Below are 53,435 nucleotides of genomic sequence, written 5' to 3' on the forward strand. Positions count from 1 at the left end.
TATTTTGCAACATACAGCAAGGTTTCTGTCTTTTTTCCTTTTCATAATAGTGCAGCAAATTCCATGGTAAGAAAGTAATGTAATATGGTTTGTGACTCCATTGTGAACAGAGCCTTAGGCCACATTCACACCGTTCTTTCAGTTTAGTGGAAATTAAGGATTTATCATATGACAGATACCAATAGTGCAGGGTTCTCATCATGATGTCATTTTATTGATTAACCAGATCAGCACTATAATGTCCTGAATTTTTATACAGTCTGTGATGTAACAGCTTTTTTTTTATAGCACTGCTTTGCCCTATGGCCATAAGTTCTTTAGGGGTTATCACATAGCTATCTTCTCGTATGCCAAAACTAACTAAATATATGTTTATATACGGTAATAGAGAAAGGCTGAATTACTGCTTAAATTCCACTGTCCATTTTCATAGAGGTCATGCTGAAATACAATATTTAAATCAAGAATTGTAGAAGTTACCCTGCATAGCACACCCTAAAATGAATAGTTACCACAAATGCCGACCCATAAATAAATATAATGTACATTATCCCCTTAGAGACACTTGGAGAGACCAGGTTCCCTAAAAAAGCACTCTAGATAAATACAGACCTGACACTAGTAGCCATTTTACTGACTTCAGACTAAAACTATTGAAAATATAGGCATCAGACCAACCACTTTGCTATGGACCCCATGCTGTTATGCTAATACAGAGAAATCAAAGTATCCCTTTATTATCCTCATGGCATTACATGTGGTAACAGCTGGGCAATGATAAAATGCAGGAACAGGAAAGATTTGATAGCAATTCTGGGAGTCTCTGGGATGATGTAGTTTGGCTGCAAGATTTTTCAACCCTATGGCTGCAAGATTTTTAAACCCTATAGTGATTTAAGAGGGGATTTAAGAACTTATGCATCGACTAGACTCCAGACTACCCAATTTAGAATAAAAATGTGGGTGTCGTGGCACACTTCTACTGGGTGCTGTAAATATTTCCATCAGTCCCATAGAGTTCACAGCCCCACATTGAGTAGATGGGAATAAGTTGCTTTTAGGAGAATATTTCTTTACTTTCCAGGCTCGATATATTGATGCCCTCTCCATAGGGATCCCAATATGATGGACCTGGAGGCTTCATTCTCTGTGCAGTGGCTGGACCCAGAACTGTGGCTAAGCCCTGCTCAGGAGAACATAGATGTTCTCTGCTGTTATTCCAGCACCGGAATCACTGATTTCTGGTGGTCCCCAATATGCCCTTTGACAGGACATTTAATATCACAAACATGTAAAGTCCAATTCAAGAGAAAAGCAGGGTTTCTGGTCCACAGCTCATATTATCCCCTTTTTGTCCATCCTGACATCCCAATGCATAACTATGACCTGTTACAGTCATGGATTGGCCACAGTGCAGGTAAGTTCTCGTGTCATGCAAACACCTTTAGATTTATGGCTTTTAGACCAATGAGCGGTAAATCTTCCCCTACTGTCCCTGGAATGTATCTCTACAGATCACAGCCATTCACTATGATGACACCTCGCGTCTGCTGGGCTAATCTCCTGCCAGTGGTGACCGTATACAAAGAGCGGCGCTGCGGAGTGTGACATATGCACGGGTCTGGGCTTGTGACAACACCATACAGGACTATGTGACAAGTGACAGCCCGAGTGACTATGTCACACCTCCTCCCACACAGGTCTCTGCTGCGTACCCTCCCTGCCCGGCACTGCGCATGCGCCACACTCTGAGATTTAAAACTGCGGCAGAGTTGGGCAGAGAAGGTGCAGAGCTGTGGACGAGGACCCGTCCGGGAAGGTGATAGAGGGGGCGCAGGTACATCCGAGGTGAGAGCCTCCCCATACACTACAGCTGCCAGCCCCAGTGGCAGGTTGTATAGTGTTCACTGTCACTTGTCCTGGGATCAGGTACTTGTGCCCCTGCCATAGATCACACAATGTGACATTACAAGCTGTATTGTATCTGCGCTTTCCTTCCTCTGTTCTCTAGTCCGCACTATTCCTATGTGGCTGGAGAGGTTCCCCTTTTCCCTGTGATCTTCCGGAGTCAGGATTGTGACTCACATCAAATGAATACTTAGGATGCTATTTTATCCTTTTTTTCCACCTCCTGACTACTTCACTTCCCTGTCCTCAAATTAACCCTTCCCTGCTGGTGAGGTATAGCGCTGTATACACTTTGCATACAGAAGTGTTGTAAGTGACATGTGACTCTATTCTTTCTATAGGTTTTAAGGTTGTGTTCACATTTGGGTTCAGGCTCTTTGACACAGGGGTATAGATTCTAGTTTTCATTCTGTGTTGTATTGTATCCTTTTACATTCTTTCATGTCTGTACGGCGGTGCGTTTTTTCGAAGACAATTCTGTGGAACCAGTTTTTTTGCCATGTTATCATCTGTTTTCTTCTTTTTTTTGCTGACTTGGAAAAATAATCTTTGTGACGTCTGTTTTTTGTGAACCCATTAACTGCTATGGACATCAGGAAAAGTAGTGATGCAATTTTTTCTCACCTGCATATGCCTAAACAATTCCATTGAAAATAGTGGGTCAGCCGTGATATTGGCCATGAAACATGTATGTATTCTTCTGCTTTTCAAGTCCAACAATCTGGCAGCGTTTTTTTCGTAATTTTTCATAATATATAGACTAGAACTGATCTATGAGAAAAAGGTTGTAACTTCCATACTCTACTTCTTAATGGCTCATTTAGCCACTGTTTAGTGCATTGGATTATCACTGTCATGTGCATCTGCCCTTAGTTCTTTTACCTCAGGCAGTAGGGCATAGCATCCATTGCATAGAAAGGATGTCCATGCACTTCCAGTAAACGGATCCATAGACTGAGTTTGTGGAAAAGAGACCATTTTACTTATGTTTGCAGCGTACAGTAAGGTTTCTGTCTTTTTGCCTTTTCAGAACAGTGTAGGAAGTTGCGTGGTGTGATAGTAATGTAAAATAGTTCATGATTACTATGTAAACAAAGCCTTAGGCCATGTTAACATTCACAATGTTCTTTCAGTTAAGTGTAAATGAAGGATTCATCACATGACATATGCCAATAGTTCCGATTTCCCATCAAGATGTAATTTTATTGCTTAATTAGATCAGCACTATTTGTCCTTTAAAGCTGCTAGCCCCCAGTGCCAAATCTGTACCAGGCCCTGAATTATAATGTATAATTTATAGTACTGCAAAAACAAACGGTGTGGCCAGCTCACCTTTGCGGTAAATATGCAATCCTCCCAATGCACGGATGTGTTCAGTGTGCGGACCCTCCACGCAATGAAACGGCAAACATCCAAAGGAAATCCAGCACAGTCACGGAGAATGCATTAAAATCCAGTAGCTTTTATTTCTTCATATTAAAAACGCTTGACAACACATAGAGCAACGTACGGATAAGTCAGACGTACGTGTTTCGTCTAAATCGACTTAATCGACTTAATCATACTATAATTTATAGTACTGAGCTATAGAAAAAACACTTTATTGACCACCCAAGACTCTTGTACCCAGTTCACACCTCCTGAAGTTATGGCCTGTAATGAGTTATCCGCTTGGGATTTCAAACTACAAATTCAAGGACAGCAACACAAGTTGACACCATTGGCAGATCTATGGAGTTCTGACCTGAATATCTAAAATGAAGAGGTCATACCATAACTAACTTGGCAGTGTGCAGAAATGGCAACTGTATCCCGTTTGTTCTTTGGATCATCTCAACAGCTAAACAAAAGTATTTTGCTGTATGCTTGTTACTGATAAGATACATTATTGGAAAAATGGGTTATCTGGGAATATAATTTTTTTTTTTTTATAACTAAGGGTCGGTTGCAAAAGAATTTCCATTTGTATCCCTCCTCCTCTCTAGTCCAGCATGGTGCCCATTACTGCCATTCTGTGCACCAGCGCTGCAGTGGGGACATTAAGTTCATAGTATATCCATGCTACAGCCTATCACTGGCTTCTGGTGTTTATTTGGCTGAGGCCTGTAACAGGGTGCAGCATGATGTGATGTCTATGATGTCTAGGACGAAGGACTGTAAACCAAGCACACTTTCATACTGGTGTTTGCCGCCTCTGGCAGGATCCACTTTTATTTTAGCTTTTTATGTCCTTGTTTTTAAGGGAAAAAAAAAAAGAATTTAAATATTATGCCAATGAGCCTGAGGTGCTCTGGGCTCCATCGCTGTCAATTGAGTCTGAAGCCCCTCAGGCTCATTTGCATTTGTAAAGCCTTTTTTTTGTAAAAACAAGAGCATAAGTAGCTCAAAGAAGGGTGGATCCTGCGAAAGGTGGCTAACACCAGCATGTAAGTGTGATTGGTTTACAGTGGTTCATCCTGGTGGTAGATTTACTTTAAAGAGGACCTGTCACCCTAAAAAAACGCATTAGTGCTACCCCATTTTTAGCAATGTTAATCCGCTATCTTTATCAGAACACACCGATATAGCTAGCAGACACTGCAGTGCTAGAGCCTCGGAACGCTGGACCGAGTGTATACATGAGGGGGCGATCTGGGGCGATCTGGGGCTTCTTCCCAGGGGTCCGGTGTTCTGAGGGTATGCAGTGTCTGCTAACTTTATCGGAGGGTTATGATAAAGCTAGCAGCTTAACACTGCTAATAGTGGGGTAGGGCTAGAGCTGCTTATTTTAGTAAGTAGTGCATTTTTTTTAGGGTGACAGGTTCTCTTTAAGTCTCATCTCTACAATTTATATGGCTGTCCTTATGGAAGCTATGATATGGTAGTCATCCAGAATAAGCAATAACTGTAAAACAAAAGAAATTCATGTAAAGTGAATTTATAGTTATTTTAAGTGCAGAATTATTATTGAATATTATTGATTTTACACATTTTTGATTTACTGCTATTGCATTTTATTGCACTGTACTACATGACAGTGCTCAGTGCATATATCCAAATGCTTGGCATCTTAGCTCCTAGATCACATTACTTGTAATTCTAACTATATACCTAATGAATACTTCACAAGTTGTCCTTTCACTTCTTATCTCAAAGGAAATCACAATTCCTGTAATGCATGAATCCAGTTGTAAACAGCACATTCTTTATATGTATATACTGTATGTAGCTAGAGGTTCTTTACCTACTTGAAATATGGAAACAAAAGATATCTAAGTGCATGGAATCGCTGCCCAGTTAGTTTAAGCAAGTTAACATAATAGTAGTACATACCTCCCAACATTTGTGGAAAGGAAAGAAGGACAAAATGGCGGCATGTGTAGCTTGCACACCCCAATCACGCCCTGGCCATGTCCAAATTTTAACCATAATATAATAATAATCATTGTCTCAATAATAATTTTAAATAAATTTATGCTTGAGCTTGGATTTGAACCGTGAATCCTGCTCAGTCCATATGCCATGGAAACACAAGAGCCTCTATCCACTAGACTACAGGCTCAGTGGTTATCAATTTGAGGACTAAGAAGTGTTACTGTGACACAGACTAAATGCACTGATATATAGAGAAGGATCTTCTCAGACAATTATTATTATTTTTATTATTATTAATAATCGTCTCCATAATAATAATAAAAATAATAATGATAAAAATAATAATAAATGGATCAATAATTACAATAATAATCTCTGAGAATATCCCTCTCTGTATACCAGTGCATTAAGTCTGTGTCACAGTGTAACAGTAACAGTTACTAGCTCTTAGTTACAGAAAATCTTCTCAAAGACAACCAATGAGCTCATGTGGATAGAGGCTTTAAGTCTCTAGTTAGACTGTGGAGGTTCTGGGTTTGAATCCTGGGCTGGGCAAAAATTTATTTAATCGAATAAAAAGGAAGCCCTGGGAGGTGTAGACACCATAAATGGACAGATGGTGATATCTCCCTGATCATGTGGTCCCAGCTCTGCGCTAACCCCACACATCTCTCAAATGGGTTCCCTGCCCAATGTGTGTAAAAGTAATTCACTACTGCAAGTTCTGGCTTTGAAAGTATATACTAGCTGGGACAACCCCAGCCAGTGCAGGACCTCGAGGGAATATCCGGGACAATCTCCCAGCTGCCCGTGACAGCCAAATCCGGGACGGTTGGGAGCCGCAAGTTAACATAATAGTAGTAGCACACTTATGTGTACACCGAATTCTGACGTAGACTGCACATAAATACATGTGCAAACTGATGCCAATCAAAAATTAAAGCAGTAATTTATTGATCCCTGTTCTTCAACAACGTTCAATCATACTGGCCTTGTGAGGACACTGACACAGTAGAAAGAAGGAGGGAAAATTTGCATAATTGTAGCTTCTTTCCAGTGTCCCTGTGTACACAGAGAATCCTGTCTACAAATTCTCCCTCTTCCTACAGTTCCAAGTTGCCAAGTAACTATCACTGAAAGCAGCATCTTTTAAGTTGCTAGGAACTAGGAAAATTCTTTGAGACCTGTCTGGTGTGCCGGGGAGATGGCCCGGGTGCCCACAGAAAGAGCTTGGAGTGCCGCCTCTGGCACCCGTGCCATAGGTTCGCCACCACTGCCCTATGGTGTTAACCCTCCAGCATTTATAACAAAACCCATCGCTTTATACAGTTTGTTGCTCTTGCAGCGAAAATTCATACAGGAGCAAGATAAACCGTAAACCCCACCCTCTCTCACCGAAATATGATTATGATTGAGACCAAAATGGCAGATAGAATGGAACACTTTAACAATATATGGCAACCGTGGATTATGTTTTTGGCCTCCCCCACACTGAACGGAGCTTTACATCTGTCTCCGTAACTTCACTTATTGCTATCCCTGTAGGGAATAAGATAACTTGGATGGATGTGAAAACACAACCTCCATCATCCCCTTCCGTACCCCCCCCCCTCCCCTTTCCCTGTGTCTGTGTGGTAATGTTCATTAAGTGTATTCTGTGTATTAGTTTTATGTTACGAGGTTAAGGGCTGTCTAATTAAGGCATAGTAATGAATACCTTACATACTATGTTACATCCTATGTACCTCCTTCACATCTGACCCCCTGCGCATATTGTAGCCGTGAGGATTGTACAGCTCACTATTTGCGTGCTTTAATAAAATTATTTGGAAGCTAAATATTTTCAGTAATATATAAAATTTCTTTCACGTTACCTTGCGTCCTGCCAGCAGCGTACCGAGGGAAGGAAGGGGGGCAGCTGCAGCACCCTATGTGCTTGTGTCAGTTTCCTCTCCTCCTCACTTATTCAGCTTCCTTTCCCACTTCCTTTTATGTGCATTGAGCAGGCAGGAGAGGAAGGGGATGCTGTAGATGGTATTAAGGAAGAATGCATCAAGGAGACTGAGACAAAAGTACGCAGGCCGCTGCAGGCGTATACCCCTTCCCTCCTGGACTCACCACACACTGCTGGCAGCGAGCTACGTAATGTGAAATAAACTTTTTTTAAAGTACTGAAATGATTTAGAATTTTTTAAATCAGCATAGCAAAGGCCACTGGAACCTTTCACCAGCTAAAAACTAAATACAGGTACGCTTTAAGATGCTTCCAGAAGTTCCCTTAACCTGGTGGTCGGGGCTAGATCCACATGTAAAATTCATTTTGAATGGATCTTTTGTAGTTAAAAAAATTGATTTACTAGGAAGTGGTAGAATAGGGCTGAGTAAGGTGAGTACAAAATTGTACTCACCAAGGGATACCCACCGTCTCAGCAAAAATTGAGTAGGTATCTATGGGCGCTTCCTTAGTGTGAAGAGCAGCAGGGAAGTAGGCAGCTTTTAAACCAGGGAGTAGAGGAGAAGATCGATAAGAAGTGGAAAGGCACATCTTTCATTATCAAGCATTTGGGTTCTGTGGCTCCAATTTTGGGGAGGGCTTCTTATAGCCTTTAAACTCATGCTGACTAGAGATGAGCGAACATGCTCGTCCGAGCTTGATGCTCGGTCGAGCATTAGGGTACTCGAGACGGCTCGTTGCTCGGACGAGTATTTCCCCTGCTCGAGATCGAGCATTTAATTAAAAAAACACAGTGAAGAACAATGAAGAATAGAATAAAAACAGTGAACACAGGATCATTTAAGATAAAAACACAGTGCAGAACACAGTGCAGAATAGATTACAGATGTTCGGCACATCTGCTTACTTGTCGGGAGATACGCGCGGAACGGCGCGAACAAAATAGCATGTGAAGAACAATATATATGTGTGTAAAGAACACATTGCAGATGTTTCCATACATCTGCAATGTCTTCTTCACACATATATATTGTTCTTCACATGCTATTTTGTACGCGCCGTTCCGGCGTATCTCCCGACAAGTAAGCAGATGTGCCGAACATCTGTAATCTATTCTGCACTGTGTTCTGCACTGTGTTTTTATCTTAAATGATCCTGTGTTCACTGTGTTCACTGTGTTCACTGTTTTTATTCTATTCTTCACTGTTCTTTACATCTGCTAACTTGTCGGGAGATAATATACGCGCGGAACAGTGAAGAATAGATCGCAGATGTTTGCAAATTATCAGAAGACATTCTTTTTCAATTAAATAACACATTTTATTCCCGAACCATGGTCCCTTTGAAAAATGCTCGGGTCTCCCATTGACTTCAATGGGGCTCGTTACTCGAAACGAGCACTCGAGCATCTGGAAATGTTCGGCTCGAGTAACGAGCACCCGAGCATTTTAGTGCTCGCTCATCTCTAATGCTGACATGTTATCTGCAGAAAAGGTAGTATGGTCTTGTGCCATTGCTATTTTATCAATACACATTTCTCAGTTCAGTGCCAACTCATTTTTTTACGAGTTCAAAGGTAAGCGATGTTTCTGCTTCGTCTGATCGGCAGTGTTTGTCAGACTGTATGGGGACACCCGTTTGGCAGTTTACTTGACTATACATTTATAGAAAAAATATCAGGGAACTTTCAGAAGATCCGGATTTGTTGATTCCTATTTTTACTAAAAAAATCATGTCAGGGAAGGTGACAGCCCCAGTATTTTTGTCTCTTTAGTTGTCTAGTTCAGAATGCCATAGGAGATAACAGAAGCACCAATGTTTTTAGATAAAGAATATGTTTAATCCTGCTTTAGAAGGAAAAATAAGATATTGGAAAAGTAAGGCCTACAAAAGCAATAAAGTGTAGCATGCATGTGAAATTCTGTCAATTTGAGCCTCTTATCTTTATCATGTATGACGTATTTCAATAGGGGAAAGGTAATGATAATGCTGTGCAACTGCACCTTCTGTGCTTGATAATTATACCTGTCACAGGACAAGGGGTGTTTTATAGGCAACTACATTACTGCTTTAAAGAGAACATGTCATGTAAATTAACCCACTCAAAATAAAGGCTTCATTAAAAACTATGATTAAAATGCATTGCAATATTACAAAAATCAGTTTGTAATCACATCACACTAAGTGAGTCCTGCATATTAAAATTTCCTTTCATTGCTCCTTGTTCCCAATTCACTGGCTATGATATTCTGCTGTATGGAGCTCTGTTACATCATTGGGCACTTAGAGTCATGTGGCCGGCGTAGGGCGTTGCTGTCCCCATGCTGGCGCGCTCGCTGCTGCCGCTGACTTTTCATTAAAAGAAGCCTCTTGATATATGCAGCAGCAACTATGCAGCATCAGGGTTATCCGCCAGCATATATGATTAATATGCCCCAAAGTGTCTACACATCCTTGATGTAAGTGCAAGTGGTAATGAAGTCAAGCATAAATTAGTCTTGTTAGCCATTTTGGTATTTTCTGTGATCTGGGAAAGGGAATCTTCTAGGGAACAAAAAGAGATTTTTAGTATTTGTGTGTAACGCTTTTGTCTCATAGTCTGTTTTTTTTGCAAACTGTATGCAGGCTTTCATTTGTCTTATACTCAGGAAGGGCTCCCGTCAGCACACTCTTTCCTAAAGCCCTGACAGGTGAAGCTTTGCAGTTGACTTTGTGGAACTTTCTTGGGGTTCTTGGGGTACATCTCTCACCAAGGCTCTTCTCCCACAACTGCTTAGTTTGGCAGGACAGCCAGGTTGAGGAAAAGTTGTGGTCAATCCAAACTTCTTCCATTTAAGGATTCTGGAGGCCACTGTACACTTGCCCAGATCTATGCCACAATTCTGAGCTCTGAGCTCCTTGGGCAGTTCCTTAGACCTCATAATTCTCATGTGCTCTGACTTGCACTGTGAGGTCTTATATAGACAGGTGTGTGCCTTTCCTAATCATTTCCAATCAGTTTAATTGAACAGAGCTGGAGGAGTAGGACCATCTCAGGGAGGAACAGAAGGAAATGGACAGAATGTTAGTTAAATATGAGTGTCACAACAAAGGGTTTGAATTCTTATGACCATTTCAGTTTTTTGTTTAATAAATTAGCAAAAATATTCACATTTCTGCTGTGTTGATGGGGTGCAGAGTGTACATTAATGAGCAAAAGAACATTTTTGATCTTATCAATAGGCAGTAGTTAATCAAAATCCAAATCTAGCATGATAACCCAGGGTAATCTTCCTATATTTGACACCTACCTTCCTTCTAAAATTAACATTAAAATGTATGCTATTGAGCCAAAAGGGCTTGGGGGGCTTCACCAGAGTGCTGCAGCTTTATAAGCTCACAAGATAGAGAAAAATATTTTCACTATGACCGGAGCTCCAAGATTTCTAAAACTTCGATGAACAGCACCAATCTTCAATTTCTCCTGCTGAAAGTATGTCACCATTCAGACTAGCACCATCGCACTCTCATTCTCCTCCTTTATTATATTATAACTGGAAGACAATATGCAGGCAGATGGTGTGGTACGTTCCAACAAGGTTAAAATTTATTCCAGTTCATTATACTCACAAAAATCCAATAAAAATGCGCATATCACAAATTCACATAACGGGACGCTAGCTTTCTCTCCGCCCGACCCAGGGTTTCGCCGGCAAGGCTTCTTCCGGGGCGTTGCTCTTTATAAGCTGTTACAGTATGAAAGGAGCATTTTCCCACCCGCTGTGTGTTATAACGTCCTCTGCTCAGACAGAGGGACAAGGGGGGGATGTGCTGAGAGAGCAGAAGGGGACAGTGAAACAGTGAAGCAGCCTGTGAAGCTACAACACAGAGGAGCTGTGGTAATACCTTCAGAACCCTTCCAGCTCATTACCATAATTTTAGAAGGAAGGAGGCCATGTATAACAAATATGAAATTACCACAATCACAGTGCCTGGATCTATAAGTAAGTGTCCCTGTTATACATTCTTGATTCTAATGGTAGATTTCCTTTAACAAATTTAGAATGATCAAGAGTTGGAACTTTATCATACACAGGTAAGGATTCTTTTTATTTGAATACAAGAGGTTTCTTTGAATACCAAGAAAATGCTTCCTTAAGAACAATGGAGCCTTTTACCACACCTTCACATGACTATAAGACAGATCAGGTGTTACATGAAGAATGGCATTCTTGCTAACCCCATCTCTACTTCTAGGATAAGCTCTCCAGACACCTTCAACACACCCCTTTAATGCATAAAGTTTTTGTGCCGGTGTTTACCTATATTTTTGGTCTGATTTGTATTTGGGGTAAGGGCATATCAATTAAGAGTTGTTGTCTCCTCTCATGACATGTCTTACTTTTGCAGCCCAGGAAATGTCAATTTAGCTAAATCTTTTCTTCTAGATCTGTGTTATGCTGTTCCTCATCTATTCCTTATAGAAACAAATAAACAAATTTAAAGATATTATCAATCGGGAGGAGGGGCATCCCTGCACGCGTTCTAGGTGATTCTGCCTGTGACAGACGCTTATCATGCAGAGTGCTAATTCCAAATCATTCACGAGTTCTCGGAATATGTTGTAAGCAAATATTCTTATTTTTCTATATACACAAAACATAACCATGTTAATATTGTTCATTATTTTTTGTTATATTTTGTGCTTGACTTTTTTTTGTCTATTTTATATAGATTTTATTCTTTGGGTAATTTTGAGCGAAGAGATACAAAATTTATGTAGATTTTATTTGTCTTAAAAGAAAATTACCACTACGGATAACAAACTACAGTTACTTACCTGCGCTCCTCTTCATCCTGATCCTGAGGACGAGATATCCGGTGCTCCAGGCTGCCAATAATTCACGCATCCTACCTGATGTCGCCTCCCTCTCCATCATGGGAGAGGGAGGTATCTATCATGCAGTAAGAGTGAATTCATCGTCCTCACACTAATTATAAGTCTTTTCTATCTGTAGTTTGTTTTTTGTTATTCTAGTGGTAGTTTTCCTTTAATACTTAACTTGGAAAAAAAAGTTTTTGTATCACCATATTCTGTATCACCATATTGCTTTTGAGTGCTACAGTGGAAGGAGTCTCCTGTTTTCAATTGCTTCCCCTGTATATGTTAGGCAACTGAAACAGTTGATGAGTTTGGACCTCCATCAGAGAGATACTAGTGAAATCTACTGCAGATAGTTCATCAGTTTTAAAGATCGATTTGATCCATAAAAACCCTTGAATGTTTTAAATGTAAAGATAGTTATTATATACCCGTATATACTCGAGTATAAGCCGACCCAAGTATAATCTTTTCTCATCAACCTTGAGATACAGACCTGCGTTATGTTATGCAGTAGTATCTTCTTCATAGCTAATTTATGTTGAGAGAATGAAGACTTTTTACAGATCAATGGTGACTTCAACAACAGCAGGTTGTCTTTGGGCCTGCAATATTCTTTATATTTGGGGGGAGGGGGGTTATGATTTGCTAAGTTCCTTTTACTCTTATTCACTCACCATTGTAAGTCCCGTTCTACAATGGCTTTTTAATGTTTTTTTTGGCCATACATAAAGTTTTCTATTCTTCTATGTCTATTAATAAACTATTGCACTGCAATATAAAAAGACTAGCATATATAAGGCCCGTTTTGATGAATTACCTTCAGATTTTAAACATTCTATGTTTTTTTGTAAAAAAAAAATCCTATAGTTATAAAAAAAAGTTATATAAAAGTTATAGCAAAACATATAACCATGCAACCGTTTTGTGACTTTATATATGGTCAAACAGGTTATACAGACATGTGCAGTACACCATACCACTATATGATGTGCATAGTAGGCAAAGAGAAGCAAACATTATCACAAATCTATGAAAACTTGCAGTTAAAGTGCAAATATATTTTGTATAATTATAGGTTGGACTTGACAGACCTGTTGTTTTTCTACAACCTTTTTAAATATGTAATTTTAAAATGCGGACCCTGGAATGTTCTCATATGAACCCGAATAAAGCAGGCAATGGATAGATTATAAAAATCTTAATGATTAAGTGGTTGCATGAAGGAAATTAGAGTCTATTCTTTGCGACATGAGTGTGCTAAATAGCCAGGCACCTTATAGTCTGATCAATCACCTTATACATTAAATTAAAATAATTTCCCTGCACTTTCTACCCTTCACCTTTCACTCAGAGTTCAGGAAGGAGCTGGGCTTCAGGGCATATTGCATAAAAGGGAGAGACATGGAAAGGCTCAGAAACCTGCTAGACTAATCTTTATTTATTTTTGCTATTCAGAATGCCTTTGTATTTATTCATAGTTTTCATAGAATTGTATTGTAGTCATATAAAGGGTATTTCTAAGTGCTGTGAATGAAAAACATCTAATTCACATTAAACGCCTTATACAATATTGTGGCTTTGATGTAGTACCGTAGTTTAATTTTGAGGTTGATTCCTTTTTTTATACTTTATATCACTCTTTACGTTATCTGACATCTCGACCATGTGGTCACTATATTCCAAGCACAAATAAAAAGTAATGTGGAGACATAACAATCTGACATGGACAACATTTACTCCAGGTTTCTACACCGATACAGGATTACTATACAAATAATATTAATAAGTAACTTATTTTCTTCTTATAGACCAGTGGTGGCGAACCTATGGCATGGGTGCCAGAGGTGGCACTCAGAGCCCTCTCAGTGGGCACTCAGGCTATTGCACCATGGCAGAGTTCGCCAGACAGGGATCCTCCTGCAGTCTCAGGACTTGCCATGTTTAGCATTATTTTAATGGTATAATCCTGGTATAACTGAGGCTGCAGGAAGAGAGAGGAGTTGTGGACAGGGTCAGGTTATCATTGGAGCACTTCTGTGCAACCCTTGAATCTTCCTGTTTAGGGGGCTGTCAAGGGAAGCTCCAGTGACAACCCAAATTTCCTCTCCTTCTGACAAAGATATTGGTGCCCTCGGGCCCATTGAAAGCTGATGGTACAGCACAGAGCAAGAAAATTGCAATAAGTTACTGCTTGAATTGCTGTTTTGGCACTTTGTAAAAAAATATGCAGGTTTTGGGCTGCAGTTTGGGCACTCGACCTCTAAAAGGTTCGCCATCACTGTTATAGACTATTTTCTTTAATAAAAAAAAAAAATTTTTTCATTTTCTTAGCTTTTGTCCCCTGGCAGTTATTGACAAGATGTTGAGCAATATGAGGAAAAGCCAAAAGAGGGATCTGAAAGCTGAGTCTTTCATATGTAACACACCCTCTCTTTGTCAACACATAAACCTTCCAGGATGTAGTTTCCTTTTTGTTTCTGTGGACACAGATTTCTTTTCTGACTATACACATTGATTTAAAGTACGGTTTTTGTATTCTTTTTAGTATTTTATTTTGTGGTTAGCTTGTGCTTTACTTTGGTGTAAGATCTAAGGCTCAGTTTTTGGTTCATGGCTGCATTTGAACAAAAATGTTGACGTTCTTATGTTATGCTGTGTCTATCTCTTTCCAAATCCAAAACATTATTTGCACCAGAAACCTGGTGTAACCTGGAATGTGTAACTAATAGAACATAGCTTTTATTAAATAATGTTAAAGGTAATGTTTGATAATTATGTTACCCCACTGGCCATTGTAGTATCTCCCTCAGGTAGAGAATGGATAACGGGTAGCCCCGATGCAGTTGTTATATATGATTGTTCTGACAATTGTTGCTCGTTGGGTACTCTCCGGCTGAATATTCCTAACTAGAGGGGCCAGTACGGTAAAAACTTCTTAGGGATCCTGTTGTTTACTAGTAGAGGAGCTGTGACCTCTTTGATCTAATAACAACTCCAGGTCCCATCTTACTTACTTTAGGAGGCTGTGGACTAGGGGCCGCTGTATCGATAGGCTTAGCCCCGCCACGCCTCCAACCTACCCTTACGTCTCCTTGACGACTGCATAATTTGACACATTCCGGACAACCGGAAGTGACGTATCGCGACACCGGAAGTGACGTGTCGGAATGACGGCCGGACCGGAAGTGCGGTGCTCGCGCCTACCAACACGAGGAGACGCTGGAGGGGGGTGGTGGCAGTACACGTGGGTAAGTAAACAAGTGCTCCATGACAGCTACGCCCTGCCTAGCCTTACCATCATAGTAACCTGATCACACCCAATAGGGTGTGACCTCCTATATCCCTGACAGGTCACTATTGGTTCACACAGTATAGGGCTACTTGGACCAATCAGAGTGAGACTTATGGAATGAGTGGGTGTTTACCTAACCACTAGAAACCATAAATACTCTGACCTCGGACTAATGGTTGCTACAGGATTGGATTAGACCACTGCTAATCCATTTTTGCTGACCACTGTCGGTTTCCTTGCAGCAGGACTCAAACTAACACTTTTTCCCCTGAGGAAAGTTCCACTTTTTGGGGCACTGGAAACGCGTCGGGAACGCTGTTGGATTTTAGCACCCATAGGGCTTACTAGGGTAACTCCACGATCAGGGAGAACCTGGGACTGTCCTTGTCAGGACAGGAGCAACATTTGGGTGATTAGGGCGAGTGAAGTAGAGGGCCATCTAGGGACAGTACATCCATCCTTTCCTGACCTGATGTATCTGAGACCCATCATCTACTACCCTCGTCTTGTCCTACCTCAGGATGGGTGAGATCTGAACATTTTTTACTTTTATCTATAACTATAGTTCCCCATCTTGAGTCTATAGTTTTGATGCTGTATGTGTTTGCATTTTTCCTCTACAGGTTGGTTACATTTTCCTTTTGGAAATCTGAGTACATATACTTAATGCTGTTTGTGTTTGCATCATACTGGATGGTTACTGTATCCCTTGGATTAACCAATGATTTGACTTTGGTCAGCTTGCTTTTTCTATGTTATATGTGATGGATTACGTTGGTACCTTTTAACCGTTATATTAAAAGTTATATTTTATATTTCCCTCACCTATTTATACATTTTTGTTTATTGGGATGGTGTATTCTTTGGCCTTGTCTATGGTACTTCATGATATAGGTTATTAGGCCTGTACTTAGATAATGTTTGCTAATTAGAATAAAATTATGTTCCTGTGTGACACTATTAGAATTTATTATGTGCCACACAAAAGTTCACCATCACAGAGGCTGAAAATAATAGCCTGGGAAAAAACAAAGAGAGGTCCCGTGTTTCAATTAAATACAGGCAGTCCCCGGGTTACATACAAGATAGGGTCTGTAGTTTTGTTCTTAAGTTGAGTTTGTATGTAAGTCGGAACTGTATATTTTATCATTGTAGTCCCAGACAGAACTTTTTTGGTCTCAGTGACAATTGGATTTTAAAAATGTTGGGTTGTCATAAGAATCAGGATTAACACTAAAGCTTCATTACAGACACCTGTGATAACTGTTACAGCTGATCATTGTAGCCTAGGACTAAAGTACAATAAATTACCAATATCTGGAGGTCCGTTTGTAACTAGGGATCGTATGTAAGTCAAGTGTTCTTAAGTAGGGGACCGCCTGTAATGATCTGCGTGATCTCCGTGTTATCACCTCACACAGTAGTGATAGTATGCGTCCACTCTGTCACTCACAGCTTCGACTGCCAAAAGGCAGTGAATGGTTGATGAGCTTGTATTAACAGGTATATAGATACACTCTCTCTCATGTAACCTATCCCTTTTCTGTGTTGGTGGACAGTGAGTGTCCCGTGTTTTGCTGGGTCTTCCCGGCTTCTTCTATCTCTAGTTTCTACATATTCCAATTTCTGGTGCAGAGATGCACTCTCAAAGAGACTCTGCCAGCAACCAAATCTCTACACTAATGTCTATGGCACTCAAGAAGCTTTTCAGACATAACATTTTCTGTTTACCAATGATTTTTTTTCCATCTTTTTCCATGTGCAAATGAGTTCCAGGGGTGTTGGCAAAATTTTTTCTACCTTAAACATCTAAGTCTAAATCAACATTATTGACAGTGTCTATAAAACATGGCACAGAGCAAAAAACATTTGCGCCATTCATCTCTGCCACATTTGTCATCTTCTGCATCTCAGGGGGCCAGTCCTAGGTTAAAGCTCGGATCCTCCTCTCACTCTGGTGTGTCAATGAGACAAAACATGCAACATACAAAAAAGACAATTATGACATGTGATGTGGAATCTTCGTATAATCGTAACTGGCCAATGTCACATGCTTTATGTAACATCAAAGCAGATTTTCTGTAAACTTGTACTATATGAAAGTGAGGAGAGACTTCTAAATGGATCACATTACATTTCTAGCAAGTGCACCAATTTCTTTTCTATTACATGTCAGTGCACATGTTGGCCTTTGGCAGCTACGTGTGGTCTTTCTATTAGGTACATCATACAAGTATATCTCTTTCAAATTCCCACCGCTGTCACCTGGGAATCTTTTGGATCTAGCAGCTATGAACTTTGCTTTAGCAAACAAAGCAGCGATAAGATGAGGAAAATAGCTCCGGGAGGCGAAAGTGCTAATCCTATTTCTAATTCAAGTGCAGTAAGGTTCAACGGGTTGACTACTTTAGCTCATGATTTTTGTAATGTGTGTAGGCGTGGGAAGGCACGATATTAGCTAATTTACCAATATACATCTATTGAAAGTTCTCCACCGCTTAATTTATATGTAAAGTGAAGTCTCCAGTCTATTGCCTCCTCAGCCAGACTTTCCTGTCCATAAAATGGCTGCAGATGTAGGGCCATGTGATCTCTGTCTGTCCAATAACAATCACCCTGCCAGGACCTTTATGTGATATTCATGAATACTTTCACAAGGTCCTGGCAGAGTGATTGTTCATCGATAGATAAGATTACTGGACCCTCCACCTGCAGCAATATTATGGTCCAGGATTTAAAAGAAAGTAGTACAGAACTATTAATAGATATTGGTAAATTACCTAATATCCTGCCTCCCACGCTAACACACACATTACAAAAAACATGAGCTAAAGAGGCCAGCCTCTTTAAGGCTCATTCAGAAGACAAGATGTTTATAACTGGTTTTCTAAGGCTACTTTCACACTGCTGGAGAGGTGGTGTGATGAGAACTGCTCTCCCCTCCCTTTTCTATAGCAAGGCAAGGTACCCGAGCGTAAACACGGGAAAAGATAGCGCACCTTACCTCGCCGTAGTCGTCTATGGGAACGTATATACATCCCCACAATGGCAGTGTGAAAGGGGCCAAAGATCCAGATATAGTTTTTTTTCCCAGGATTTGCCTTCCAATAGTTTTTGGCAGGTCCATACTTTTTGTGGTCAATACCATGGGGCTTCTTAGACCCAATGACCCCATAGCACTAAACTGGCCTGCCTCTATAAGTAAGGCAACACTGCCTGCACTGTTTCTTAGTAGTCTGTCATTTAAAAAAAATGAAAATATCTTCTCTGCATCAGCGGTATGGCGACATCTGCTCCTACACCCTATTTATTCTTCCTATGCTGCTCTCCACCAGCCCAACAAACAAGGCAAAGAAAATTAATTGCAAGGCTTTTCTCTAAAATGCAAGAATTTGGCTAGCCTATGATTCATTAAGGCGCTCTTCCGCCCCCCTCCATTTTTGCAGAGTGTTGCACAGCATGTACCCCTTCTGCAGCCATGTCCTGAGCTACAAGCACTTCTTGCCACACTTTGTTACCCTAACCCATTAAATATAACACGGCTTTTAGAGATGAAAACTGGACTGTAATTGGTTGCTATTTAGGCAGTTTCACAAATCTTCCCAATGTATATGTTTCATAGATGAACTGCATAATGAAGACATTCACTTCCTACTTGTTTGTCGGCAGCGTTCACACATTTAATATAGTGCAGGCTTTGTGTTGTAGTGACATCCAGTCATTTCCTGATACGTCCTCTTGTACTTGTGACATACTGTGGGTGTAACTAGACAATACTTTTATGTCAGGCATGGGGTTAAGCAAATTCAACATATATGGCTTTAAGGTCGGCCGCTAAGATAGTAATATGAATTGTACTCCAGATTGTGTACGTATTGGTTATATAGGTGTCTGTGAGAAGTGTGTAAGGCAGAGGAATGTAGAAATACCTGCTGCGCTCACAAAGAGTAGGGAAGTGCTCCCTCCCTTTACAGCGTCAGGTGCTTTGTCATCTACTCCCAGTGGAACCGGCATCTGACATGCCCTGAGCTTCTATTCTCCAGAAGTCAGGGTGAGTTACAACACATTTGTTCAAAGTGTGATAAGCTACTCAGTGTGAACAGAGACAAACAGACATTTATTTCACAGTTATCAAAGAAACAAGTGGATATTTGTAATCAAAGCCCCATGGTGTTTGGCAGGCTTTACTACAAATCTGATATGTGTAAGAACAAATGTCTACTACCCTTGTGTCTCTTGTGTCTTTTTGGTGAGAGGGGATTTGACACTAACCCCTTAATGACTAGGCTTTAAAGGGATTGTCCACTTTAAGCAAATTTCTGCCAAAATAAAAAAGATATTTGCAACATCCCCCACCGGGGCCTAGCCCTTGAGGTGAGGCCTGGAGTCAGTCGGGGCCCGCGGTACCGGAGTGGCTGGCGGTTGCGGCCTAAGCACACTATGGTCACGGTGCTTGGTACGGGGGAACCGGAGGGCTGTCCTACAGCCTGGCAGGTCTCCAGCAGGGTGGTGTTGGCAAGAAAAGATGAGGGAGCGGCTGCTATAGCGGATCTCCCTGGGGCAACCCCTTAATGTCCCGAGTGTGAGTCTCTGGGTGATGGACAGGGTGCCAGTGATGAAGGCAGGGGTAGTAGCAGGGACCAGACGGAGGCAGAGGTTGAACAGAAACACTTACAGTTCTTTATTGGAACCGACAGGAACATCAGCAACGTGCCTTTAACAAGATGGTGGAGTACTGGAGAGGTATTTGGAGGGAGCCACAGGATGTAGTTCACCAGCCTGGATGTCTAGGGCAGGCTGGGAGGCAGCTGGGTCCTTAGAGGAGGCTTCAGCTCGGTCCTGGATCTCTTCAGGTATCACCCTTGAAGGTAGGATGATACCCCTTTCCTCACTACACTAACTCTAGTCTTATTCTCCACTTCAGGCAGGGGCTAGGCTCTTCCTGCACTGGTCTGGTGTGCTAGAGACTCTGAGCTGCTGCTCAGCTAACTACTCTCTGCTTGCGTCCTGCAGACCCAGAGGGCCTGACTAGGACCGGTCTCTTCTCCCTTCTGGGAGAGACTCCTCTCTCTCCTGAGAGGGACTCCTCTCGGAGTGTTCTCTAGAACATTCCTGACCAGGGGGTTTTATTACCTCCCTTTGGTCAGGTGGTGGCTGCTCCTCCAATTACCTCTCAGTTCACAGAGCACAGGATGTAACACAGATCATTGGATACTGGACTTTTACATCATATACAGCTTTAACTTCTGCCTTGCCAGGCAGGATTAACCACTGCAATTTCCCCTTTGTGATGTGGTGACATGTTATGGGGCTTATTCGCAAGCACTACCTCGCCATTGCATCGGCGAGGGTGTTGCATACCCCGGGGGCAATTGAAAGAGCCGCCCTCGGCTCGACTACCGATGGTTTGGGCACAGAGGGGGCTAAGGGCACTTCTAGGAAGTGCAGGCTATGTGAGGTGTAGGGACAAACCGCCCATGGTCCTGGAGACAGGCACCTGGGTTGGTGTCGGACTAAGACAAAAATATGTAGCTGTATGACAGTTGGTCGCTGACGCCATTAAACCGAACTGTACAGTAGGAAAGGTGTGGTGTCATGTCCTGTAATCCACTCCTTGCACCAAGGCCTGTATATTTGTTTTATCAACGCTTCTTCCCTGGCGGCAATTATATGGTGTCTATCTGCATTGCGTTAGCATATGCGACACGAGTACCTCCTGACTGACAACCTTACCCATGTATGAGTGGCATCCAGGTGCTAACTCTGTAACACCCCCGGTCCCCTTAGGACCCGCAGTTTACGGACTACCCCCACGTGCAAACCTCAGTTTGAGGGATCAGGTAGCGGTCAGTGTTTTACATAGAAAGACGGTCCGACACAGCCACACTACAACCTGAAAAGCCTATGAAAGGGTTAATGCAGACTACTGGCAGATATGACAGTGTGCAACAGGTTAATTCACATTGGCTTAGGAGCCCAATGGGTACACGTCTTGAAACGTTACAAACGTTACAGAGGTAGATAGGCTACTCAGAGTAGCACGGTAGCAAATGTCTCTTGTCACGGTGCAAAATAATAGTCAATAGCAACTTTTCCTTGGTAGTATCTGGCGAAAGTCTCTCAGAAGGTCTCTAGTGACAAAGTCCATCTTCTGGGTACAGCCCTTGATGTGGGGAAAAGTGCACTGAAAAGCAAAGGGTCTCCTCTAGTGTGGAGGGACAGAGTCCTTTGAAGAAACTCTCTGCTGTGGCAGAGGAAGGGGTGCTATCATAGCACATGACAGTGTATAATCTCTTGACTGAGATAAATAAGGGTAAGAGTCTCAGGAAGGTCTCTGGCTCTTTGGGGCAAATGGAGATAAATATACACAATATGTACAAAGTACCTGGAGAGGGCTACAGCCCTTCAGGGGTTAGTCTGATGCACCTTCGCTGGGTTCAGCAGGGACAGGATCCAAAGTCAGCAGGGAATCCTGTGCATCCTCAGCGGGAGTAGGTGCCGGCTGGGGACACCCGGTGGCAGTAACGGGTACTGCAGGTGCAGCAACATCCTCCGGACCTTCAGGGGGAGGAGCGCTGTCGCCCGGGGTGTCGGCTGTTCCAGCCGGGGGCTCAACTGAGCCAGGGACCACGGAGGGGTCCAAGAAGAAATAAACAGAGCCGCGGCTCCTTCCAGCTCCGGTTCTTCCGGGGCCGGGTCATCACCCCATTGGTAACCAGCCAGGGGAGATGTGGGCCTAGATGGAACCTCCGGACAAGGTTCGCTAGCCGGGATGTCTTCTCCCACAGAAGAGCCGCGGGACCTGGCAATGCTCCCAGCAGGGGAGACGGTGGGGGTGGCGCCCTGGATCATGCCCGGCCCATGGATGGCAATGGGACCCGTACTCACGATTACCGTGGATGGGGCATTCACGTGGGTCACCGCCCGGGGACTCGCAGCCGAGGAAGAAGAAGTGTTCGGAGACTCCGGCCACTCGTCGTCCTCATACCAGTCATCGTGCGGGAAGTAGCGGTCCTCATCGGAGTCGGGGATCCGGATCACACCAGCCGCCCAAGGTCCTCGGGGCCCCTCTTGCAGGGAGAACTCAATACACTCGCCTGGCTTCAGGTTGTGCTGGCTCTCCGGCAGATCAGGCCTCTTGACTGACCGGCGGGGTATAAATACTTCCCGTCCGGTGTAGTCCTGGGTGGCGAAGCCATAGCCCTTCCGCTTGTCGAAGAACCGGACCATGCCGGTGGTGCGGTTCTTCTCGACCCAAGCTCCCGCTGTGGATCTGCCGGCCATATACCGCTGGGCCTCCTTCTCTCGGCGTCGCTGGTCTGAGACAGCGTCTCGGAGTCGCCGGCGGGCGGCCTCACCTCGGCCTTGAGGCTGCGGAGGTTTCGGTGCTGGGGCTCGTGGCTCCGGTTCAGGCTCGGATCTCCTTGGGCGACAGGTAGGTGCCGGAACAGGAGCAGGAACCACCGGAGGATCAGGAACCACCACAGCGGGGCTAGCAGGCCGCGCAGCAGGAGTAGTAGGCCTCGGAGCAGGTGGAGCGGCAACACTAGGCCCAGGCGTTGGCTCGACAGGAGTCGGGGCCTCCCCACGTGGCGCCTCCACGTGGGCCCGCGGTACCGGGATGGTAGCCGGGATAGGGACGCGGAACCACCCGGGTGGGATTTGGTACTGCGTCACCGTTTGGTAACATGTCCTGGTGACGAAGGCCCGAGTCAATCTTCGGTGCAGCCGATGTCCAGCGGAGGGTCTTCGGACGGGCTGCGCAGAGACCACCACCATAGTCTCTAGGACCTCGTAAAATTCCGGACGCTCCACAGGAGGGAAGGGCGGAGGACCCCACATGGTGTTGTCCTCACTGTCCAAAGTCCACTCAAGTTCTGGCGCTTCTCTGAGGCAGGGCAGGAAGTCCGCCTCGAGCCAGTGGGAGGAGTCCAAGTCCTTCCCGCCAAGAGCTGTGGCGGGCTCTAATTTTTCCTGCGCCACAGGAGGCGGGGTTCGCGCCCTTCGCGCGTGGGTGGAGCTTGATGCGTCATCTGGGTTTCCCGCCAGTGAAGGCTTTGGCGGGCTTGAATTATTTGCTGCGCCACAGTTTCTGAGGTAAAAATCTTCAGGCGCGGCAGCGCCGGATGTAGCAGAGCTGGTACAGTTCTTGCCAGGATTAACCTCTGGAGTGCGGGAGCGGCGCTCGACAGCACGTGGCAGCAGTATAACACAGTTCATTCCAGAAGCACACAAGTACTTGGGCCTAAACCCGAATGGCAGCAGGGTTAGGCAGCACAGTCTTTTCAATAAAAGAAAGTCTTTAATGCCGTAATAAGGCACAGAAGTAAAATCCTGTTCGTGACGCCACTTGCAACATCCCCCACCGGGGCCTAGCCCTTGAGGTGAGGCCTGGAGTCAGTCGGGGCCCGCGGTACCGGAGTGGCTGGCGGTTGCGGCCTAAGCACGCTATGGTCACGGTGCTTGGTACGGGGGAACCGGAGGGCTGTCCTACAGCCTGGCAGGTCTCCAGCAGGGTGGTGTTGGCAAGAAAAGATGAGGGAGCGGCTGCTATAGCGGATCTCCCTGGGGCAACCCCTTAATGTCCCGAGTGTGAGTCTCTGGGTGATGGACAGGGTGCCAGTGATGAAGGCAGGGGTAGTAGCAGGGACCAGACGGAGGCAGAGGTTGAACAGAAACACTTACAGTTCTTTATTGGAACCGACAGGAACATCAGCAACGTGCCTTTAACAAGATGGTGGAGTACTGGAGAGGTATTTGGAGGGAGCCACAGGATGTAGTTCACCAGCCTGGATGTCTAGGGCAGGCTGGGAGGCAGCTGGGTCCTTAGAGGAGGCTTCAGCTCGGTCCTGGATCTCTTCAGGTATCACCCTTGAAGGTAGGATGATACCCCTTTCCTCACTACACTAACTCTAGTCTTATTCTCCACTTCAGGCAGGGGCTAGGCTCTTCCTGCACTGGTCTGGTGTGCTAGAGACTCTGAGCTGCTGCTCAGCTAACTACTCTCTGCTTGCGTCCTGCAGACCCAGAGGGCCTGACTAGGACCGGTCTCTTCTCCCTTCTGGGAGAGACTCCTCTCTCTCCTGAGAGGGACTCCTCTCGGAGTGTTCTCTAGAACATTCCTGACCAGGGGGTTTTATTACCTCCCTTTGGTCAGGTGGTGGCTGCTCCTCCAATTACCTCTCAGTTCACAGAGCACAGGATGTAACACAGATCATTGGATACTGGACTTTTACATCATATACAGCTTTAACTTCTGCCTTGCCAGGCAGGATTAACCACTGCAATTTCCCCTTTGTGATGTGGTGACATGTTATGGGGCTTATTCGCAAGCACTACCTCGCCATTGCATCGGCGAGGGTGTTGCATATTGTTTGTGTAATATAAAGTTATATGATTTTCCAATATAATTTCTGTATCAGTTCTTCATGGTTTTCTAGATCTCTGTTTCCTGTCATTCAACAGTAAGCTTCATTGTTTACTTCCTGGGGATAAACCCTGGTCCTTGATCATGTGATGTCACACAGGTGCATTGCTTGTTATAATACACAGCTCTGATTTCTCTATGTGATAACAAGCCGTGCACCTGTGTGATATCACACGACCATGGACATGTGTTTATCCACAAGAAGTAAACAATAAAGTTTTCTGCTGAATGACAGCAAGCAGAGATCTATAAAACAGTCAGGAATTGATAAAGAAAGTGTATTGGATATACATCATATAGTCTTGGGCCAACTATGGCAATGATTTTTTAGGGTATTTTTTAAATTTAATTGGTAATACTCATGTATATTTATATATATTTATCAATATTTTTGTGTGTTTTTTTTACTTTATATGTCTCCCATGAGTTCTTAAAAGACTGATGTGGGGCTTTTTTACAGCCTTTTTTAAAAAAAAAGTTTTCTACTGTAATTTGGGCCTCTAAGAGCCCCAGCTACAGGGCAAAAAGACCCCCTGTGGGTTCAAATGTCAGGGGCAGAGCTGAGGAGTGACCAGTACAGACAAGTCAAGTGTTGTTTTTTGAAATGCATCCAAACCAAAGTTAACCCCTGGGACTAAACAGCGGATTCTGTCAGGGTGCAAGGTAAGTTAAAACACATACCGTATATGCCGGCGTATAAGACGACCTGGTGTATAAGACGACCACCCTACTTTCCTGTTTAAAATATAGAGTTTAAGATATATTCGCCGTATAAGACTACCCCTTTTCCAACGCATACAGTAGTATACAGCACAGCCCCCAGTAGTATACAGCACTGTCCCCAGTAGTATACAGCACTGCCCCCAGTAGTATACAGCACTGCCCCCAGTAGTATACAGCACTGCCCCCAGTAGTATACAGCACTGCCCCCAGTAGTATACAGCACAGCCCCCAGTAGTATACAGCACAGCCCCCAGTAGTATACAGCACAGCCCCCAGTAGTATACAGCACAGCCCCCAGTAGTATACAGCACTGCCCCCAGTAGTATACAGCACTGCCCCCAGTAGTATACAGCACTGCCCCCAGTAGTATACAGCACTGCCCCCAGTAGTACACAGCACAGCCCCCAGTAGTATACAGCACAGCCCCCAGTAGTATACAGCCCAGCATTAAAAAAAAAAATAAACATATACTCACCCCGATGCTCCCTCGATGTCCGCGCCGTCTTCTTTCTTCTGCCGGGCGCCGCCATTGATCTTCCCCGGCAGGCGCCTAGTATGACGCGCCGCTGCTGACGTCATACTAGGCGCCGACCCGGGGAAAGACATGGCGGCGCCCAGCAGAAGAAAGAAGACGGCGCGGAAGACTGAAGACAGCACAGCGCGGACATCGGGGCCAACGGAGGGTGAGTATTTTCCCCCCGATGTCATTTTGAGGCTGCCGGCAGCTTTTTGAGGCTGCCGGCAGCCATCGCTGTGCAAACACCCGCGATCGGTGCTAGCACCGATCGCGGGTGTTACCGGTAAGCCTTTGCTGCAATATGCAGCAAAGACTTACCGGCTATGGAGAGACCTCAGCCCGTAAGCCCTCTCCATGCAGCGCGATCCGACCGCGATCGTCTTATACGCCTTCATTACCGGCGTATAAGACGATTACCGGCGTATAAGACGACCCCAGAGAAGACAGAAGATTTTTCTGTCTTCAAAAGTCGTCTTATACGCCGGTATATACGGTAATTATATTGTAATGCAAATGCTTCGAGAAAGCATAAAGACTTCTCTTCTTACAATCAAGCAATCAGCTGCAATACCAAGCACTACCACACTATTTGGTGCAGAGTTACAAAGCTGCACAATAACTTTAAATCTCATATCTTTAAATGCATTAAATATACTATGTTTTCTTTCTTTAATTTGTAAGTGTAAGACTTTTATCAGCCTATGATATGTGTGGCTTTAATATTATTCATTTAATTAACATAATGAACATTATAAAAGATTTTTATCAAAGTAACAATAAAAATATATAAAATAAAATACAACTGAGCACTGGTTTTACTGAGTTGGGAAGTAAAAATGCATTGTGGTTCCATATTATGAAAGCATCAAAAACTTGTTCCAATTAAGTAAAGTTTTACTGTGAATAGTCCCATCCCTAAAGATCAAGAGGAAGCTCTTTTTTGTATCCACAATGAAGCAGCTGTTCAAACGTGCATGGCTGCTTCATTCCCTTCTGCTGGACTTTTGGAGATAAATACAGAAATTGGCTTTCTCTGGCAGTTCCATGGAAAAGAAAGTGCAGTGAATGAACCATCTGGATGTTTAGTATTTGCCTGTATTGCAGTATTCATTGTACCGCAATCTACCTGTGTACAGCAATCTACCTATGAAGAGCTGCTGCTTTGTACACTAGATAAGGTCAGCCCTTCATTAGTTTTCCTTTGAGTACAGTATATGACACAGGACCCCAGATTAGCTCATGTGCAGGTAAATACATTTTACAATTTGCAGTAGCTTTTTCTCAAATGCATTAGTCAGGACTTGTTCTATCTGCATAGCTGGTTATTTTTCCTGACTACTATAGTGTTAAATTACAATATAGTCAAGTTGCAAATTTCTTCTTGTATTTATGTGTGAATCCAATCCAACCACTTCCTTGAAGGCTTCTTTAGAAAGTGATAAAATCATGGGAAGCAGCAGTGGCAATAAAAAGTCCCTGTAGTGAAACTGTGAGCCATCTATGTTGTAATGTACACGGAAATGTTCCTTGTACCTCTGTAAATAGTGGATTACAGGTTTGTTTGTTCACAGAGATCAACTGTATACTCCAGAACAAGCCATAGAGGAGGTTCTTGGGAGGTTGAATCTGTCGATTAAATACTCAAATCAAAATCTGATATTAAATGCATCATTCACTGAATATGAGAGACTATAAAATCTTTGAAGATAAATAAAGCCCCCAGCCTGACAGGCTTATAAATGAGTATTATAAATCATTCTCTGAAATGTTGTGCCCGTATTTAACATCTCTCCTAAATGATTTTAGTTTACATCAAGAGGACAAATATCCCAGAATCCAAAATAATTATTGCCCAATATTTTTGCTACAGTATTAGCTAAAAGAATGAGTAGGGTGATAAAGTATTTGGTTTCCCGAGATCAAATGGGGTTTATGACAGGATTCCAGATTTGAGATGCTGCCAGACAAGCAATAAATTTGATTCAGGTTGCAAACAACATGCAGACTCCCAGTGAATTTTTGTTTGTAGATGCTGAAAAGGCTTTTGACAGGGTGCACTGGAGATTCTTAGAGAAATCCATTGGTCTCCATAGCTAATTTAATGAGCATTATAAATTCTTACTCACATGTCTCCTATTATAAGTTAAATGTTAATAAATACAAATTAATGATGATCAATAAAAACAAGAAATGGGTAAAGCATTTAATGGGTAAAGCATGGCTTTATCTACTTAGGAGTATCTAAATCAAATACTATAGATAAAATAATAGAAAATAATTCTAAATTAGTAACACAAAATGTTAAGAGAGCTATTGTGAAAATGGAAAACATTGTGAATTTACATTCAATGACCTTAAATTTTATCTGGAAGAAAGGTCGTCCGAGAATCGCTAAAAAGCTTTACAGTTAGGTGGAATGGGAGTACCATCTTTTGAACACTATTGGCAGGCTTCATTATTAGAGGCAATTAGACAATAGTGGAGGATTGAAAAAATGGAAAATTGGGATTATCTAGAAAGAATAATTGATCAAGGGAAAACTACTAAGGCTCTCGTTATAAATGAAATATTCAAATTGGAAAAATAAAGATAAATTCTGAAATAACAAAAACTATAATCACAGCCTGGAATAAGTATATAAAAAGTAATAAGGGCATTACAATAAAGTGGGAGGACTTTTTATTGAAGAATATAAATGTGGCTATCCCCTATTGTAATACTGATGTATTACACCGTGATATTTAAAATGATGAGCATGCTGCACACAGAGAGCATTGCACATCGGAGCCATGGATCCCCCCCCCCCCGGTAAGTGCGAGGGGGGGGATCTGATCTAGTGTAAAGTCCCCTTACATGCTGCGGTCATGTATGACCACAGTGTGGAAGGGGTTAACACCCGTGATCAAATGTAATGTACAGCTAACACCCGCAGCTTCTGGCACCAGCTCCGTTTGCCAGCTAGTGCTAAAAGCAGGATGTAGTAGTAGGTCACGATGCGGCCGCCCTGACGTACTACTATGTCGGGAAGGGGTTAAGTAATCAAACTTTTTTGGGGTGCACCTTTAACATGGGGCATGCAACACAATTATGTCGGATTTGCATGATAAACCTAATTTGTGTCGCATAATGCCTAGTGCAGCTGTGCTACAAAATGGTTGCGTGTGACACAAAAGTGTCTCAGAGACTTCTTAAATACCTGTGCAAGCCGTTTCCACTAGAAAGAAGGTGCAAAGTCCGACAGAAAACTGGTGCAAGGCCTGTAGTAAATGTGCCGCCATGTTATTAGTATTATGGATGTAATAATTGTGGATGTAATTTTATGTTATGTATATAATTTTGTATCAGAAATAAAAGAAAACTTGAAGAAAAAAAATAAAAGAGATCAAGTGTACATTTGCATGTGTAACATTTGGACCATTGCAACATGCAAAAAATTTCTGAGAATCCAGCATGCTAGGGCATTCACCCTGATTCCAGTCCTCACCTCGGCCCCGCTCCATCGAGAAACATGGGGCACAGCACCGTATCCCAGGGAAAGTTACAACATCTCCATTGCCGTCTATGGGGGACGTATATCGGACGTATATATGTCCCCCATGTGGTGTGAATGCAGCCTTAGTTATATGCGCTTGATGGATAGGCTTTACTTGATGGATCTGGCCAACATAACTTCTTGAAATACATATCAGTACAGATTATATCAAGGATTCACCATCAAAACTAGAAGCCATCAAACTACAACTGGCTTTTAGTAAATGAAAACAAATGGCAGCATGTTCCAATGTACTATATGAACTGGTCTAGTTTTTGCATGTTAATGTATGTTGCGAGTCTACTTATATCTGCCACATACTTAAGAACTGCCTGTATTATAAGATTCCATTCTCTGTGCAGACATTTCTGGTTGATCTGGTTTTCTAGACTTTATTCCTTTGATGACAATGTTTCTCCCATGCTTCAAAGGAAAGTAAATGTATCTTTATACTATAGGAAATAATAGAACTTGCTCAGTTAAGGGCGATGAACAACAGCTATGTCAAAGTGAGCCATCAAGGGGACAACCATTCAGTAAATTTGACCAACAACCCAATATACCCTACCATAGTAATAAGCAATATATATTTAGTATATTGAGGAGCATCTTCACAGAACAGTCCTCTGGGAATCTTATGACACATGATGGGGCAGATTTACTTATCCGGTCCATTCGCGATCCAGCGGCGCCTTCTCTGCGGTGGATTTTGGTCCGGTCGGAATTCACTAAGGTACTTCCTCCGCCGTCCACCAGATGTCGCTGCAGCACTGAATTATCCCGAGGCCCGCTGGAATGCCCTGAAATTCACCGGCCTATACCTGGTGAAGGTAAGTGCAAGTTTCGTGCAACTTTTTTTTTTTTAAATGCGGCGGTTTTTCCGAATCCGTCGGGTTTTCGTTTGGCCACGCCCCCCCTCCCCCTGATTTCCGTCGCGTGCATGCCATGCACCACAATCCGATCGCGTGTGCCAAAAACCCAGGGCAATTCAGGGGAAATCGGCGCAAATCTGAAATATTCGGGTAACACGTCGGGAAAACGCGAATCGGGCCCTTAGTAAATGACCCCCGATGTGTGCAAAGCTTTACATTCCAGTACACATATGGAACATATGACTGAGATTTGTCATTTTTTCTAAAGTAAATATACAAATAAAGTGTTACATAGGTATTTGATAACATCTTATACATCAGTAGCATTATCTACACCTACCCTGTTTCCCTGAAAATAAGACAGTGGTTATTTTTTTCTCCTGAATAAGCACTAGGTCTTATTTTTAGGATGTGTTTACAAGAATTCACAATTATTCTTGAACAAAAAAATCTGCATATAATTCTGAATTTCATGTACAGAAATCTCTTGGACCATCAAAAATTTCTCTGACATCCTTATAACTCTCCTAACTCACCGAATTTTATGTTGAATTTCTTTGACTCCATTTTCATTTGAACCATTGGCCCCAATCTCTCATGTTTAGCACTTTCCTTCAATTACCCCTTCTTGTTCGGGAAGCTGCTCATAGCATTTGCAATGGAACAGTTAGTGATTTTACTCCATGAATTCTACACCCATGGCATGGGGGGAGCTGTAGCAATGAGGTCTCATTTTTTCTAAGTTTGAAAAAAATTGCACTAGGCCTTATTTTCAGGGGTTTCTTATTTTCAGGGAAACAGGTTATCTGTTTCCTGGAAAGTGGTACTTGCATAACAAATGAACTATGGAGCCTTGAATCAGACACAGTTCCTAGTGCACGGTGGCTGATTTCATCCGGTTATGCCACCTCCATGCCATTGGGCTTGGAGGTACATGAGGGAGGTGTGGCGGGCACCGATGTGGGCCGGCATCGGGAGTTCCTACGCTTGTGCCCAAGCTATAGCCTGCGTCTGTTCAGGCGCAGGCTATGGAGCAATTTTATGCCAGGTCGGTTTTGCTGCCACCTACCAAGATTTATCAGGAGGCCAGAACCTCCTGATAAATCTGGTGCGGGCAGAATTTAATCATACACTGGCAAATACGCTGTGCCTGTGAAAAAGATGCATTTCAATGTGCCACAGCCAAGAGTTGAGACTTTTTCCTTCCTAATGCAACCCTCTTGCCAAGTGGGCATGATGGGGTGGGCAGGGGTGTATTAACTATAGTAGGCTATGGCGGAATTCTATGCCAGACAGGACCCGGCATAGAATTCATCCAGACACATGAATACCAAATATGGAGCACGATGTGCCAGCTCTTGACTATACCTGACTTTACACTAAACATATATAACAGATTTTAGGACCTGAGTTACTTTTCTTGTATAACTGAGTAAAATATGAAGAGTGAAACCCGGGTGGCACTACTCGGTGTACACCAAGTTATGGAATATGGATCTGTATGTCTTGAATAAATCTCTATCAGAGGCTTGATATAGGATGACAATGTTCATGGCAAACGAAACTTGAATAGGAGCGCTGTGGTGCTCTGAATTCCTAGCGTAAGAATATGATGCGGTAAAAAATAAGAAATGGAATGGCACTCACCGCATAAACTCCTTCCAGAGAAATTTTATTTGTGAATACTCACATGAAGACAAAGGCGTGGTTACATGTAAAGGAATAGGGAGGACGCAGGGACTCAAAACATGGCAGGAAGGACAGCTGTTTCGCGCTCTAGGCGCTTCATCTGGCTTGTCTGCTCACACACATACAAACATAACAGGCCTTTTAAACCCATAACCCCGCCCCCTGGATCGGAAGTGAATTTCATTGGTTGCAAACCAGGCTGGCGTATGCCAGCGTATGCCAGCCTGGTTTGCAACCAATGAAATTCACTTCCGATCCAGGGGGCGGGGTTATGGGTTTAAAAGGCCTGTTATGTTTGTATGTGTGTGAGCAGACAAGCCAGATGAAGCGCCTAGAGCGCGAAACAGCTGTCCTTCCTGCCATGTTTTGAGTCCCTGCGTCCTCCCTATTCCTTTACATGTAACCACGCCTTTGTCTTCATGTGAGTATTCACAAATAAAATTTCTCTGGAAGGAGTTTATGCGGTGAGTGCCATTCCATTTCTTATTTTTTACCGCATCATTTTCTTGTATAACTATTATCAATAAAACATACAGATTGAAAATGAGGACTCATCAATATGTCAGAGTTGGGAATACTGTATTTCGCACCTGAAACAAGTGAAAAGACAAAATCTTTGGTTCATAATTTCTGTGCTTTGGCAATCCTTTACTCAAAATGTAATTAATTTGTGTTTTTTACCAATTTAGCTTTTTATCATTTCTCAGTTAAACCTTAGGAATGCTTTTTAGACTTGACTAGAAATGGTCGGCACTACTGATCTAGATTTTCATTGGAAACGATATGATGGGAGGGTGGGAGGGCGGTATTGTTCTTACATATGGATTGTGTTTGTGATTTTGTAGCATATGTATACATTTGAATAATATTTAAATAAAGAATTTGAAAAAAAAAAAAACCTTAGAAATGCTAATAAAGTACATTAGAAAATAAAGTAAAGTTAACTGATGGAATGATCGGTTGCTAATATTGGGCCTGTCAAAAATTCTAAATTAGCTAAAAGTCACAGAATATTTTGTAGTCATGAACACCGAACATGTATAGGTAAGGAATGGAAGAGAGTGTTTTTTTTGTCCATTCTGGACCAACCCTTTAATTGTCAGTAACTATGAAATATACAGTGAATATAACTTTTCACACGTGAAAAATATTTCCACTGTTATTTTTGTGTATTTTTTTTTCTTGAGTTTTCATAGTTAGGTGAACTTTATAAGTATAACCTTACTCAAAATCTTTGGATACTCTTTCGGAGTGGCTTAAAGGGGGAAATTGTTGCAACCTCTGATAAATTTTCCCCTCTATGTCTATTAACATCTGCTTTCTTTCCTTTGCAGGGAATGACACTGACATGCTTGATTTAACCTCTCTGGAAAAGTAATGTGCAATCACAACACCATCGCCTCAGCTCATCACTGGCATTTATTCAGAAGAAATGGCCTTTTGTCAGGCGAAACAGAGTGGCTGTCCTATATTGCACCCAATCTTTATCAGTGGATCATAAAAAGATAAAAAGATTCAGTTTTCATGATGCAGAAATCAAGGATCCATGAGTACCTTTATAGTCCTCAGGGACAGCTGCTACTGGTTAATTCTCTCACATGTGGCCTTGAAGTTTGTCTAGCTGCAGGAATCACCTTTGTTCCACCTTTGCTACTTGAAGCTGGAGTAGAGGAAAAATTTATGACCATGGTGTTAGGTAAGTAAATGTACAAATAAAATCAGACAATGCTAAACTTTCCATTTTAAAGTGTACAATACGTTGATAGAGTTAGATGATTGCACCTCTTTATTTGGAAATTTAGAGAAAAATATGGTCAATGCATTTCCCCCTAAGAATGTCACTTCAACTTAAAAAAGCCTCTTTGCAAAGCTGGTAGAATTTTGTTTTAGTAATTTCTTAATTTGTATGCTAGATAGAACCAATACAGTGTCATTGCAGATCTCTCACTTATTGCCAACCAGTGTTGCTAGATGACTTTAGGTGGTTACTGCTCCAGCTCCCTTTTCCAGACGGTCTTCAATTCCCCAGAACTGTTGGTAGGACCAGATATGTCAGAAGATCACAGGACTCACTTCAGTCATTCAGTGGAGATTATGTTTAATGCTAGTGATGTAATATATTAAATCTTGTTGATTATTGAGATTTTACTCTTCTTCTAGGAATTGGTCCCATTCTTGGTCTACTAGTTGTCCACCTTATAGGCTCTGCAAGTGACCGTTGGAGCAGCAGATTTGGACGTCGACGGCCCTTTATCTGGCTTTTATGTTTTGGAGTAATGTTAAGCCTCATTATCATTCCATATGCGAAACCTTTTGCCAGTTTAGCAGGTCACCACAGTGCTGGCTTGGAGGTGTTCTTCCTTATTTTGGGTATCGGACTGCTTGACTCATGTGGACAAGTTTGTTTCACTCCTTTGGAAGCATTGCTGTCGGATCTGTTCCCTGAAGGAGAAGCCTGCAGGAAAGCGTTTTCAGTATACGCCTTAACTGTTGGATTAGGAGCATGCATTGGATACTTACTGCCTTCTGTGGACTGGAGTTCCAGCTGGCTGGCACATCAATTAGGTGGCCAAGAACAGTGCCTTTTCATGTTACTACTAATTATTTTTTCCGGTTGTATCTTTGCCACATTTTTTGTCTCAGAAGAGGTCAGGATTAATGCTGGACAGTCGGATATATGCTTGGAACCAGCTGGCAAGGGATGGACTTGTGTAAGGACATGTCAACTTTGGTCTTTGCCACACAGGGTTTGGCGAATGGCCTTAGCCCTGCGAAGTATTTGTGCTTTAATATCTCGACTCAGGACGTTTTGTTGCAGAGTTCCTGTCCCATTGTGGCGTTTGTTTGTGGCCCAGTTGTGTTCATGGATGAGCCTAATGACCTTTACTCTATTTTTCACTGACTTTGTGGGGGAAGGACTTTATCATGGTGTGCCAGTAGCAGAGCCAGGGACTGTGGATAGACTTCGATATGATGAAGGTCAGTCACTGTCTGTATGTGTGATTACATCCTATGAGCTAGTTTTCCATTCTTACTTTTTTTTTTACTAGGGGTCAGGATGGGAAGTTTGGGCCTCTTCCTTCAGTCTGTGACATCAATTGTGCTCTCCTTTTCCATGGATTACCTCGTAAAGACATTTGGAACACGAATCGTTTACCTAGTTGCAGTTTCCTGCCTCCCTATTGCTGGCGCGATCACCTGCTTCACCCATAATATAACAATGGTCACAGCATCAGCTGCTTTGACTGGCATCCCATTTTCTGTATTGCAGATTTTGCCCTATACTCTTACCTCACTATATCATTATAACAGACAGGTAAGTTATCACATTGATAAATTCACTTAAGTATTTTTTACTAACAATTTTTACTAACCAGTGTTGCCTGGGATAGTACATAACTGCTTTTAGCAAGAACAAAATAGAATGGGTTAACAAAAATATTTTATATCTATCTATATTTATTTCTCTGTCTGTCTCACTGTCTGTCTGTCTCTCGATCTATATTCATATTACCTCACACATAAGCTTTCTTATACTCATTGCTTATAGTAACCAATCAAAGCTCAGAGCTCATATTAATAACCTGTGGCAAAATAGAAGCTGTGCTGAGCTTGTCATATATTGAGTTCTTTCTTTATATCCTCTACTCCTTATCTTGTGACATACTACCACCGCCACCCATAACTTCTACAACAATTTGCAAGTAATATGTAAAACAAGCACACTTTTCTACATAAAGTTTTTTATTCGCATCTTTCCTCCATTATTTATACATACATAATGTATCCGTGTAAATTAACATTCCCTTTGCTGTATTTTCTGGTGAATATGCATACGTGGCATACACACCCCTTCCCAACTTAGGCTACATTCGCACTGCTGTATGGGTGACGTATATACGTAGTATATACACTCACCGGACACTTTATTAGGTACACCTGTCCAACTGCTCGTTAACACTTAATTTTTAATCAGCCAATCACATGGCGGCAACTCAGTGCATTTAGGCATGTAGACATGGTCAAGACAATCTCCTGCAGTTCAAACCGAGCATCAGTATGGGGAAGAAAGGTGATTTGTGTGCCTTTGAACGTGGCATGGTTGTTGGTGCCAGATGGGCTGGTCTGAGTATTTCAGAAACTACTGATCTACTGGGATTTTCATGCAGAACCATCTCTAGGGTTTACAGAGAATGGTCCGAAAAAGAAAAAACATCCAGTGAGCGGCAATTCTGTGGGCGGAAATGCCTTGTTGATGCCAGAGGTCAGAGAAGAATGGGCAGACTGGTTCGAGCTAATAGAAAGGCAACAGTGACTCAAATCGCCACCCGTTGCAACCAAGCTAGGCAGAAGAGCATCTCTGAACGCACAGTACGTCGAACTTTGAGGCAGATGGGCTACAGCAGCAGAAGACCACACCGGGTGCCTCTCCTTTCAGCTAAGAACAGGAAACTGAGGCTACAATTTGCACAAGCTCATCGAAATTGGGCAGTAGAAGATTGGAAAAACGTTGCCTGGTCTGATGAGTCACGATTTCTGCTGCGACATTCGGATGGTAGGGTCAGAATTTGGCGTCAACAACATGAAAGCATGGATCCATCCTGCCTTGTATCAACGGTTCAGGCTGGTGTTGGTGGTGTCATGGTGTGGGGAATATTTTCTTGGCACTCTTTGGGCCCCTTGGTACCAATCGAGCATCGTTGCAATGCCACTGCCTACCTGAGTATTGTTGCTGACCATGTCCATCCCTTTATGACCACAATGTACCCAACATCTGATGGCTACTTTCAGCAGGATAATGCGCCATGTCATAAAGCTGGAATCATCTCAGACTGGTTTCTTGAACATGACAATGAGTTCACTGTACTTAAATGGCCTTTACAGTCACCAGATCTCAATCCAATAGAGCATCTTTGGGATGTGTTGGAACGGGAGATTCACATCATGGATCTGCGGCAACTGTGTGATGCCATCATGTCAATATGGACCAAAATCTCTGAGGAATGCTTCCAGCAAAAGGGGGTCCAACCGGTTACTAGCATGGTGTACCTAATAAAGTGGCCGGTGAGTGTATGTCCCCCATAGACGGCAATGGGCACACAGCGCCGTACGGAAGCAGTACGGTGGTGCACAAGTGCGGCACCATACTGTTCCGTAGCCGGGGAAAAGAAAGGACATGTCCGATCTTTCCCTGGAATACGGCGCTGTGCGCTATACATTGCTGTGGAGAGGGGCAGGGGTGAGCAGCAGGCACATCGTTGTGTGAATGCAGCTTTATACATATAACAATAACTATCCTGGTAGAGTGGTGTCAGGCGAGCAATGCAGTTAATGCAAAAGTAGCAACTAGGGTTAGGCAACATGGTACTAAGCTGTCTTTCCCCTGTAAATTGAGAAATCCCTCCTGTCAGCAATGTGCAGAGGGGTACAGGAAGGTTGTCTGTTACTCAGTTACCATTATATTGAAAAGGGACAAGAGACTCTCTGAGACTAGGGTCATAAAAAAGGGTATCTGGGAAAGAGCACCAGGAGCCTCACAATCTCTGGAACTTATTTGAGTAGCTGCAGTGTTTATAAACTATATTCTCGTAAGGTAGAGTCATATTAACCAATTTCTTCCACTGAGAGACAGTAGGAGAGCGGTCAGCCATCCAGCGTATAGCAATGGCCTTACTGGCCAAAAACAGTGCTTCCTTCAAAAAATAGGCACAGGGCCGGCGAGGTAGGAACCAGTTTATTCAGGATATCAGACAGCAGAGAAAATACTTCTCTCCAGAATCCGGCAATGTAATCACAAGCCTGGAGGATAAACTACTGAAACAACTTATTATAGGCTGTCGGTAATACCAAGGTGTGACACAGGAATATTATTTTTAGCTGGTGACAGGTTCCAATAGCTTATGCATGTCTTCATACAGACATGGGGTTTGTTGCATATTGCAGCTAACAGCCACAGTCGGTGCCTGCACCGATTGTGGGTGTTAACCCCTTGATTGCGGTGGATAGGCGCCGCCATTTTTGTTGAGATTGCAGATCCCCCTAATGTCATTGGGGGGCGGCTATTGGTTGCCATAACAGATTTGTGTCTTTGTCAGATCTGAGGCTGCATGATTTCTGAAGAGCCAATGGCTCATTGTAATGAATCCTATGTGTACAGGGAAGGTCATAATAACTGAGCCCACAAGAATGTGATGCATATGCAATTTTTCACCACATGTGGAATATTTTTTCCAGCTTCCCAGTACGCGGCATGGAATAATAAATAACGTCACTGAGAAGTAAAAATTGTAAAGCTGAAAATTAGCCTGTACACGAAAAAACTAAAAAGTTATAGATTTTTGAAGGCGTGGAGCAAAAAAAGCCAGTGTCCTTAAGAGATTTCTGCAGTTTTTGCAAATAGGGTTTAGAATAACTCTTTACTGCTCTAATAACTGTTTTATTTGTGCATGTCAAAATTCGAAAAATTGCTCTAGCCAATAATGCAAAAAAATTTCCAGGAATGACTGGCAGGGAAAAGTTTAATGGGGTAAAATCTCATGACAGGTTCCTATGATTACCTTTTGAGACCCAAATCCCACTGGAGGGCATGGACACAGCTATGATTAAGTGTTTCAGTCTCTGTACAGTGTTTCAGAATTCAATGTCATCTAAAACTAGCCAAATATTGGTAAAAATAAAACTACTATGTAGTACCTGCAAATTACATACCGTATATACGGTATAAGCTGAATTTTTCCGCACAATTTTTGGGCTGAAAGAGCCCCACTTAGCTTATACTCAGGTATATATATAAAAAAAATTAGTACTCACCTTCAGCGCTCCCCCCCCCCCCACGTCCTCTTCTCTCCGTGTCTCATCTTCTTCCTGCATCTTCCGGCTTTTCGTTAGTGCGGGCAGTGGCACGTCTATGCTCTCTGCCTGCATGCGCACAGACATGGTGTGATGTCATCAGGCCGCAACATGGAGCTGAGTGGAGAACACGTGCTAGGAGTGAGCGCCAGAGGTGAGTACTAAATTTATTATGTTTAAAGGGGGCACATGTGGACATCTCTGTATCGCTGGTACTGTTGGACGTCTCTGTATCGTGGGGTACTGCTGGACATTTCTCTAAAGTGGGACACTGCTGGTAATTTTTTATTAGGGGGTCTCTGCTTAACATTTCCTTAAGTGTGGATCTGCTTGAAATTTCCTTAAAGGGGGTCTCTGCTGGACATTTCTTCTTAAAGGGAAAGCTGCTACTGGAAATTTTACTAAAGAGTAGTTGCTGAATTTTTCACCCTAGGCTTATATTTTTGTAAATAAAAATAAATAAGTGCCTCGGCTTATACTTGGGTCGGCTTATACTCGAGTATATACGGTATTAGTAAAACTATTGTAGAAATGGTTTACTTTTGACATTTACCTCTGTTAATGCTTTTGTTATATGTATTTCCATATCTTCTCTCTACCACTATTTCTCTCCTCTGAATGGTTATTCATTTCTTCTATCCTGCTTACCCTGGATGGCCATCTGCTCATGGACTACAGAAAAGGTCTCTTCTGTTCTGTAAGTTTCTCACCTCTCACATTGGAAGCTTTTCTTCTTCTTTTGCTTACAGTATTTCTTTTTTTGACATATAGAGTTTGTATCTATCCCTATTGTTGTTGTTTTTTTTATTAGTATTTGCTTTTTTGCAATGTCTTGCCACAAAAATTTCCAAAATCAGAATTTTATTTTACCTTTTAAACAGGTTTTCCTCCCAAAGTATAAGGATGTGGCTGAGCATGAGATAAAGGAGAAGGAGCGAAAGCCAGGATTTGTCAAAGAGACACCAAATAATAACAGTGTTCCGTTGTTTTCTTCGCACCCCCCATCTTTGTGCATTGGCCCTTCATGTGACAACTCTATCATGGTTGCAGAACCCACTCCCTCAAGCCATGGGATATGCTTGGATATGGCTATACTAGACAGTGCCTGTCTGTTGTCTCAGGTTGTCCCTTCCCTTATCATGGGCTTCATTGTACAGATGACACAGTCAGTCACAGCCTACGTTGCATCAGCAGCAGCTTTTGGTTTGATAGCGATATATTTCTCTAACAAAGTTATCTTTGATAAAAATGATATGGTAAAAGTTACCCCCTCGATAGCAATATAAACATTTAAATTGAACAAGTGAATTATTTATTTAATAAATAAAACCACTTTTTTTTTCTCCATTTACATTCCAAAATACTATCATCAGCCAGAAGGGTTAACCTGTTGATTTGCTTAGTCGGTGGTATTGTAAATGTGCAGTCATGTGATTCCTTCTCTCTATTCACTTCTGATATTCATTTGTTACACTAATATACTTCAAGAAATAGTATGTGTCCCGGTCTGTCACATTGCCACTGGGAAAGTGTCTTATCAGTGGACTTGGAAACTAAGATCAGCAAAGGACCAATGAACCATTCAAGTGCGATGTTGAAAAACCTCTTTAGGCTGTTTTTACATGCTGCACTTTTTTGTGTTATTATGTAGATTTACAGTAATTTTCCACGTATTTGTTTGAGCCAAAACAAAAATCTTATTCTAACGGAAGGAGCGCTATTACGGAAAGACTATTTCTGTTTCCTTGTTATACCTCTATGTTTTACAACAGGGGTATATGAAGTATTTTATGTAGGAAACTGATAAATTTTTAAAATATTTTAATTATATAGTATTTATTTGGTTATGTTTACTCATGTTTAAGACTAGTGATTTATTAGGCCTATAGTGATATACCGTATTTTCCGGACTATAAGGCGCACTTAAAAGCCTTGTATTTCCTTGGAAATCCAAAGTGCGCCTTATAGTCCGGTGCGCCCTATGTATGGCGCTGGGCAGCGGACCATACTTACATAGGTCCCCGCTATCGGAGACCGGAGACAGCAGATCTCCAGCGGGAACTGCAGACCACGCGGCACGAACAACTTCTGCCGCGTGGTCTGCAGTCCCCGCTGGAGATATGCTGTCTCCGGTAGCGGGGACCTATGTAAGTATGGTCAGCTGCCCTCCTCCACCTCCCCCTCACCTTCCCCACTCACCTTCCCCACGTCGCCGCGTCTCGTCTTCGGGTCACGTCGCGTCTCTTCTCCGCGTCGCGTCCCGTCGTGTCCCGTCGGGTCTCCGCTCCGCCCCCGGACCTCCGCCACGTCCCCAGACCCCGCGCCTTATATATGGAATTATTACATATATAAGGCGCATCGGACTAATGCGCCTTATATTCCGGTGCGCCTAATGGCCCGGAAAATACGGTAATAAACATTATATAGTGTGCCTTAAAGGGAACCAAAAAGATGCAACAGATTTATAAGAAAAGATCTTCCTGAATTCTTGTTTTATGAGGAATTTTTCATTCAAAGACTTAAATATTTAAAAATAGACTTATCGACTTTGCTGGCAAATCCTCCTAAAAGCCAGATTCCAACTGGCAGGTTTGTTGTGAATTATGCAATGAAACGGTACAAAAATCTACAGTACGGTATATGTAAATGGGGTTTTCGTTAAGTGTGAGAATAAACCAGATTAGCTTTGAAGGCATGCTGCTGGTATTCATATTCCTGCCTATAGAGATTTACAGCAAATCATACCCATTGCATCAAAATTGGAGGTAATTTATTCTTAAAATGCAGATTAATCACTTGTAAATTTACTTAATTGGGGCATGTATTGTAAAAGGACCCAGCTCGTAGCGGATAGCATTTACAGCAATGGTACTTGGAGAATTATTTTAGTACAGTATAGACTTTTCCTAGCTTAAAGGGGTGTATTTCAGCAAATTATTTATAAATAAATAATACATTTTCCAAAATAAACAAAAATTATGCCATTTTTCCAATATACTTTCTGTATCAATTCCTCAGAGTTCTCTAGATTCTGTAGTTCTGGTTGCTGTCATTCTATAGAAAGCTTCTATGTTTACTTCCAGTGGATAGAAATTTTTTTATAGTATAAAACTGCGAGGAATAGATACAGAAAGTAGATTGGAAACTTACATAACTTTTATTATACAAACAATAACATTTATTTGATAAAATGGGAATACCCCTTTAACAATTGCCTCAAAGGAGTATTGCTGAAAATGCAGTTTATTTTTTATTATGACATTTAAATTGACACAGGCAAACATCTATCGTTTATTGTAAAAGTATTAATAATATATTAACATTTTACAATATATCTAAAATGAAGGAGGCAGAGAGGAAAAAAAATAATATATATGTATGTGTAAACTTTTATGGACTACTGTGTCACCTGATATTTATAGCTCTGGAAGTTATTTATTGAGCTTTCAATTTTTTCTGAAAACAAGATTACCTCAAAGACAACTGGAAGATTGTATCTACAGAAAATGTACCTAATACCAGTAAATTATTTAACTGTTTACAATCTTGTTTAAATGTTTTACTATTTTCTATGGATATTTTACTTGTATGGATAGGAAATTTGAAGATTGAAGTACAAGAGTTTTAAAAACTGTATTTTTTTATATGCGTTTTGTAGAATCTGTCTATGCCAGTAAACCTGAAAAAAATATTGTTTCTGATGTATCTAGGAAAAATGTATTCAATTTCAAATTCATAACTTCTGAGTTCGGGTCAGATGGCCTCCATCTTGGATTTCTATGTGACAGCTGTGGGGCTGAGACTTCTGCTGATTTCTGCAGTGCCTGTAGCCACATCCACCTGCAGTGCCTGCACGGAGCTCACAGACACTCATCACTTCCTGCCAGCACATTGTGAGTAGAGAGAAGCTGCAAACTAAAAGCAGATAAGTGGCAGGCACATATCTGTGAGAACAGAGATGTAGCAGTGCTGACAGTGTAAAATTCTGTCAGGCTCCGTCTGTCATGCCTCTGTTTAATAGGCATCTCTTGCATCTCATCTCTCATCTGTCAATGTGTTATTACAATGTCAGAAGGCAGATGAAGGTGTATATACACCTGTACCTTGATAATGTAACCACACTATCACCCCACAGAACTAGATGGATCATAATGAGGCTCATTTACTTACCCAGTCCAGTTGCGATCCCGCTGTGCGTTGTCCGACGAGGATTCCAGTTCTGCCGGGATTCACTAAGGTTGTGCGCCCAATATCCAGTAGGTGTCGCTGCTGCGCCGAGTTCACCTGCTTCTTCCCGGTGCATGTAAGTGCTTGATCTTGTGACACATTGTGACACATTTCGTTTTTTAAATTTCACGGTTTTTCCGAATCCAACGGGAATTTTCCCCAAAATGGAAAAATTTGGGAAACCCCATGGAAATGCGGCCGCAGAGCCCTTAGTAAATGGGCCCCAATGTGTCTGCTTAGATAGTCCCCGCCCACCCCCTGGAATTTTGCACTGAGCAGCCTAGGGAGTGATAGGAGCTAAAATAGCAATAAAACTAAGTAAAATTGTAAGGGGTTAAAATGATCTTTATTGTGTAAACATCACTAGGGGATCCAGATTTGAGAATTTTATTTTGTGGGAAAACCCCTTTAATTAGATGCAATAACAAAAAAGATAATGCTCTGTACATAGCTTTTAAAGATTACATTTCTTATAAAGCTAAATCTCAAAACACAGTACAGAAGCTAAGCAAGGAATGAATGATGGGTGTTTTGTGCTTTTGTGCTTGCTGAAGAGTCTAGTATTGAATGAGGTTGGTTGTAATACATTATATAATTTAGAAGCAATACAAAAAGTTTCATGTAGATCAGCTCCATAATTAAGATGAACATCATTCAGAGAATTGTATTAAATGACTCTTCTGTCATTCTTGTAAATGACCACACAGGATGCCGATTCTGATGATCAGAATCTTTATGGACTAAAAAACTCAATTCTTATCAATTGAATATAGAATGAAAATAAATTGATGCTGGTTGTAGAAGACTGGAAGTATAATCCATTATCATAAAGCATCACGTCAGTAGTGTACATTTTGAATAAATTATGTTACTAGTAGTGACACTCCACTTTTATAAATAAAATATATTGTGTGAACTTTTGCTCCCATCTTCTAACTGGTTTATAGGAATTCCTTGACAAAAAACATCAAAAATTTCCTTGTTTAAATAAAAATGTCCATATCGTTTTATTGTCTTAAGGGAAATAATCTGCCTCATTGTACAACTGTGTTAAGCTGTATTTTCTTTCTTACATAACATTTTGGTTAATGTTATTTTGTAAGTATTTATTTTCCAGAAGAAATAATATATTCGGAATATATTAGGAAATAAAAGTTTGAATATTTTACATTGCATAATGTGTCTTGTTTTGCATGACTGATTCTCTATCAGAATTCATTTTTAGACTTTAGTCATTTTGAAAAGTATTCTATTACTATTGACTAAAGCTGGTTATACGAGTGTATGAGATGACAGACATTAAACCCATTCTATAATGAACCCCCATGTTTTGCGCAGGTAAGAGAGGTTTTTTATTTCAGTGAGGAAGGTAAGCTGCTTGGAAGTGTCTTTCTCTCAAAGAAACAATTGTTGTTTATTTTTAATTTTTCCTAGAATTTTAACCTATTTTTCGCTTTCTGTCCTACTAGGTGACTTAAAGCATATTTAGTGCAGATAATAGTAAAATAATGTATAGGTAATAAAGAAATATGTCCATGTGCCCCTCCCTTTTCCCCTGCCTCTCTTCCTATTAATGGTTAACTGAATCACATCTTTCTGAACAACCTACTCCATTGTCAGCTGGGAACTTGGGGAACATGATAATGTTCCTTATGACTTAACTCTTTACAGAAAACCCTGGATAGTTTAATGTCATTAGACAGCTGAATGATCAAGGGAAATATGCCCGGTATATGGAGGGAGTTCTTTTTCTTATATTAAAAGGTATAGATCTGCTGTAAGCCTTGGATAACATGTCCAAATACTTGAATGTAGCATATTAGGATAGAAAATGGTATGTGGCTACTGTAATATTTCTTGGCTCCCCTCGCCAGTATTTTCCTTTTGTCACATGCTGCACTGCTGGTGGGTCCATGCTCTAACTCAGAGGTCCAGAAGAAGACAACCCAACTTGGAGACTACTATGGTATATTTCCTGTTTGAGGATGGGCCCAAGGAATCTCACCCTGACACTGTGTATGATTTTCATCTTAGATCTGTGTTTTCTGCTACAATGTGGGATCTTCAGGAATGTGTAAATATGTTCCAGCTTCTTTATCATTTCTGCTGTTATGTAATAGGACATGTGAAAAAGTGTAGACCCTCTGTCTCATTACTTTGCTTGCCTTCTGTTGATGATTTTACACTGACAAGCAAAATGGGAAACAATGTTTTGAACTTTTGATTTCGGGCTCCATATTTCAGCATCCACTACAGCTGTGAGCGTAAGACTATTATTTTATAGATAAAAATCTAAACTATCTTGTACATAAGATCCAAGTAGAGAAGCAGTACTCCATAAGTTTCAATTTTTTATTCACATGTGGACAAAAGGCAACGTTTCAGCTAACTTGAAAATGGCTACATGGAGTTAGCTGAAATGTTGCCTTTTGTCCACATGTGAATAAAAAATGTAAACTTATGGAGTGCTGCTTCTCTACTTGGATCTTCTGATATCTGTAGAGGCCTTGAGTCGGACCTGGTGAGCCTGCACCCACAAAGGATTGTAATACCATTTAAATGCACTGTGCCAGCCTTCTTCTCTTGAATTCTACTATCTTGTACATAAAGTTAACAATTTAGCTTATGCATGTTAAACAGAATATTGACATTGACCTGCTTTGTTACCGTTTATTTGTTTTGTATTTCATATTGTTTAAGTATTTTGGTAAATACACCTTTGGCTTTCAACAGTACCTCAATTCTTTTGATCGGGTTTATAGCTTGTCTCAAACTAAATCCGATCCCAGGTCTCTTCTACAAGTTCCTAGTGTTAGTACATACTGATTGACTCATATGAGTATTAATTCAGTTTTTCCTCCACTCTAGATTTGGGGACTGTGGGGGCCAATTTAGCAATTGTACTTTATTCTCATTTGACCATTTCTTTCCCAATCTCTACATATTCTTCACGTAGTTGTTGCGCTGTGGCAAAATATCATACTTTTCATATGTATAGCATTCCAGTATATGAAGAAACTTCTCTTGTAGAATACTCGCATACAGCTGAACATTGAGACCACCATCAATCCTGATCAAGTAACTAATACCATTGGTTGTGAAACAACCGGATATCCTTAGGCTTCCCGCAGTTCATTAAATTTTGATCGTTTAGCCCTCTTTTTCCTTGAATCTTACAGACCCATTTGCATCCATCAGAGCCCAGTCTATTAACTTTCATGAAATCACTGGAATCTCCTATTTCCAATCTTCTACTGTCTACTTTTCATATTTTTGTTTTCAAACTGAAGCTGATGATTCTTTTGACAATATTCAAGTCAAGGCTTTTGGGTCCACCATTCCAACATTGCATGCTGCTTGGTATTGCATTCACATTTTAAAGCTTATATGCAACCTCCACTGTATTTGTAGCACCAGAATTAAATTATATACAGTTCGCCCAAATTTTAACATAAACAGCCCCTACCAAATTAGAAATATTAGAGACATGCATTTATGTGTGGATTATACCGTGTGCAGCAATATACCACTAAGTTAGAATTAATTCTGGAGGAACAAAAGTAACATATACAGTTTCCAGCCATTAAAATGCACAGTGTCTTTTTAAATGATAACATTGTGTCTGTCATGAACGGGGGTAAATCGGGCCTCTTTGCTGCCTGAAGCGAATTACAGAAAGACACCAGAAACGGATCACAAAATTGATAGAGAAGCAAGTCACACATACTTTCTGCCATATAACGCTATTTGCATCAGCCCCACCCTCCACCCGTGTTCCCTTTTCGGTTTTCTGTCTTTATGAGAAGGGAGCTACAGAAAAGGGGGTATTACCCCTTTTTTTTTCTAAAGATCCACAAACATCTACAATGTCCTCTTATATTTGGCCTATTCACTATGAGGAAAAAAGATATATACATACCGTGTATACCTGAGTAATAGCAAAGGCACCTCATTTTACCTAAAAAAAGGAAACCGTATCCCCCCCTTTTAATGAAATATCCACAGCAGAGCTCCCTTTAATGGAATGGCCACTGCAGAATCCCTCTTTAATGGAATGGCCACTGCAGAGCCCCTTGTTGATGGAATGGCCACTGCAGAGCCCCTCTTTAATTAAATATCCATAGCAGAGCCCCCTTCAATGAAATATCCACAGCAGAGTCCCGTTTAATGACGTTAGTCTACAATGGACCAATTGGTCCCTAAGGGTAGTACTCCTCCTGAAAGTGATAAGGGGTCTTTCTGATAAGTCAGTCATCAGATCAGGATCTTGATCTAAAATGTGCCAGTGTTTAAGAATTGCAGAACCAAATGCTCTCTCTCATGGACTATAATCAAAGGAAAATACAAAACAGGAAATAACGTCTTTCTTTTGGCTTCTGTCCCTCTTTTTTTCCCCTAGAGTATAACAAGTCCTCCCTTGGCACTTCCCTTGCCTTCTTTAATCTGCCTCCATTAATCTGGACTTTAGTTCTTCAGTTCTTCAGTGCAGGGAAAACTGTGAATCATCACAATTTATTCTTCTTAGGGGCAAATATTGTCCAAAGCGGAGGCTCTCTTTTGTATGTCTCGGGTGGAAGCTGTCAAAATGTAGAAGGGAGTTTGTTGCAGTCGGCTTTTTGAACGCTATGGTGCACAAGTTACCACCTGTCTCGCTCACCACGACGTACAGAAACTCCAACCTTTTACCACCAAATACAGCTATAAACCACATATTCATTTTGTTTACATTATTGAGGTATTCTGTGAAGGCTGAGAATTCCAATTGGAAGCCCTCCCATACCAGGAAAACATCATTGACATATCGATAATATGCTGTCACCTCAGAGCTTTCAAAACAAGACAGAAAGATGTTGGCAAAAGTACAGGCTACAGGAGTCAAACGTGAAGGCATTATAAGACAAAAAGAGAAGTAGACCATCACATACAAAGTCTATGCATTTGTCACTACGTTGAGCATTTACTAACACACCCCCTTATGCTGTGGGGTACGAGTGTAGAGGCTTTCCACATCTATGGAGGCTAGCTGAAAAGTTTCTTGCCATAGTAAGAAACTTGGCAAGAAATAGTAAGAGTAAGAAACATATTTTGTATTTTGTATGAGAGAGCGATTCGTTCTACCATTCATAAACATTGGCACATTTTAGTACAACTGATGACTGACTTATCAGAAAGACCCCTTATCACTTGCAGGAAAAGTACTACCCTTAGGGACAAATTGGTCCATGGTAGATTCTCGTCTTTACACGCTACATGGCTAAACAAATCATTGCGGACATTCCAACCACTGCCGGTCCAACTGCCACCTTAAGATGGTTGCCTTTGGAGGCGTTAGTCAGGTTGCACAGTCATTTATTACGTGCCGATTCGATTATGTGGTGTATATTGTATACTGTCCGTGTCGTAGATTTTATATTGGCAGAAAACTTTTTACCCGTTTAGGGAACACATAAAATCTATGACAACGGGTGACAGTAGCCCTTGACTTATTGAACACATACATACTTACCACAAAGGGGATGCAGGGATCCTAAAATTTTCAGGGATAGAAAGAGTTCACCCCATCCCGACAGGAGGGGATCGTTCAAGTTGCCTCCTACAATGGGAGAGCAATTGGATTATAAAATTTAATGGGACCCTTAGGTCTAAATGACCGTAATGAGCTTAATGCCTTTCTTTGATAGTTCTACAATAATATTTGCATAGTACTTATTAGGTTTGGGGACAGTATATGATCTAATATAATGCTTGTGTTTGTCCATGAGCTTGGTACGTTAAGAAAAAACTTCTAATAGCTCTACAATACTATCTGTATTCTTCCGTATCTCTGCTAATAGTGTTGTTTTTAAATCTAGACACGTATGTCTTATGCAACAATATGTTATATGACTTTTTGGTCTTATTGCTGCTTCTTTTTTAAATCACCTATATATCGCCTGTCTTTTGGAGCGGCCTTCATTGAGTTTCTTGGAGGGGCGTGTCTATCGCCGCTTTCCACTCCCTATTTTGAGTGAGTTAAGCATCGCTCATATGATACGTATATTGGATCCTTTGTCGAGCACCGCAGGCTGTGTGGATTGTGGTTTTGTGCCTGCTAATCATGCCTCCACTTGTAGCTGCCCTGAAAGACATTACCCGTTATGGACTGTGCTGACTTTATACATTCATCCTTGGATCTCATGAGAGTGTAACAGTAAAACTATAAAAAAAAAGTAAATGTTTTATAGTATTAAAAACATAAAAAGTGAAACATGAACATTACCAAAATGTAAAAGGTGCAATTATTTTTACATTTGCTCCACAAAAAAAATGTGTATAAATACATTGTATCCACAACAGTGATAAATGCACTGGTTAATGGTTTAATGCATTGATACATATGTCATTGGTCAGCAGTCAATAGGATCACTGGATGTGAATTTGAAAAAATAAAAGCAGTCAGTTACTGTCAGTGTATTACTGGACAATGCATAGTGAAGATGGATGTTAGTGAGCTCTAGCATCCATCTTAACTGCGACTGATTTATTGATTTCTTATGATTTGGACACATAATTTGAGTCCTGCTGAAGAATTTATCTCTTTGATGTGTGGCAGTGGGGTACACTCCTAAGTTTCTGTTTTGAGTTAGAGCTTATGCTATGGATTCTGCAGTTCTGGACAACTACAGGTAGGTGGCTTTACTGTAAACTGAGCCATTGCCCTAACGTAATTTGGTCTAGTGAGTGATAAGTGGACACTGACAGTTGTTAAGAATGAAACTCTGCACCCTTCTCAATTGAGTTTTCTTTGATGTCCTGTGCCAATTTACTAGCTATAGCTTGGTAAGAGTGAAATTCTACGCCTGCCAGGGCCTAGTATGGAATTGTTCATGGACCTGGTGGGGAGACAGATATACTAAGAGTCTGGAACCTCTTGACATATACAGCTGGACGATAGGGGCAGGGGGAACATCCCTCAAGATGTCTACGAAATTGGAGTCCAATCAGGGCTGGTTCCAGGTTTCAGTGGGCCTTTGGGCGACAGAGCATCATTGGGCCCTTTTGCGTAGCGGCAACCCCTATAAATTCATTATATGCACCCCTACATGCATTAATAATATGCAGCCATGGATTAATTATATTTAGACCATGCCCATTTCACTGCCCATAGTTTAATAATATGCAGCCCCCCTCCCCCACATGAATTATATGCATCCCCCTCACTGCCCATTATATGCAGCCTCCCTCCTCACCCCACATGCATTATATGCAGCCCCCTCCCCCACATGGATTATATGCATCCCCCTCACAGCCCATTATATGCAGCCCCCCTCCCCCACGTGGATATTATGCATCCCCTCACTGCCCATAATATGCAGCCTCCCTCCTCTCCCCCATACATTATATGCAGCCCCCTCCTCATCCCCCATTCAATATATGTAGCCCCCTCCTCACCCCCATTCATTAAATACAGCCCATCCTCATTCCCCAGTCATTATATACAGCCCCCTCCTCACCCCCATTCATTATATACAGCCCCCTCCCCACCACATTCATTATATACAGCTCCCTCCTCACCCCCCCCATTCATTATATACTGCCCCCTCCTCACCCCACCCATTCATTATATACAGCCCACTCCTCACCCCACCCATTCATTATATACAGCTCCCTCCTCACCCCCCATTCATTATATACAGCCCCCTCCTCACCCCACCCATTCATTATATACAGCCCCCTCCTCATCACTCATTCATTAAATACAGCCTATCCTCATCCCCCTTTCATTAAATACAGCCCATCCTCATCCCCCATTCATTATATACAGCCCCCTCCTCACCCCCATTAATTATATGCAGCCCCCTCCTAACCCCCCCATTTATTATATACATCCCCCTCCTCATCCCCCATTCATTATATACAGCTCCCTCCTCACCCTCCCATTCATTATATACAGCCCCCTCCTCACCCCACCCATTCATTATATACAGCACCCTCCTCATCACTCATCCATTAAATACAGCCCATCCTCATCCCCCTTTCATTAAATACAGCCCTCTCCTCACCCCCATTCATTATATAAACCCCCTTCCTCACCCCTGATTCATTATATGCAGCCCCCTCCTCACCGCCCCATTTATTATATACAGCCCCCTCCTCATCTCCCATTCATTATATGCAGCCCCCTCCTCACCCCCCCCATTTATTATATACAGCCCCCTCCTCATCCCCCATTCATTATATACAGCCCCCTCCTCATCCCCCATTCATTATATACAGCCCCATCCTCACCCCCATGGACTAGTAAAGGTGAACATTCAAAATAAAAGAATAGTACTCACCTCAGTCTTCTGCTCAGGTCTGGAGCTTCCCCTTCCGCCTCCTGCCGGCAGCCGTACAGCGCTTCAGGAGACAATGTCCTGCATCAAACGGAGCGCTGCTTTATGGTGGCAGCAGCTGGCACGGCCAGGCTGCAAGGGATGGGGATGTGGCCACGGGTGGAGGTCCCAGGTAGGGCCTCCCAAACAGCTGTGGACCCCGGCACTTGCCCGGGTTTGCAGGGTGCTGGGGTTGGCCCTGCATCCAATGAGGAGAAGGAAGAAGGCTTCAATACGGGCAAGGAGGAGGATGAAGAGAAGTAAGAAGTGTAGATGAGGATACTGATGAAGATGTAGAAAATGAGTAGGTTGAAGAGAAAGGCAATGCTTAAATCAAATAACCTATGGATAAATCTAGCATATTTATATCTTTTAGGGGTGGGTATGCTGGGTCCCCAGGCACCATCGAAGTGTCACCAAGTGCTGCTGCTCTCTGGCTGGGACAGTAAAGCATGGCGCACCCCAATGGGAAATAAGTCCAGAGAGTCAAGGTCTACAGTGAACGTTACTATCTTTACTTAAGAAATTCAGGTACAAAGCAATACAAGCCAAGCATAGGACTGACTTCTCCAATGTCCTATCTGACAGAAGAAGTTTTCTACGCTGAAGAAAGACCTGGGCTAGCCGTCCCTCTCTTTCTCACAAGGCTGTTACCCTAGCCAAAGGCTAGGAGCCCTGGGTTAATGGCAGAGTATCCTTATCTCAGCTTCTACTTCTGTTGGTTCAGGTTACTGGCAGTCTTCTCCTCCAAGCTTTGTTACCTAATTGCAATACACTAGGGACCAGGACTGTTCTCTTTATATATCTTTTATTTCAGTACAAACAATGACAAAGCATTCTCCCATATTGAGTTCCCAATAATATTCAATGGCAGAAAGGTTCTAAAGTGGTAAACAACTTTCCATACAGCACCTGTCATTCTACAGGTCTGTTTTTCTAGTAAGCAATTCTGTTCTCCTTCAAAACAATTTCTTCTATAGCAGTGAAAAATTGCTAGTTTATCTTTAGTTAGAGATACACAGTCAGAAATTGTATCCAATTGCTATATAGATAAATATGTCCTGAAATAATTGTAGCAAACAAACATATACCAGTGACCAAGGTCAGGGTTAATGGGCAGCAAACTGGGCATTTGCCCAGGGCCCCCTGTCCTAAAGGGGCCTCTGCATGTGGACATTTGTGGACAGATGTATTGCTCTTTTAATACCTTTGTTTGAATGCCCGAGTGAAGATGCTTATCATATGTCTAGTTATCTATCTCCTATAATATGTCCTATCTATACATCTGTCTATCTATCCATGTATCTAGCTTTTTGTCTACAAGAGGAAAATCTCCAGCAGCACAAATAGATGCAAGAAAATGGTAGGTGCACGCTATTCAAGGCCAGGCAGCAGGTCCTCCAAATGTAAGAAAAAGTAAACAATAGCAGCACTCCAAGGATGTAAAGTAAAGATTGCTATGGGGTACCGATGCAGTGTATTGAATCTCTCCCCACAGCCTCGCCGAGCGCTTACGTTGCTCAGCAGGAGAGAGGACCCAGTGATGTCACTGTCCATATTATGGCAGTGACCTCACTGGGGGAACTCCCCATTCAGCGGAAGCAGCCAATTGTACACTCCTGACATGTCCTTTCAACGTATGGCATAAAATGTGATTTGAACCCAGCCTTAGGGCAGACATTGAAATAACTCACTGTTCAAATGAGGTTTCCATGTTTCCATGTATGTCCATGTTGGCCTTGTCCGTCCCAATCTTTTTCCTGGCAGATTTCTCATCCTCCACTTCTCTATCAGGTAGAGACAGTCATGGAAACTTCTCCAGATCATGACTTATCACTGCAGAATTTGCCTCCTTGGTGTCCTCTGGAGAATA

The 53,435-nt window shown here is 42.0% G+C and overlaps 1 protein-coding gene across 4 annotated transcripts; it reads left to right on the forward strand.

The window, feature by feature from the left end:
- The first annotated feature begins 1,742 nt into the window (after positions 1 to 1,742).
- SLC45A3 (solute carrier family 45 member 3) lies at positions 1,743 to 40,971 on the forward strand. Of its 4 annotated transcripts, XM_072137497.1 has the most exons (6): positions 1,743 to 1,848; positions 33,467 to 33,828; positions 34,293 to 35,111; positions 35,183 to 35,448; positions 39,660 to 39,678; positions 39,863 to 40,017. In XM_072137497.1, the coding sequence occupies exons 2-6, from the start codon at positions 33,657 to 33,659 to the stop codon at positions 39,880 to 39,882; spliced, it is 1,296 nt and encodes a 431-aa protein (XP_071993598.1). In that variant the 5' UTR covers positions 1,743 to 1,848; positions 33,467 to 33,656; the 3' UTR covers positions 39,883 to 40,017. The 4 variants fall into 4 exon arrangements, with proteins under 4 accessions (XP_071993598.1, XP_071993594.1, XP_071993595.1 ...); XM_072137493.1 differs by lacking the exon at positions 39,660 to 39,678 and having other exon boundaries at positions 39,863 to 40,971; XM_072137494.1 differs by lacking the exon at positions 39,660 to 39,678 and having other exon boundaries at positions 1,759 to 1,837; positions 39,863 to 40,971.
- Positions 40,972 to 53,435: the final 12,464 nt, after the last annotated feature.

The sequence above is a fragment of the Engystomops pustulosus genome, chromosome 2, assembly GCF_040894005.1.
Source record: "Engystomops pustulosus chromosome 2, aEngPut4.maternal, whole genome shotgun sequence".
Lineage (NCBI taxonomy): Eukaryota > Metazoa > Chordata > Amphibia > Anura > Leptodactylidae > Engystomops > Engystomops pustulosus.

What these genes read in the sequence shown, in the direction of transcription:
- SLC45A3 (XM_072137493.1), top strand. Translation starts at nt 33,657, where the DNA reads ATGATGCAGAAATCAAGGATCCATGAGTACCTTTATAGTCCTCAGGGA. An exon ending in ATTTATGACCATGGTGTTAG is followed by an intron (nt 33,829 to 34,292) that starts GTAAGTAAATGT and finishes CTCTTCTTCTAG; the next exon opens with GAATTGGTCCCATTCTTGGT. An exon ending in TATATCATTATAACAGACAG is followed by an intron (nt 35,449 to 39,862) that starts GTAAGTTATCAC and finishes CCTTTTAAACAG; the next exon opens with GTTTTCCTCCCAAAGTATAA.